A 72,089-nucleotide genomic window follows, 5' to 3' on the forward strand; every position below is an offset into this window, starting at 1 on the left:
ATTTCCTACGTGGTGTCCAAGAAAGATGACGCCTGCTCTACGTAGCCCCACGTACCTTGTGGGCCTGATGGGCCCCTGGAACAATCGTACAGCCCATGAGCGACAGAGATTCATGAGTGTGCCCAAAAAAATGGGTCCTTGCGCCGGGGCCACAGAGACATGGTATCTCTCTCTTGGGGCTTCACTGCCGGCAGTGGTTGTTTGGTGGTTGTTTTGTTTCCCGTGGCCGTGGGGTACCATAACTACGCACAAAGCTAGTCACTTCCATATCTTTCACGAGATCTAAATAAGCCTAAACAAACCAAGCTAGGCGAAATTTGCAAGCATGGCATAGGGTTGCTTGGACGCATCCGCTGCACACACCAGCCGGGAATGGCCAAAAGTGCCCATGATAAGACGCCCCGTACCCCGCCATTTATGATGAGTCGGGGACTCGCAGCGGGTGGGTTTGAATGTTTGCTGCTGGTTGTGTGTACCTACACCACCGCCGGCCGTACCGTCACTTGTAATCATGCGAGGTGAAGATCCATGGTCCTTCCCTGCCGAGAGAGCAGAGCAGGCAGGCAGTGCAAGCTGGTGTGACTCGTGACTCACAGCCGGGGAGAAAAGTCCATGGATTCGGTGTGGACGGCCCGGGCGGACCAGGTGCGCCGTCGCCGGCGAGAAAGCAGGCCGTGCATGCGCCGGTACGGACGCGGCACCGCCACTGCTGCCGTTCATTTACCGGTACCGCCGCGCGGCGTCATGAAATATGAATCCTGCACCGTGGTCGGTCTCTGCGCGCTGCACGTACTCCTCCGTGCGATCTGCTTCTGCGGCTAGCTTCTTGATGTGTGCATGCACAAGCATTTCCTCGCTCGTCGTCTCCCGCGCGCTGCGCACGTTTCATTTGTGAAGGGGAGAAAGGAGAAAAAGGGAAGGCTCGAGTGAGTAGCAGACAGCGGCTTGCCTTGTTCGCCGTACGCGTGTCCACGTAGGTAATGCCCGGGCGGCCACCTGAATAGCCTCCTTTGTCTCCCACGTAGGTGGTGCATTTAGAGGCGGTCGCCACCAGACAGCCATCCGCGAACTACCCTGCGAAAACACTAGGCTCACATTCCTCCGTCGTCTTCCTCCTCCTCTTCCTCTTCAACGAATAATCAATACCGCCGGTCGCCAGCGTGCGTGCGTGCGTGCGTGCGTGCATGCGTGCTTTGGGGCCGTCCCGATCGATCGACACTGACGCGGGCACTGTGCCATGACTCGAGTGAATATTCGCGCCTAAAATTCAGTGCCCCGCTGATGGCGATCGAGTACCTGTGAGGGTATACTCTATGTCGACTATGAGAGTTGAGAGTTGGGGTGCCCAAGCAGAAACAGGCAGATCAGGAGGTGATCATGGGATGACATGACTAGCACGCACGACATGTGGGCGTACGCTAGCTGGGCGATACGCAATACGCCAAATTCGTACGTACCGGCCCGGGTATCCAATGCAAGTACGCAACGCATACGTCCAGGGCAAATAGCTAGCGATCGAGCTGTCCACGCGCCCATACCGTATGTGCCCAGCTCACCACCATGCAATTTACTGCATGCACTCGTTCGTTGGTCAGTTGCTAGGTCGACGAAAAGTACAGTCGTGTCGTGCTATGGGTAAAACAACCGGTCAGTTTCGTAGCACAGGTGAAAACTGCATGCATATACATATAATACTACTAGTATCTATCTTTGCAGCTTCGCAAATGAAACTAACTTGTTGACAGAGAGACCTACTCCTACCTAAATGTACGGTAAATTTCGTCCTTCCTTCTTTTGCACCATCGGTTCCGAATCTAGTCGACATGGTACATTTGAGGGAGGACGATGAGACCTGCCTAGCTCGTGCACGTTTGTGTGACTACTATATAGTAGTAGTACACTACTACTATTGTGTAGCGGAGTAGACCAGGCGTGCGTACTAGTGTATACTGTACTATAAGAAAAGAACGCCCTACCCACCACCCCCGCTAAAGTCCAGTGTTGATGGGAGCGCCTATACATAGAGACAAGGTGAATAAAGGGATCGCGCATAATGACGTGGATCAAAGGCGCCGAGAGATTAGATGGATTCCTTATGTTTGCGTTGTGCGGGTGAAGAGGCAACAGAGAAATAGTGGGCTGAAGCTTACGTGGGGCAAAGAAAAAAGAGTCTAGGGACGTCTTTAGTCTTTAGTCCATCCTCAGCAGCAGATTGGATACTTGGGTACACGTCTCGCCCCGGCCTATCTCTGCTCATCATGAAGATAGACAACCGATAGGTGGAAAGGAAGATGCCCCTATATCCCATTAGGTCTATTCTTTTCATTTTTGAGACCAAGCTATACACAAACAGCCCTCACGATATTGAACTGGTAAGAATTTTTTTGCTTGCGTGTACGCAGATACTATCGTCGATCGTAGACGTAATCATCACCAAAAGAGGAAAAGGCGAGTATGCACAAAAATGTACGTACGCACACCCCGCGGCGTATGCGTACGCGTACAGCGCCACGAAATGGACCCGATTACAACGTGGGCATGCACAGCACCGCACGTACGGCTCGCCATCGTTTTCGCTCCTAGTAGCATTTTTTCCGCGCCGGGGCTCGTGTGCTGTCACGCGGGACGCCAAGGCCCCCGACCCCCGTGCCACTGTACGCGCGGGTCTGCGTCGTCACCTGATGGACGGACCGACGGTACGGTGGCCCGTGGAAACCCTGTGCTGCCGCGCGATCCCGTGGCCACGAGCCGAGGGAATCCGCCGTGCGCACCCCGCATTGGAGGAGCCATCCATCCGATTCGGCTGGCGCCGCTGGCTGTTCCTCTCCCCCACCACGTCGACCCCTCCCTCCCCGCCCGGCCCCGGGCTCGCACAGTGCAGCTTCCCCATTTTCCTGGTGGATGGGAGGAGGGCGCACAGTGGCGGCTTGTGCTGGGGTCAACATTACATGGCATTCATGCATGCGTTGCATGGTGTGGTGTGCGATCGAGCGCTAGTGGTGTGGTAGGGAGGCGGCATTGTTACCATGCACGGAGGGAGTGTGCGCATAAATGGGTTGCTCTGTGCGGCATCTCAAGAGCCACAAGTATGGCAAAAAATAAAAAATCTATGGTCCCGGCTGGGACCACGGAAGGAGCGCATTCATTGATGTGGTACGTGCCAAAGCTCCTCCCTTTTACAGCTGCAGCTGCGTGCGTGTGCCCAGGGCAGCTGACGCTGACACTGGCTCGCCTTCTCCCCCACCGATAGCTAGCTAGCTAGCTGCCGCCATGCAGTCGCTCGTGGACGATTGAAAATAAAATGGACGACGAACAAAAGTGATCTACTTATACGTCAATCGACATCCATGTACTAAAAGCATCGGTGGCTCTGCGCCGCGGTAGTTCGATTTCGATCATGTGGCTGCCTGCCCAAGGGCAAGGTCCACGGTGCACCGCCCGGGGCCGAAGAAAATGAACAGTGATTTCCTACGTCAAGTGGTCACTGTTGTTCATTTGCTCGTATATTACTGTTAGAGTTATGTCAAATATTGTGTACAAGATAGGTTACGGTTGGACTTGTAGTTGTATTGTGTTTAGATAGGATATGGAGTCGTGTCCAAGTAGGACACTTGTATCCTAGGCTTCTCATATATAGTGGGGCTAGACACACGATGTAATCTATGCCAACATAATAGCACAGGCGCGCAAGGGGGAGCCGGCGGCATGTGCCGGCGCCCGGGTGGCCGGTGTGCGGTATTGTGACGATGTCACGGGGAGGAGCGCCGTAGTCAAGCCCCGGGATGTAGCCATATCGGTGAACCTCGTTAACAAATCTCGGTGTCGTGCTCGTGTGATTGCTTAGTTCTCGGATGATCAACAATATGCCTCGGATTTATTCTAACAAGTGGTATCATGAGCAAGGTTCGAAAGAGGCAGTGGTGGTTGATCTAGAGGAAGCGAAGTCGAAAGATCACGGTTGTGGAGTTGAAACCGATGAACGGATCAGAACGGTGGCAACGAGATCTATTCAGACGGCGTAATAGCAATCGGAGCAGCAGGCGGCCGTAAGCATCGACGTCCTAGATCGAATCGGTCTCGGTGAGTGGGCAGGAGACGTGGCGATCAGGGGAACACAAAGACAACGGCGTCATGCAGTGTGCGGCGACAGGATTCTTCAGAGGCAACGGCGCGTGACAGGCGGCCCAAGGCACAGGAGACTAGCGTGCGCGTTGCATGTGTTGGAGAGGTTCATGAGCGGCAGGAGCTGGACACGGGATTGGTTTGAGAAAAAAAAAAGAGATCTGTAGCACTATGGTAATTGACGTGGCAAGGACAGCAATTGGATAAGAAAAAAGGAAGCATTGGGAGTCGTGGAGTCATGCACTTGGTGCGGCTACAGGAGCTACCATGGAAGCGATTTTTTCTTTGATGGATTGCTAATTGCACACGGTGTTTTACTGGGAGGTGGGCAGGTTGGAAACATGCACATAAGTCTCGAAGGAGTCTGAAGTGTGTGTGTGTCAGGATCATGTTCTACAGGGCGTCGAGCAATGCGCGTGGTGTGTTGGGCTAACACGGCGTGAGGTGGAGTATGGTTACAGTCGGACAACTTCGGCTGGGTCAGACTTGTCAGTTTGACGGATCGACGCAGGTCGGTTGGTACAGAAGACGGTGGTTGGATCAACGACGACGACATAGGAGCGTGATGCTGATGGTGACCGACTTCTGGGCGTGGAAACACGTGGCGCAGGTCCGAGGACTTGTGTGGCTTCGACAAGACTATGACGCGGGGTTGATTCAAGGTGATGTACACACGGAGCTTGAAGTCGACGGGGCGTGAGGGTGGACTGATCATCTACCATGGAGTCATGTTGAAGGTGGAGCTGGATTGAGAGGCTACGGTGTAAGGATCCAGGAAATCGAAGCCTATTCAGCAAGGGGGAAAAGCGAGTGACACACAATTCAGACTGGAGCCCAAGGGTCTGATGGAAGTGTGAAACTCGTCATCGGTCGGTGATGATCGGTGGTACTCTGCAGTGGGGATTGAGTGGTGTGGTTTGCGACCCTTGAGACTCGACCAGGACAGCGGAGGCTCGACGCGGTAATAGCGGCGAGGTGTGCGGTACGCATGGGACATGGAGATGGGCCAGGGCTCTGGTGGTCATACATGTGGTGAGACAACTGTGAATTTGACTCGGGGTGACTACAAGCAATGGTGAAATTCCTTCAAGTTTCAGACAGGCGGTCAAGAAAGAAGCGGTGATGTTGAGTTCAGGTAACTCTTATGTGTGACACCCAATATGTGAGTTGTTCACTTTCACGCAGGTCAGTGATCAGTGTGTGATGGCGTTAGACTGATGCTCTGGAAGTTGGGAGCACAAACTAGAGTAACAAGGAACTTAATTTTGCTCGAGTGTTGACTGCGGTCAAGAAAAGAAGGGACTACAAGTTGCGGGTGAAGTCATATGGAGTCTTTGGAGTAGCAGCGGTACTCATGGGATAAGCTCAAGTCTAATGTACATGGAAGCTTGACGCATTAACGAATTCAAGGTGGTGGAGAATATTCGCCAGGTGGAGTTTGTTAGAGTTGTGTCGAATATTGTGTACAAGGTAGATTACAGTTGGACTTGTATTTGTATTGTGTTTAGATAGGATATGGAGTCGTGTCCAAGTAGGACACTTGTATCCTAGGCCTCTCATATATAGCGGGGCTAGACACACGATGTAACCTATGCCAACATAATAGCACAGGCTGTTGGAAACGGTATTGTACCTGTCGTATTGTAACATAACTCTGTATTGTTGGTCTTATATATATACGAGATATGCGGAGGCTAGACCTCACGCAACCCTAAACCCAAACTTGGTATCAGAGCCTCTTTCCATCGCGCCGTCGCCCTCCCTCGACTTCGCGTCGCCGCAGCCGCCTCGGTCTCGCGTCGCCACCGCTCCTCCGTGATGGCTTCCGGTTCCTCCTCCGCAATGTGGTAAAAGTCGTCAATTATCTTATACTGCTTCTGCTCGTGTGTCTACTATGCCTCTTGAATTAGTTCATACTGATGTTTGGGGCCCTGCTCGTGCTTCCTCTGGGGGGTATAAGTATTATGTGAGTTTTATTGACGACTACTCCCGTTTCTGCTGGATCTATCTACTAAAACATAAGTTTGATGTTGAACAGGTGTTCTATGCTTTTCAAGCACATGTTAAGCGTCTTTTGGATGCTAAGCTTAAAGCTGTCCAGTCTGATTGGGGGGTGAATACCATAAGTTGCACCGTTATTTTCTTCGTACGGGCATCTCTCACCGAGTCTCTTGCCCTCACACCTCCCAACAGAACAGCATTGCCGAACGCAAACACCGACACTTGGTTGAAACTGGTCTTACTTTGTTGGCTCACTCGTCTCTCCTTTTACATTATTGGGATGAAGCTTTTCTGACTGCGTGTTACCTCATTAACCGCATGCCCACCCCCGTGCTTGCACAAGATACTCCTATTCATCGTCTTCTGAAAATTCCACCCAACTATTCTTTTCTTCGTACTTTTGGGTGTGCTTGTTGGCCTAGTTTGCGGAAGTATAACTCACACAAACTAGAATTTCGATCCAAGATGTGTGTTTTTCTGGGCTATAGTCCTATGCATAAGGGGTACAAGTGTCTTGATCGCTCTATGGGTCGTATATACATCTCGCGTGACGTTATCTTTGACGAGTCTGTTTTTCCGTTTGCTACTCCCGGTGTCACTGTCGATGTGTCTACACTTGACGAGGCTATTTCTTTTCCATCCACAGAACCGGCTACGAGTGCACATGTGCGTAATTATGACTTAACCTACTTGGCTACTAATCCTTCTGGCCTAGCCAGCGTTTCTTCTGTGCAGGATTCGCCCTCCAGTGATGCCCAGCGCCCGGCCACGGTCGACGTACACGCCATGCAGATCGACGTGCATGGCGGCCTGGCTTCTCAGGCGCGTGCGGCTGACTCCATCTGCGCCTCGCCAGCCCGCGCGTCAGCCTCGCCAGCCCGCGAGTCGGCCTCGCCAGCGCCTGGAGCGGAGGCCAGTTCCCCGTGTGCCTCGTCGGCCCATGAGCCGGCCCATGAGCCATCCTCGCCAGCCCGCGAGTCGGCCTCGCCAGCGCCTGGAGTGGCGGCCAGTTCCCCGTGTGCACCGTCGCCAAGTTCAGCACCATCGCCATCCTCGCCTCCGCCTCCGGCTGTCGACCCTCCTCATCCAATGGTGACTCGTACCCGTGATGCTACTCGTCGTGAGAAGGAGTTTACCGATGGGACGGTGCGGTATAATCCCCTTCGCCGTGCCTTCTTTGCGACACCGGTGTCCCATCGTGATGCCCTCCGTGAGCCGGCATGGCGTGATGCTATGGCTGCTGAGTTTGCCGCGCTTCGTCAAAATGGCACATGGGTCTTGGTTCCTCGACCCCCTGGCGTTAACATTGTTGGCAGTAAATGGGTGTTCAAGACGAAGCAACACGCTGATGGGTCTGTTGACAAGCACAAGGCTCGCCTCGTTGCTCGTGGTTTTACTCAACAACAAGGTCTTGACTATGGTGATACTTTCAGTCCCGTGGTAAAACCGACTACTATTCGTCTGGTTCTTTCGCTTGCTGTTTCACGAGGATGGAGTTTGAGGCAAGTTGATGTCAGCAATGCATTTCTTCATGGCTTTCTTTCCGAGACTGTTTATATGCAACAACCACCAGGTTTTGAAGATGTTCGGTTTCCTTCACATGTGTGCAAGTTGCAACGGGCTCTTTATGGTCTCAAACAGTCGCCACGTGCGTGGTATGCTCGCCTCAGTGCTCGACTTCTTCAGCTTGGTTTTGTTCCTTCCAAGGCGGACGCATCTCTATTCATCTTTGCTGCACATGGCGTCTAGATATACATGCTTGTGTACGTTGATGATATTGTCATTGCTGGCTCCACTCCGGCTGTAGTTGATCGTCTGGTGAGATCCCTCTCCGACAGTTTTCCCATCAAGGATCTTGGTCCTCTCCAGTATTTCTTGGGGCTTGAAGTTTCCTACAATTCAGGGGGCATGACACTGACTCAAAGAAAGTATGCACTTGATCTCCTTCATCGTGTGAGTATGGAGAATTGTAGGCCTACCTCTACACCATTATCTGCCACTGAGCATCTGGCTCGTGAGGTCGGCACCCCCTTGGGTGTTGAGGATGCCACTCGATATCGCAGCATTGTTGGAGGACTTCAGTATTTAACGCTCACTCGCCCTGACTTGTCCTTTGCAGTCAACAAGGTTTGCCAGTATTTATCTCAGCCGACTAATGAGCATTGGGAAGCTGTCAAGTGTATCTTGCGTTATGTCAAAGGGACTTTGAGTACGGGATTGAGGATTCGTAAATCTCCTTCCACTGGTGTCAGTATTTTCACGGATGTTGATTGGGCTGGATGCATTGATGACCGCCGTTCCACTAGTGGCTTTGCTGTATTCGTGGGATCGAATCTTGTTTCATGGAGTTCCAAGAAACAGCCAGCTGTCTCTAGATCGAGTACGGAGGCAGAGTATAAAGCTTTAGCTAATGGAGCAGCTGAAGCAATCTGGGTGGAGATCTTACTCAAGGAGCTTGGGGTCTTCAAGCAGCGTACCGCCATTCTATGGTGTGATAATCTTGGGGCTACATACCTGACGGCAAATCCAGTCTTTCACGCAAGAACCAAGCACATAGAGATAGATTTTCATTTTGTGCGTGAGCGCGTTGCTTCTGGTGTTTTAGATGTCAGGTTTATCTCGACTAATGACCAACTGGCTGATGTATTTACTAAACCGGCCACACGACAGATGTTAGAACGTTTCCGGTCCAATCTGAACCTTGTATGTAGTAGTGGTTCAGATTGAGGGGGTGTGTTGGAAACGGTATTGTACCTGTCATATTGTAACATAACTTTGTATTGTTGGTCTTATATATATACGAGATATGTGGAGGCTAGACCTCACGCAACCCTAAACCCAAACTCAGGCGTGCAAGGGGGAGCTGGCGGCGTGTGCCGACGCCCGGGTGGCCGGTATGCGGTATTGTGACGGTGTCACGGAGAGGAACGCCCGTAGTCAAGCCTCAGGGATGTAGCTATGTCGGTGAACCTCGTTAACAAATCTTGATGTTGTGCTCGTGTGATTGCTTAGTCCTCGGATGATCAACGATATGCTTCGGATTTATTCTAACAATTACCACCAGCACTCATTCATTGCCTACGTCACCCGGCTCCTCACTCGCCGCCCTGCCTGCCAAATTGAATAAAAGTTGTACGGTGCACTTCCACGTAGGTGAGATCTATCGGGATACACGCAGGAATGGCTCTGGCTATGGCCCACCCGGCAAATAATCGTGGCGGTAGCGCTCGTATTTATTACGATCGAAAGCAACAGTGCGACCCGATCGAGTGCCGACGCACTGGCCGGCCCCGTCGTCCCGTCTCGAGGGGCCAAAGATTTCGTGCGCCCGTTCGTTGAGCCCGGCGGCAGCGGCAGCGGCGTGGCCCGCATTATTATTCTCCGAAAGGAAGGCAATGTACTGTCCGCGTCACTGTTAAGTGAAACGAGTTTGTCACGTACGACTCGCATGGTTTACCAACTAACCTTGGCGTCCGGCGGATCGGTGCTCAATGCGTGCACCGCTGCGGTCGCCCGTGGCGCCACGGTATGGTTTGGCTAGACTACCGCCAACCGTGCGCTCATAGTTAAGCTTTTAATTAGGATATAGATAGATTGCTCCTATCGGTATTAGTTATTTCATAACTAGTTTAAAAGTCTTAATGTATCAGAAAGACGGCTTATGAAAAAAAGCTGAAGAGAAGACAGCTTATTTTTTAAGCTGCGAGAAGAACTGGCCCTGAGCTCGATGGGCCGGCCGGGTGATGCAGCCGCAGGCGACTGAAGCGAGCCGGCGGGGCGGCTCTTCCGTGGTAAAACCAGTGGACAAGGGCTTTGAAAACCGCGGGGGGAGTACGGTGGGCCGTCCGGAGCAGGAACGGGGGGTCTGTCTACTCTGAATCTAAAGTTGCCCATTGGTCAGCATCCAGTGGCCTCGAGGAGCTTAAGCACTGTTGGGAATCTGCAGCGACACAGATGAGGCAGTGTTATGCTTTCAAAGTGCATAGTCATGACGCCGTCGAAACCAGCTACACCACACGACAGAACCGAGTCCCGTGAGATGATGTAGCAGAGCATATCAAGCCTTCAATCCTTGCAATCAATGCAACATAACTTACCAGTGTACCCGTATGACAAATGAGAGACAGGGAGAAAGGTTGATGCCCCTGCCATCTTTACCAACCTGTCTCCACACTATGGATGTACCAACATCGATGCCCTCTCCTCTTGCACACAACCAGAGTGTTTTCTTGCAGAAAAAAGAAAAAGGAAAACGGAGCATGCATGTTAAGAAAGTAAAAACCAGAATTATAGTCATGCAACATGCCCATCTAAGCCTGCTACAGCAAACCTGGATCCTTGTCAATTCTTGGTACTCCCTCTGTAAAGAAATATAAGAGCGTTTATATCTAAACGCTCTTATATTTCTTTACAGAGGAAGTACTAAGAAACAGCATTTCACCGGAGATTATCACTATCAGCAAAGAGCCCACTAGGATAATAAATGTACAAAGTACAAGCTGAAACGAACGGCCAAAAGCTACATACTCAACATCACCTACAACAAAAGGAACTACAATCCATCCATATATGTCAATACAACCTATGGTATGTTTTCGGAGTCACAAACTCCTCATCCTTGGATATGTCAAGCAAAATAACACATTGTATATGCAAGCTAAGACTAGCAGCTATTTCAACAAGAAAATTCCACACTTTACAAAGGAGCGGGAAGCCACACTTGCATAGCATAAGCCACAGGCATTGTGCCGGCAGCCTAACGTATGCTATGGGTCCGCCTTGCAGAAATTTAAGCTACAATTTCCGACTGAAGGATCATGCCACCAAGAACCCCAAACATGGGGCGTTCAGTCACTTGTCCTAGATGACCCACGACAGCTGCCACCGCTGCATCATATATAAATCGGCTTCACATCATTAGCCCCAAAGCTTAATGCACAGGAAGGGCACCTTCGCTGGCGGTTTCTGAGCAACTTCTGTATACAGTCGTTGCAGAAAAGATGGTAGCACTTGGTAATCACGACCTAAACGACATGGGAGAACAAGTTCAGATTCGATATGGTGACCAAGGTTGTAGGAAATGAAGGCAACGGTATTCACCTCTTTCTGTCGGTCGCGACAGACACCACATTTCAATATTCCCCTGTACTCATTCACCTCCTGATGAACCTTTTCCAACACCGACGATCCCTCTGTCTTTGCTCTAAGAGAACTAGCTTTCCTTGATAACGATTCCAAATCGTCCTCAGTTCTCCTCTTACTAAACCTGGAAAAACATCATTACACTTGTGACGTCAAGAAACCTGAAGATCACATGGAGTGTGGAAAAATAAATCTCTGCAAACAATTACCTATCCTTCTCTAGTTCTACAAGAAGCCCAGCAACTCCTAGTCGACTCCTCCCAACATTGGATTGTACTTGATCCATGGACTGTCTCAATTGTTGAGCCTCTCCCAATACATCCGCCAGCTTTCTTTGAGCATTGCCTGAAGAAACAGAATGTCGCCGTCCATCCTCCGAAAGTCTCGCTGTCTGCTCTGACCAAACTTTTAACTGCAAATGGGCAAGGAAAAACATGTGTGTCAAGCACTCGCTAAAACAGAATGTTCTCCCTACATTTATGCGTTTAAATTTACCTTGTCGTCTAACTGGGCGATTTTATCTTTGTACAGATCCATCAAACCCTTTGCCTGCCGTAAATTCCTGTTCAGATTGCATAACTCTAAATGCAAAGTATCCTGTGCCTGTTTGACCTTAACGCCTTCCATAAAGATCTGCAGTAACATGTAGAGGCTTCAATAGTCGCTGTTTAAAAAGATTCTTATAATTTCATCCCCAAGGAATAAAGACAAACATGACTCTTGAATGACCATGGTTGATTTTTCTTGTGCAGTTATGCTAATCTGATTAATCAACCAAATATGCACACAAATTACTAATTTGAGGTTTTCTACACAACTTCAGTATGTAGCATCGTAGATTAGGAAATAGCAAAATGCATTGTAGTTGCGGCCTTTATCTCATTCAACCACCACAACTCGCCTTTTACTTCTCCAGCCACCTAGATTTATCTCAGTCTAGCCAAAACCCACTTCCACAGTTTGGTTCCATTTTTCCGTGAGGTGTCCCTGAGACACTAAAGTGGCCTAGAATCGTCTAGGTGCCACCGAATTGGCTCAAAGAATAATTCAATATACTAGTAAGTTTTTTGCATCTCCTCTTTTCTCCCATCTTCTTCCTCTATCCCCTTCTCTTTCTTGTCTGCCTTCCCCCCAACACACACACGTTCAGATCTGGAGAAAACGGAGCCAAGTAGTATGGCAATGCTCTGGATGCCGTCCTAGCACATCTTCTCCCTCACAGCTGCTGCAGATTGAAACGAGTCCAGCGGTTTGTTGTCTTCCTAACATTTGTCCCATGACCTCCCCTCCTCGATGTGAGGTCAAAGGTCTCCTTTTTTTGCCCTAAAAATGTGAATTGAGGGTGTAAATCCATGTTGTGGCTTCCACTTTATGTGCATGGCACTCGCACATGCATGTGGCACCAGCTTTGGGGCACTCACTAGAGGACCAAGGCATAATGAGGATGACATCCAAATGCACTTTGAGGATACCAATCTGGTCACCTTGGGCGTGCATGGAATCGAAAACTGCTGCATTGCGCAACACAAGTGCTTGCCTCATCTTAGGAACAGAAGCAAAGCACTCCCAGTCAGTTTCCTCCATGCACGGTAGTGCTGTCTTGGATGCCTCGTCCATGCCTTGTAGCAGCAGGTGACAAAATCATCTTATTCCCCACCAGCAAACAAGAAGCACCATCTCTTTGACACTGTGGACATCTCGTTGGATTCACAGGTGGTGCTCGGCTCAGTGCAATGGCCATGTCCCGAATTACTTGTCTTAGATTTGTCTAGATATGGATGTATCTAGACATGTTTAGTGTTAGATACATCCGTATCTAGACAAATCTAAGACAATAATTTGGGACGGAGGTAATATCTACTAACAGATACTTGTTTTTTAGGCATACAAAAGTAAATCCATATTCCTAATAAATACCATATTAACTACTCCCTCCGTCCCAAAATAAATGACTCAACTTTGTACTAGCTTTAGTACAAAGTTAGTACAAAGTCGAGTCACTTATTTTGGGACGGAGGGAGTACAACACTAAACCATTTTTTACCCAAAAAAAAACAGATTTACCGGATGCACACCCTAAGCTGGAATGAAGATGAAAAGCAGGATTATCAGTGAACCGTGCCTGGCTCAGTGGCCTGCTGTTTGACAGCAACCAAATTAACTTGCAAAAACTCATTTTTATCCCACAGTAGTGGAGCACAATGTGGCCATGTGGGTCATAACAAAGCTCAATCAAGCATGGTGGCAGAGCAAATGGCACTGCGTACCAAACACAACATGATGCCGATCAGGGCGAAGGGCATAAGCCCAACGAGAATGGCTCCATGTGCCCAGATAGTATGAATTCTTTTTCCTATGGCAAAGAATGAAAATTCAGCTTGTAAAGGGTAGCATGTGCTCATGAATCAAGCCTAAGTTGATAGTGGCACAAGGGAACTTGAAGCTGATATTTGGTTATGTGTCCTGAAAGACTGCAATGTAACGAAATATGCGATCGTATAAGCATGGGCTAGCAGTCTGCTAATTTGTGTTGCAAATCACCTGGCACGTAGAGCAGAAGTTGTTTGTGTTGGTGTTTCTACGTTGAACTCCTGTAAATGTCTACTGTCTTTGGTTTCAACAAATTAAGTGGGAGATTAATTCTCCATGCTGAAAACAGAAATCTGATGACGTCTCATACTAATGTCTTTGGTTTCAACTTTCAACAAATAAACAGTCCTCCATGCTCAAAATAAAAATATGATGCTCAAGCTCACTTATTTGTTAATAGGCTACCAGGAGATTATAATGATCTGGACGGTCTCATGGCGTAACTACCGTTACTAACATGAAAACCTGGATAAAATCATGGTGGTAACCTAAACCTTCTAGTTGCACATTTAAATTATTATTGGCATGTCCGCAGGTTATGGGAACTGAAGTCAAACAAGCTTTAAGTGAAATCAGAGTTATTGTGAACAGAAGTGGGTGATTTTAAGGTTACACTAATGTTGAAAACAAGGATACATCAGCACAAACAAAGAATAGCAAATGAGTCCATAGAATTACCTTTGTATTGTGGTCATCTCTCTCGATAATTTGCTGTAGCAATTGTTGATTTTGTGTTTGTATATCTTCATATGCTTGCCCAATACTCTGAAATGTCAAAAATAAGTATTTGTAGAATACTGATAATCTGTATTTTACAGAGATGTAGAGATGAAACAGACCTCAATCTCTGACAGGTACGCTTCACCTTCTTCATGCTTTGATTTCAATAATTCAGATAAACTACCAATATCTCTGTAATGCACAGAAAAGTTCACGAGTTAGCACCACTTTGACCAGTAAAATAGATAATGTTTCCAGCTTCTGCCTACTTCAACACATGTGATGGCTTACCTTCTGGCACTCTCCATCTTCCCCCTTAATTCAGCAATCTGAGCTTCACCACTTGCTAGTCTCTGCTGAGACGTTGCTTCAGCTTCGATGGCTGCCTTAACACGCTGTTCTAGCCTACTATCATCAAGAGAAGATTTGAGGCTATGGGCACGAGCCCATTCACAGTATTCTCTATCTTTCGACTCCAGCACATCTCTGTCACAAAACAATAAGGTATGGACATCAGAATGGTAAAGTTTGTTATAGTAGAACTTATGAATTTGGTAGTAAACAATGTTTAAAAGCTCAACAGATTATTTCGGATGATCTGATCAATGGGCAATAGGAGAACAAGCAGAGTGGAACACAATAAATTGTAGAGGTAGTTTCATGAAAGGTTTCTGCTGTAATAAAACTACCTTGAATCAGTAGATTCGCGCTTATACATTTCCACAAAGAGCTTTAACTCGCAATTCGTTTGCCTTAGTTCGCGAACCTACAAATCATGTGAATCCAGTGGCTTAAGAATTCATAAAAACAATATGAATGGAAATCAAAGAATCTAGCTAAAACAAGCCATTTCCTGATGCCTGCTAAGACAATGCAGCTAGTTAAATCAGCAATTTTTTAATTGAGTACCCTGGACCGTAGATCCCTTGCTTCAGGTCCAGCACGAGTGGATTTACATAATGATTCATTGATGGCATGCTCCTGTAAAGCACAAAACGAATAGCTTAAACGTAATTGAAATAGTCACAAAACACTCATTAACTTCTTCAACAAGCTCATATCAAGAAATTTACATTTCTAGCCAGAATATCAGAAATGGAGCGAACTTCAGCTCGTAAAGAATGCAATTCTGAAGCATCATCCTTGTACTTAGATAGTTCAGTTTGCATAGCGCCCATTTCTTCTGGCAGTGATGACACCAGCGCTTTAAATTCTGATATGGTTTGGTTCCGACCTGAAAATAGTAAGTTTTTACTTATTTAGATTCCGATATGGCCAGAAGAGAATAACTCAACACTATTAGCAAAGTCAAACAAGAATCATCATACCAGGTTCTCTCGAAGATTCTTCAAGTTTCAGTGCAAGCATATTCTTTTCATCAACTACTTTCCGTAGATTCTGATCTAAAACTGCAAGGGTTGACTCACAATTGAGAGATACCCTATGAGGAATTCCAGACAGATCAACTTTTACATTAATTTCCCTTTCTTGCCATATCAATTTATCCTTATTAACCTGAAAAGGCAAGTAGAAGCCGAGTCAAACATAAAATAAATAGCTGAGGCTCTTTGATACATGAAAAGTAAATTATACGAGCAGTAACCACCTGTAATTTCTCTAATAGTGTCCGGCAGTGGTCCAACTCTGCTTGTGACTTCTGGAGTTGATCCTTCAGAACTTGGAAAGCTTTTGAAGAAGAAATGCTCTTCAAATCCGTCAAAATGTTCTGTCCATAAATTGCAAATGTAAGATATGCAAGAATATTTTATTGAACACATCTTCCTTTACTCTAAGATTGACTCCAAGGTGGAATCTCAAATAAGCCATGTCAACATCGAAATTGTAGCCAAAATGCTAACCTCAGATTCTTAAACAATTAAAAGGTGCTTTGATCAGACATCTTTTAGTTGAGAGGATGGAATTTCAAAACCATACATGTTATGCAAAAAAAACATCTATTTTTGAACGGCACATCTGTATGCCACCCTCTGGAGACTAGAAATAATCTAGGATTACTTTCGCTAATGTTGGTACTTGATAGGAAAGCAAACATCATCCAAAAAAGCTGCAGCGAAGCACGGGTGGAAAATACTATTATGAATCAACTCTGGAAAGACACTCAAAAAATGTAGAACAGCATTACTTCACTTGTATGGCACCTAAACAATCAGTGTGCAAACCTGAAAAGTAGCCAACTTGTTCAAAATTTCAATTCTCTCTTCATGAAGTCTCCTTATTTCCGCCAGGCGTTGTGAAATCAGACCCTGATCCAAACAATAGAGCAAGCAACAACTTTAGGGTAAGAGCAAACATAGGCAACACTGGAAGTTTAAAACAAGTATTTAATATTTTACCGTAAACTCCTTGTGAGAAGCCCCTAGATCCTGCAATTCCTTTTGTTTGTCTCTGACATTATCCTGAGGGAAGCTTTTATTTCCTAAAGTTGGAAATAAGATTGGAGTTCCATGTGTCGTGTCTCCCTGTGCTTTGAGAACTGCCAATTTGTGGTTGCTTTCTTCCAACTCAGCAGCAGCACTTGCCAACTCCACTTGAAAAGTTAACAAACATCTCAGTAAAGTTAACATGGTGATCCTTAATATTAGTTGCACACAGCATCATAGGCACATATATACTGTGCAAACATTGCCTAAATAGTTAAATCTCGTCTAATCAGTGGAAGGGACATTGTGTGGCTAGGTGATCCAGTAATCCACAAAAACAAGGATCACCGATATATTATTGTGCGTACTCCCTCTGGTTGGGTTTATAAGTCAGACATGGGTTTTTAGGTGTTCGATTTGACTAATAAAACATGTCTAATATGCCACAAAAATTATAAGTAAGAAACTTCATTTAATGACGAATCTAAATCGATATTTTATATAATACACATTTTGCTAGTTAAACTGAAGACCTAAAAACCCATGCCCGACTTATAAACCCAACCGGAGGGAGTAAGTACAGACAGGTTAGTGGAGGAGAAGAAACATTCCTACCTAGCCAGCATATCTCATCCTGGCCGAGTACAACATGCAGTGTTGTGAGGGAACCCCCGGCTTTGCCTCTCACACATATCCAGATCTGTTTTCCAGTTGCCTTTCTTGTCCCAATCCAGCACTGGCCTCTCTCCATTCCTCCTGATCTCTCTCCAACTCTCTTCAGTCTATTATCTATCCTCATCCTCTATCAACCTCGCTATTGTCAATGTCTGACCAGAGGTAGGAAGCAGTAGCAACTACGTGAGGCAAGAGCAGCAGATGGGCGAAGAAGGTTATGGTGGTTGCAACACACAGAGGGAAGGCAGTGGGAATGGATTTTGGGAGAGTAGACGGCTAGGCAATGGTAGATTTGGGGGAAAGGGTGATGTGGTGACATATCCAATGTGATTTAAGTGTCATGTGCATCCATGTATGTAAAGCATCTCATGTTTAAGCAAGAAGATACCCTCAACTACAAGGCGTGTGTCATGCATATCAGAAGGGTATATTGGCAGGTATCGAAGGTGTCAAAATAATATAGATATAGTAAGACACTAACAAACTGTCGTATGTATCCACGTATGTAAATCATCTCGTGTTTAAGCAAGATACCTTTAAGGCGTTTCTGTTCAGCTTTGCTTCGAGCATTTAAATATCTCTCTTCATGGTGCTTCTCTGTCAGCTGTCTGTGCTTCAAGTGGAGATCACCAAGTGCTCGTACAGCATCATTAAGCTCTAGTGATATCTCACTAGCAGTACTTCGCAGTTCCTTAATGCGCTCTGCAGTGAAGCAAAACAAGGAAATGTTACCAAAGGGGTAAGAAATTTGGCAGTCCTTCAGCTGTAATTAATAATAAATTATTACCAAGGAAATGTGAAGAACAAACCATCTTCGGGTAATGCAGTAAAGTGATCTAACGGTAACTTCTCGTTTGCATGCCATGAATCATTTGATGAGAACAAGATATTCTGCAGCACATCAGTAGTTGACGAGTGTACGTGGTTTTCCAAATGGCAACCAGAACTTTCTGTGGCACCTGTCTCAACGAGCCTGCTAAGGAAGTCCTTGTCTTTCCGGATGCATGCACCATCTGAATAGAAAGTTAGAAACTAAATCTGTAATTTTTGGGACATCCAAGTTTAGAATATTCCACAACAATCGACATAAATCAAATACGATGAAATGCTTCCATTACAAATTCCCCTCCCAAGAAAAACTTGCAAATCCTAAGAAGGAAGGGTTAGATGCATGTACTGCTTCCATTACAAATTTTTATGCATGAGGAAACAAATTATTATTAGCCGACAATCAAATTAATTCAGGCAAGAACAAAGACATACCCGTAGACTCGTTGCTAGGAACTGCACTGCAGGAAGAATTTTGGGATCCACTTTTGCAAACAGAGATAGCCTTCAAATCTCTCACAAGCTGTTCAAGTATAACATTTACAGTAAACAAAAGGAAGACTTGTAGTTTTTGCAGTTACAACAAGGTAAGGTTTTAGCTTACATGCTGCCATGACTTGTTAACAAGATCTTGGATCTCATGGTGAGACTTCTGTTTCTGTTTGAGATCATCAAATTTACCCTCGAGGGCATGGTACTCAGACTTATGGACTTCTAGCTGTTCTGAAAGCTTTTGGTTTCTGTATTTAATTACAGCAAAATCAAGCTGCCAACCAAGAACGAAGTTATAATTAACACTATATATAGAAAATAAGTAATGGAAATTACAGTGTAGAAAAGCCAAAAGAAGGAACATTCGAGATGAAAGCAGCGTGGATTTCTTTGTTTAAATACAAGGAACAAAATCCAATTTATGATCATGGCTTGACAATACTGCTGTAATGAACAGTGCAAGAACAAAATCCAGAAGAGAGCAGTATGGCAAATAATACAAGTGTATCAATGATGTATATCCGTTTCTACATCTATATGCACAGTGGCCTAAACATCATTCCACAACATACCAAATGAGGCTATATTAAAAATCCGACAATTGTTTTGCAGAAGTATCGATTATTGTATCCTTAATCATCTCTCTAAATGGATACTATATTTGCTCTCATAGTGAGACAGCTTTTCCTATCTAACACCAACCATGTCATGGACAATTTCAGCAAGGCTTTTTAGGCCTAACTAAAGGAGTCAACAAGTAAAGTTGTACGGTACACTTCGCAGTGGTGGACAAATGCAGATTTGCCAACCGTTCATGCATATGTCAGTAGGTTTCCCATGCAATGCCCAAGGTAAACCCATAATGCAAGCAGGCTGGCGAATCCGGTAAAACCGGATATGCCCAAGGTAAAATAATTTATGTTGCGATCTGAGAAGCTCCTGCGATTCACAAAGTAACCTAGTAATGTCGTTGACCCCAGCTACCTAATACAGGATCCAAATAAGCTTAAAGTAGCAAGCCTTTACAAACCAGCCAGCAAGAGTGAACTACTTAACAGCTTGAAATGCGGTGTGTACCTTCCTGCCGTGAACTATAGCGGCCTACCTAGAGACTTCAAACGAGGTGTATATCTAACATTCTCCATCTATTCTACTTCTAAAGTTTTAAGTTGATGAGTTCACCCACCCTCATGCGCCCTTACATGTGGGACCTATTGAACCTAAAATAGAAAACTGCATTCATAACAAAAAAAATGGGGACCTTACGACACAGCCTCCCCTTATGTCCTCTCCTTGCCATCAGCACATAGTGCGAATAAAATATTTAAAACTCGCTCGCAAGGTATCCCGTCGACTTCCTTTTGTTGCCCAATCTCCCTACCGCTCACCAATCCAGCCGCTTCTCGCCAATCACCGTCCCTCGGCGTTCTGAAAATTAAAATTACCGTACCGCTTTGGCTGCAATTGTCCCATCACCGTGCTGTCCATCCACAACCCACTCTGTCCTTTTCGCTTTCCACCTCTCCGCTGAAACGCACTGGTTTGGAACGGAAATTCGGCAGAGACCGTCTCCACGACTCGTGCCCTGCATACCCAATGCGAGATGGCGCCACGTGTCCAACCTTGGGATCGCACACCTCCGCTCTCACCCGCTCCAGCGCTCCTTCCCTCGGCTCCAGCAGCCAGAAACCGATCGATCGAGCCAGCTCGTACTAATGCCATGGCCAACGACCAAGCTCAGAACCTATTCAATTGCCACAATCAATCTGGATAAAATAGTGAAATCACCGCCTGGCTAGTCCTCTCTTTTGGTTGGCCAAATATCTCAATGATGGGCTAATGCTGACCTTGCCCAAGATCTATGTTTTTAAGGCGACGCCTTACCGCCTTAGGGAGGGGGGGGCGCTTTGGCGCCTAGGCGGGCGCTTTGGACGCCTAGGCGCCCAAAGCGGTCGATTTTCCAAAGCGGAGGGGGAGCGCTTCGACGCCTAGGCGTCGCCTTAGGGACGCTTTAAAAACATAGCCCAAGATAGCAAAACATGGATCAAGACGGCTCATTCTGTTACGATCCATGTTTTGCTTTTACATTGTTAGTGCGTGGAGTGCAGGGTTTACGAGTCGACGAGTCGTTCCGAGGTTGAGACTCATAGACTAAGCGTGACTAATTGACACTAGTCGACACTGAAGTTGCAACTCATAGACTAGTCGACACTGAAGTGTAGTCGGCCGTGGAGTTGAGACTCCTAGACTAGTCTATAGACTAGTCTTGACTAGTCCTTGGATTCATAATCCATGGTGGAGTGGACTCTAGCTTCCTGAAGAACTACGTGGAAGGGAACTATATTTTACTTCTTTTTAAATATATGGAAGAATAACATGTTTTGTACCTACAGTTGTGTACTCAAAACATATATGCGCGATGTGTAAACAATTGCTGTTCCAACAATATTCGTCAAGGCTTATACTAGCCTGAGCTTATCCCAAATCATAGGATTTACTAACAAGTAGTGTAAGACAAATGATTTCTATCTACAACTACTCCCTCCGTATCAAAATATAAAAAACGTCTTATATTTTGGTAGAGGCTATGGCAAGACTGGGCACAACACCCACACGGCCACACGATGAACCTTCCACGACTGTAGCCTTTATTACAAGAAATGAACTGTGATACTGGCGGTTCATTTTCATCAGAGAAGCTCTTTTTTGTCATATTTTACTTTCAAGCAAGTTTCTCATACTACAGAGACCGTTGCAGAAAGTGTGTCACCAAAGATCAACTTTGAGCAAAGTGACTGATTTTGCCTTGCTGGGCAAGAGCTCGTTGCGATGGGCATACACGCTTACCATAGATGTGAGCTCTTCAAAAAAATAGTGTACAATGCACGCACATGAGGGCTAAGACCAAGGGAAGTGTGTGTTGGTACGCTGATGAAGAGGAACAACGAATGTGACGTCAATGTCCCTCGAGTCATGCGAGATTTGGCCGAAAGCACCGGATACCCTTTTTAGATAAATCATGATGATATATATGTTCACCTTGCAAGAACAGGATGATATGGATCACAACACAGTTATAATCCATGATATTGTAATCAATATTTCTGTGTCTAAATTTGTTGTACCATGGCAATGCACGGGCATTCGACCAATATTGTGAACAATTTCAGCAAGACCATTTGGGTCTAGCTAAGGTAAGAAGAGATGTTGTGCACCAAACTTTGCAGTGAGGTAAAATCACGGCGGAAAAAGTTTGGGCATGCCAACCGTTATAGTACGACGCGCATGCAAGGCGTAACTGGGTTGCCAAAGCCGGCTTCAACGGAGATGTAGCCCCACGTAAAATGAGTCTTTTTGCGAGGTAAAATGGCTGCTAGTGAGATTTCAGAATCTCCTATCGATTCATGTATTACCCTAGCAAATTCGTGGACCTGGGCTACCTGATACACGATCGAAATACAATTGAGTAACAAGTCTCCACACAGTAGCCTATACCTTGACAATAGAGGACTACTAGAGAGGCTTGGAGTGAGGCGTATACCTTCTTGTCGTCGGAGGAAGGCGGAAGCGCTGGGCGCTTGGCAGGAGGCACCGCATCAACACCCTGCGCAAAGGAGCCAGAGAGCCGCCGCTTCCGATCGGGTTCGCCGGTGCTCCCCATGGTTCTAACCCTAACTGGCCGCCCCGCCTCCAATCCGCCGCATGCGGTGGAGACCAAGCTCGCAAACACCCGTACCGATCCTCACGAGCACGCGCAGCACCGGCCCAGCCCGCCGCCACCGCCCAAACCCTACCCGGCCACGGGATCGATCGGAGGCAGCAAAATTTCGAGGGTTTGCTCGCGGCACGGGGGCGATGGGGAATTGATTTGTGCTGTGCGGCTGAATTTGGGGTTTTGGAGGGGCGGATCGAATCGAGGAGATGGGGAGGGTGAGAATTAGCGGTGGTTTTGGTGTGAGGTGCGTATGCGTGCGCCGTGCGAAGAGCCTAGGCTCCACAGAGTGAAGAGGAGAGGAGAGGAGGGGAGGAGGAAGAGACGGCGGAGGAGAGGGCAAGCTGGGGTGGGGAACGGAGGCACGGTGGGGGGGAAAACCGCACGCTCGGCACCCATCCGATAGAGGGGAGGTGCGGTCCGGCCAGCCCCGCCCGGCACGTGTCCACGGAGAGCTGCCGCGCGCTGGATCAACACTACAATGCGTGCGGACAACCATGTGAGTTTGTGACATGCCACTCCGTCCCGATGGACCCAACCTCATGGCTATGGGTGAACCTTGTGGGTCGAGAAAAGCTCGGCCTCGATCGTGTTAATATGATGATTTTTGGCGAATACTATGATATTTTGGCAGAGTCGCTATATGGATGTGGACCGTCATAATTTATGAAGCTCGCTCCGTAAACGACCTTGTAGTCTTCATACTTGATGGCTGGGAGGTTTATATGAAGCTCGTTCTATACCCAATCGTCTACAAGGGAAGCAAGTTTTAGCTTTGTCCTTCTTCCTTCACGCGAGAGATTTGAAACAACCCGGCCTCTCGCACACCATCACCGACGGGCACCTGGCCATTGTTGTCATGTTTGCTTCATCGGATTCCCATGGCCGGCCTGTCAGATAACCCTAACGCGACATCATCTCACGACTTGTGTCTAAGCGGCCGGAGAGATGTCATGTGAGCAATCAGCAAGCGTGTGAGTGCAGCCGTGTTTTCCATCAGGAAGCGTGCCACTTGATGGTCGTTTGCCGTCAATGGCCTCCTTAACTGCTTTTTTAATGGAGGGTTGGCGGCCCCATCAGCCTATAAAAGGTTAGGTTGTCGCTGCCTCCTCTCTCTCTCCCATCGCCCTCTTTAGTGTCTCCAAAAATCCCTTCAACCCACATCCATTTCATCTCTTCCTCTTCAAACATATTTCTAAAAACGTCACGCCAATGCCTTGGACCCCTTCTGGGGGCATATGCAAGTGGGCCTTGTCAAGCTCGTGAGAGTCGAGGTGGAAACTTAGCGGCAAACTTAGGACCGTGCGCTCGCCCTTGCCAGTGAAGAAGCATGGCCGACATGGGGCGACCGCGTGGAGGCCATCTTTCGGGGGATTGAGGCATGTAATGCCGCCGCCACGGAAGCATGGCTGTTCTGGGACGATCGGGTCGAACCATATTCGGAGCGTTCAGTCCCGCATTGCCGCATCCCCGCTTACCCTGTCGTGCAACTAGGCCCAGCTGGCGAATCCAACCATCGCCGTAATTATTAGCTAATCAGTTGATAGTATAGCAAAGTATTAGATGCTCTATCGATCCAAGTCGCAATGCGACTAATTTTTCAGCCAAATCATTAGAGATGAAGTTGAATTGAATCAAATATATCGTGAATTTTCTATTACAGTGAAAGGATCGTTGTAGTCAATGACAAGCAAAACCTATATAACAAAAATATGAAGACGGCCTTTTTTATCTATCTATATCTGTATGTTTCCTTCGCTGTCTTCATATCCTCACAGGGCACAAATATGACGACTATGCTAGAGTCGCTTCTACCCGTGGTAGTAGATGATTACTTTTCTTTTTTGCTATCAAGTGATGATTAGTTTTTGAAATCCATTGTTTTGGGACGCTTCTTGCCCCGTATCAACAAGAGATTTCAAACGTGTCAATTGGTCAAAAAATGGTCTCCACGACGGTTTTCCAGGTATGGTGATAGAGGTGTCAAGTGATCAAAGCAACTTCAACTAGCGAAAACGGCCAAGGCTTGCATTCTCGCAATATAAAAAAAAAGGTCATGACATGAGAATCGTTGAAGCTACAAGCAATTTGGCAGAACCCTAAGTTCCATGGTCGACAAACATTGGCAGAGTGCTTCCAACTTGAAAAGGATTCTCTGACGTACCACTTTTGCGTCACACATGCCAGTGGCCCAATGGCACCTTGCGATGTGTCAAGGAAGTTGTGTCCTTCCAACTCATAACCAGTTATTCGTGGCTAATCACAAATTTCATTTGCCGCATTTTTTCACAACGGCAAATAGCGCACACTTGCTCGCGTCACACGTGGCATGGTCCGTGGTCTAGCAACCTTAACACATGATCTTCTAAAAAAACAATCTTAACACATGTATGGTTTTTAACGCGTAACACGGTTCTTTACATGGGTCTCCAAGTTTTTTTAAACATTTTTACTTTTACTTTTACCTTTTCTTTTCCTTTTATAGATTATAGTATTTAATAAAATTTGCATGAACATTTAAAAATAGCAAAACTTTTCAAATATGCATGAACATTTTCCAAAAAGTACACGATTTTTTAAGAATGTATGTTTTTTTTTACAAAATGCACGAACACCTATTGGAAATATGTGAAGATTTTCTAAGTTACATTTTTACTTAAAATGTGTGATTTTAAAAATAAGTAAAATATCATTTATTAAATTTGCGTGAGCATTGTAAAAAAATGCATGATTTATCATGAAATGATATGATAATTTCTAGAAAGTGTGTGAACATTTTTATAAATTATATGAATAATTTCTAAAAATGATTGAATGTTTCTAAAAACATGTGAACAATTTTAAAATATATGAACACATTTTCAAATTACATGAACATATTGTTAAATTCATGAATATTTTTTCAAATATGCGAACTTTTTCTAAAACATGCGTGGAATTTAAAAGTATCACAACATGGTTACTAAATTACAGGATTATTTATTTTCAAAACAAAAATATATTGCAAAATAACAGAAAAGCGAGTAGAAAAAATAAAAGGTTTCTTTTTGAGGTGTAACAAAAGGGTTTGGTGAGGTTAGTTTCTCACTTCATGATGTGCTCGCTTAGCACAAGGCCATGAGTGTGGTGAGGGCAACCGGAAGTTAAATTCCAAGTAGAAAGCACTATATATTTTCTCGTGAAAGTAAATCTGTACCTACAGAAGAAGTAAATATGTGCTTCTGATGTAAAAAAAAACGTATTTCTTCCCTTTTTCAGAGACATAACTCTGCTTCTAGCGGAAGCAAATATGTGCCTCCATCAGAAGCACAAATTTGCGACTTGTGAAAGAAAAAAACTTGTTTTTTTGGATAGACACAATAGTGCTCCCCGCGGAAGCAAAATTTGTGCCTCCACAAAAGACACATATGTTATTAAAGCATTTTTTTCTTTGCCGAGAGGCACAGCTGTGCTTCTCACATAGGAAAATCTATACCTTCATGAGAAGCAAAATGTATTTTTCACGAAAGAAAAAAAACCCAACATTTTTTCATTTCTGCGAGACACATTTGTGTTTCTCGTGGAAATCACGCAAAAATCCCCAAAACTTAGAAAAAAACAGACGAAAAAATCATCTAAAAGCCGAAAACGTTTAAAAAATATCCCGAGGAGGCGCCCAGCATGCAATATGTGACAGAGGCTAGGCGCGTCACTTGACGCGCTCTCAACCCACCGAAGTGACCCCTGTGGGGCTCCCGCAAGGGGAGATCCTATGCAGCGCTGCACGCGCCAGCTCCTCTAGCTGGCGCTCACAACCGTCTGCTCGTGGGCCGGCCCATGTGGCGAGCGCTTGATCGCTTTATCGATCGCCACGCCTGGTCGCTTGCTCGAGCGTTGTTTTCACCTGTTTATAGAAAAAAAAGAGTGTTGTTTCACCTCCATTGAATTTTAAAAAATGAAAAATATAAATGTAAAAAATTGCAAAATTGAAAATTTTGACAAATAAAAAATGTTTATAATTTTGAAAAGGTTCATCGAATTTGGAAAAAGAAACGCCTTGATTCTAGAAAAGGTTTATTGAATTTGAAAAAAACTCCTCAATTCTGAAAAAAGTTCATCGAACTTAAAAAGGAGTTCATCAGTTTTGTAAAAAATCATCGATTCTAAAAAAAGTTTATTCATTTTAAAAAATACTCATCAATATTACAAAAAGTTCATAGGATTTGAAAAAAAGTTCACAAATCTAGAAAAAAGTTCATTAATTTTGAGAAAGGCTAATAAGATTTGAGAAAGGCTAATAAGATTTGAAAAAAGTTCAATTTAAAAAAATCATCAAATTTGAAAAAAATATCAATTTTCCAAAAAACGTTTGCCAAAAAGTTAAAAATGTTCGTTGATTTTGGAAAAAGTTAATCAAATTTGAAAAGTGTTCATTCAAATTGGAAAATTTTCATCAATTAAAAAACTATTTATTGGAGAAAAGATCACGAATTTAAGAAAAGAAAGAAGAAACATGAAACGAAAAAATGAAAATTAAAAAACATGGAAAACATACAGGGCATTTCCTATACATACAAATATATAACATGAAGTATGTATTCATAAAGTGACGAGGTGGCGTAGTTGCTCTTGAAAAATCTACGGAAATGTTAACACCCACACGTATAGCACAAAGCAACATGACCCAAACGCTTCCATTATCATCCATTTTGGCACGTCAAAACAGGAGCTTCGTCAAAACAGATGACATCAGCAGGAATTTTTTTGGTTCCGGCTTAAAAATATTTTATCTTTTAATTAGAAAATACAATTAAAAATCTGTTTTCACCATTGAATTCGTCTCGATGAGATCTTCAAAACTAGATCCCATGTTAATATGTTTTAACGAAAAAAAATTGGGCCAAAAGTTACCATGATGTTTACACTGTAGTTGCCATAGTATTTACACTAAAGTTGCCATGACATGTTTTATCTATTTTTTTCTTGTAGATTTAAAGCCACCATTGTATTTTTAACTACTTTTTATGGCAAATTTTATTAATTGACCATGGCAATTTTTAGTAATTAAGCATGGTAAATTTAATGCATGGATCATGGCAATTTTTAGTAATCGATAATGACAAATTTAGTTTATAGATCATGGCAATTCCAGTACTTTGACAACACAAATTATTTTTGTATGAACCATGACAAATTTAAGTGCATGTATCATGGCAAATTTAAGTAATTCACCATGGCAATTTTAGCTTATAATTCATGGGAAGTCTAGTTTCTTAATTCCCGTTTTATAATATGTCAAAATTTACTTTTAAAGATAGAGGAAAAAATAGTCGAAACATATCATGACAACTTCAGTGCAAACACCATGACAATTCTTGTGCAATAAACATGGCGACTTTTAACCAAATTTTTTTCAAAACATATTGATATGAGATTTAGTTTCGAAGATCTCGCCGTGATGAATTTAATGATGAAAACGGATCTTCAATCAAAATTTTCATTTAAGAGATAAAAAATTTTAAAAAATAAAAATCCAAAAAGTTTCCCATATGCATGCATACGGTGACGCGGCGCAATATGTGTGTTATACGACGTGTGAGCGGGTGTTGCTCTCACCATAATGTGGAAGTTATCAGCGTCCAAAACCTATTTACTGCATTTTACGTTCTTTCTACCATTTTTGGTAACCCTGTAGAAGGTTCTTAAACCGTGTCTTTTTTTGTTTGGTTTCTTTTTGAGTTTTTGCTGAAATTTTTGGTTTATATTTTTTTAGTTTTTCTGTTTCTTTTTTCAATGATTGCACATTTTTTAAGTAAATACAAATTTCTCAATTTTTTGCTGAATTTTTTTCGAATTTTTGATTTTCTTCATCTTTTTCTCAAAAACGTGCAAAATCTTCAAAAAATGTTCGGAAATTTCAAAATTTTGTCATGTTATTCTAAAAATGTTCGTCTTTTGGAAAATTAGGATTTCAAAATTTTGTTCACTTTTTGCATTGTTTTTCAAAATATTCAGAAAAAGTCATGATTTCAACATTTGTTTGCTTTTTTCAAAAACTGTTTTGGATTTTCAAAATTTTGTTCTTATTTTCCAAAATAGATGATTTTAAAATTCAAAAATTGAGAATTTGTTCTCTTTTCCCAATCAATGTTCAAAATCATATTTTTTGTTCAAAAGTGTCACAAAAATCTTCAAAAATATGTTTAGAATTTCAAATTTTGTTTGCTATTTGAACACATTTATTGAAATTTCAATTTCATCATGTTTTCCAAATTGAGGACGTTCTTAAAAAATGTCTGGAATTTTAAAATTTTGTTCAACTTTTTCAAGAAATATCTGAAACATGCTGCATTGCAGCGGGATAACAGGACTCCACCGTACGTTGCTACAGTCGGCGCAGTCGGGTCGCACCTATGCACCCGACTGCTGTTGGACGCGGCGAGCGGTGCATAGGAGGTCCCCAGATGGTGGTATATCAACGTCGGCCGCTCATTAGGAAACAATGACATCTCCTATTTGGCGCCTATAGCATCGTTAATGGAAGAACGATACAAGGCGCATACCCTATTCTCTTCGCTAGATTTTGTGAGTCATCCCATCCACAGATCATTTCCTGTGAAGCTGCCAACTGGTTTTGGGAAGATTCCACAGGCTTCCGGTTGGATATATTTTTCTGTCCCCCGTTTCTAGCCCACTTTTAGTCCAACTTTTTTGTTTTTGTTTTTATTTTCTAATTTTATTTTTTTCCATTTTTATTTCAAAATTCATGAATATTTTTAAACTCATTGCTTTCAATTCAAATATGTGATCTTCAATTCCTGAATATTTTTCAAATCCGCAAACATTTTTCAGATAGGTTAATTTTTTCAAGTTTGTGAACTTTTCTCAAATCCATGAACATGTTTTCAAATCAGTAAACTTCTTTCAAATTTGTGAGCTTTTTTTTAGATCCATAGACTTTTTTTCAATTCATGACCATTTTCCAATCCGCATCATTTTTTCAAATGATGAAAAAAATTCAAATCTATGATAGTTTTTTTTTTCAAATCCATGAACTTTTTAGTTCGTCAATATTTCTTGGGAAATGATTGCCATTGCCCGACGGATCCGCAGTTTTGTCCACCGCCTTGCACGATCGACACGTGCCTTGTGGGCCCTTACACGTCTCCCGATCCTGAAACAACGCCCAGCCATGCTTTCCTCTCTCTCGCTCGCATTATCTTCTTCCCCCGCTATAGATTAGGCCGAGGCGCCGACTGCCGCACACACCTGACAGGCCAGCGTCCCTGCCGCCGGCGAGCAAGCTGGAGGTCAGGTCTTCATGGATCCCTCGTCGAGATCCGTTCGCCGGGCGCACTGGTGTGAGAGGGACCAACTTCTGCAGCCCGACCACCGCTCGTCGTGGATCCCTCGTCGAGATTCGTCCACCATCCCGACAGAGGTCGTCATAGCCGAACACCGCTGTCGGTAAGCTTCGCCGCTTGTCGGTCGTTGTCATCGAGCGCCGTCGCAGGTCATCGTCATGAACGCATCCATGCTGGATCTCTGCCGCCAAACGCCTCCCAGCGACCAGATCAATGGATCCGGCGAGATCCGCCACGCTGGCGTGGAGTACCATCAACCTCACCGCCATTCTGGCACCACTGGAGCTAGCAGCAGCCACATCACGACGATGTACGTCCACGTTCATTGCAAGTTTCTACAAGAACAACGTTGTTGCGAAACAGCGACCGCGTGTTAGTGCGTGATGTGGCCGCAGAGTTGTTGCAACTTTTGTGAAAAATATGTGTTTGCAATTTTTGCAACAAGAGTTTTGTTGCAGGAAATTAGAGAAGAATGGGTTTTGCAACAAACGACTTGTTGCAGGAAACTCTACTACTTAAAATGTAAGGTTCCATTTCACCTTTCTTCTCACCACTCCTTCGTCCAACCTTCCATGTATATGTTCTTCTCATCATCCCTTCATCCAACCTTCCATGTATATGATAATCAATCACCTTAATTTACTTACCTTCTGAACCAATTCTACTTTAATTTACCTACCAAACTTCTAATCAAAATATAAGGTAATTCACGGTCAGAATTTGATGAACATTTATTTACACAATCACATTATTATTGACAGGTAAATCACAAGCTAGCATACTAGAATATTTATATCCCGTTGCAACGCACGGGCATTGTTCTAGTTAAAAAAAGTTTCATAACAAAGATCTGCAATTTTTGCAACAAAAGTTTTGTTGCAGAAAACTAGAGAAGAATATGTTTTGCAACAAAGGACTTGTTGCAGGAAATTAGAAAAAAAAGGATTTTGCAACAAAGGTCTTGTTGCAAAAAATTAGACAAGTATTAGTTTTGCAACAAAAGCATTGTTTCAGGAAATTAGAGAAGAGGGATTGAGGGCTCATGTCACTTAATCGGATGGCTCGCGAGGCGGCAGATCTTTTAAAAAGATCCGCTGGCCGACGTGTAGCACACCTCTTATTTTTTCAAAATCAATGAACTTTTTTTGGATTCATGACTTCTTTTGAAACTATGAACCTTTTAAAAATTTAACAAAAACAAATCAATGTTTTTTTGCAAAAGTCAATGGTTAACGGTTAACAATCGACCAGGTCAAGCACAAAGGGCGACCGGACACGTGCACTTGAGAAGCTAGCTGCACACTCGCATAGCTGGGCTGACCCACGCAGGGGGTCGGGCGAGCGCTACCTTGCTACCTGGCACAACGAGTGTCGACGGGAAGCTTTGTGAGAGAATTTCAGGGAATCTCCTCGGGATATGGCTCGTCTATCTATTAAGGTACTTTTTTGAATGTTGGCATTAGATTGCCAAATTCATTGATCAGGGGAGAAAAAAACAGTCGTACAGGAACAACCCAAGAGGGGCAAGCACCATAAACAGGGGAACTAGGTGCAAAAGTAAAGAAAGGAAAAAAGGTACACAAACTACTCAGCCCGGATCAAAAGGGATACCGGCACCGGCCATATTCCACAATCGGATTTCCTCTGAAATCTTGCACACTAGGGCCCTCTTAGGCATCGTCTCATTCTGGAATAAGCGTCGATTCCGTTCACGCCAAACTTCCCAGGAGACCAAGTGGATCAACGACACCTTTCTTCATCATCGTCGGTGCTTCAGAATAACATATGGACATCCACTCCTTGATGGTAGTGCATCTCTTCCAGGTGGCCGGATTGAGAGACGGGAGCCTGGCAAGCGAGGAAATGGAGTTCCAAATATCACTAACCCATGGGCATTCAACTAGGAGGTGAAACAGTGTCTCCAGACTTCGCTCGCAAAGTGGGCAAAAGTAGTTGTTCTCCCAGCCGCGACGGAGAAGCGCATCGGCCGTCAAAATTTTACCTAGGATGGCAGTCCAAATGAAAAACCTGCACTTCCCAGGGGCCCAGGCAGACCAGATCAGCTCGAAGCCGTCTAGAGATAACGACCCCTCAAATTGAAGTGCGTATGCGGACCGGGCTGAGTAATTGCCATCTGCTGAGAATAGCCATGTAATCGTGTCCTGCTGACCTTGGCATAATTCAACCTCATCCAGCAGTGTTGCCAATTTAATCAGTTCATGATTCATGTGTTCAGATAGTCCCTTTGCCAGGTCCAAGAGCCATGATTCCCCTACGATCGCATCCTTGACCGATCTGTTTTTTCTTGCTGAAATTTTATAGAGTGTCGGGGCAACCACCTTGGGGCACTGACCGTTAAGCCATCGGTCGTGCCAAAAACTCGTCAAAGCGCCATCCCCTAGAGTAATGTGGGTGGCCATCGAGAAGAGCATTCTCTCGGTATCGTCGCATGGCAATGGTCCTTTCACCCATGGCCGAGATGGTTCTTGCCAGGCCATCCACATCCACCTAAGCCGCAAGGCCATGCCAAATTTACGGAAGTCCAAAACCCCCAACCCTCCCAACTGTTTCAGCCTACAAAGTAGGCTCCAAGCAACTCTGCATTGACCACCGTTGCAGACACTTTCTCCATTCCATAGCCAGGCTCGACATAGTTGAATCATGCGCTTGAGCACCCAGTCGGGCAGGCGATGCACCGTCATCATGTAAATAGCCAAGGCTGTAAGATTTGACTTGAGCAGCACAAGACGACCGCTCTTGGCCATGAGCCCTCCTTTCCAGAAGGACAACCTCTTCTCGAATTTAGACAACAGTGGATCCAAGTCGACCTTAGTCAGATTGCGCAACGAGAGAGGCATACCAAGGTAAGTGGTCGGAAAGACCTTCGATGGGATGCCAAGAGGGCCAAGGATCCTAGGCAAGTCAAGAGCTGTGCAGCGTATGGGCAGTGCCAGACTCTTGCTGGTGTTTGTGTGCAGCCCGGAGACGTCCGCAAAGCAGCTGAGCAGCAGCTTGGTCATTTGTGCGTCACGCTGTGTCGGGTTCATGAACAGTGCGACATCATCAGCATAGAAGGAGCATCACATTAGGTTCCTACGCCCAGGCAATTTTGAGAGCATTCCCTCCTCCGTGGCTAGGCTCATGATCCTCTAAAGAGGGTCCATAGCTAAGATGAATAGGAAAGGAGAGAGCGAGTCCCCTTGCCTTAGCCCTCGCCGGTGCTGCACATCCTCCGACTGCTGGCCGTTGATAAGTATACGTGACGAGGAGGTGCGGAGAAGCATAGCGATCCAATCTCGCCACCGTTGGCCAAAACCTCTAGCTTGCAGCATGTCAAGAATATATGTCCAAGAGATGGAGTCAAAGGCCTTCGCGATGTCCAATTTAAGAAGAATGGCCGGTTTCTGCGTCCTATGGAGGTATCGGGCTGTGTTATGCACATAAAGAAAATTCTCCTGGATGCTTCATCTTTTTATGAATGCACTCTGGCAATGATGGACCAACTCCGACAGCTTCGGAGCGAGACGCGTAGCAAGCAGCTTTGTGAAAAAATTTACAAGGCTGTGTATCAATGAGATCGGCCGGAAATCCGAGAGGGTTTCAGGGCCATGCTTCTTTGGGATGAGCACGATGAATGCCTTGTTAATGCGGGCAAGGCCCCTACTTTCCAGTTGGTGCAGTTGGTGTAGGGCGGCGAGCATATCGTCCTTAATTATCTCCCAACAGCACTTGTAAAAGCCACTAGAGAATCCATCCGGGCCAGGCGCTTTGTCTGAAGGCATGGCGTCTATGGTTGTCTTGACCTCGTCCATAGTAAAAAGGCCCTCAAGGTCCGAGAGGTCAATTTGCTCAAGCCCAAGTTCATCCCAGACTAGGGCAGAGGAAGTGTGCTCCTTGGTGCCAAAAATGTCAGTGAAGTGTTCTTGTGCCATTTCCGTCATAGACGCCGTGTTGGAGACCGGGCCTGAAGGGCCGTTCAGGACGTGAATTGTGTTGCGATTGTGCCTGGCATTCGCTTTTCGTTGGAATAACCGTGTGTTAGCATCGCCAGCTTTGAGCCAGAGCACACGGCTTCGCCGTCTAAGCTTGATCTTGAGCAGAACGGCTAGTCCCAACGATCTAGATTTGAGCTTGGAACGCAGCACACGCTCGTCCGCCGAGAGGGCTCGGAAATCCTGCGCTGTGTCCAATTGCAAGACAATTTCATTGGCCACATGAAGTTGCATCTGAATGTCCCCTATGATGGACTTGCTCCAGGCACGCAAGTCCTTGCTAAGGCGCCACAACTTGTGGTTGAATCTGGTGAGTGGACATCTATTTTCGGCCGGTCTAGTCCACGATTGCTGAACTATCGCATTGAACCCTTCGATGTATTGCCAATAGGCTTCGAATCTGAAACGTCGGTTTGTTTTGACTATCTCATCGTTCCGTAGTAATAGCGGGTAGTGATCCGAGACCGACGAAGCTTGAGGCAGCAGCTTGGCGGACGGGAACATGAGCTCCCAATCAATGTTGCAGAAGGCACGATCCAGTCTTACAAGCGTTGGGGAGTGTTGCTCATTGCTCCATGTGTACCTCCTGCCGATCAAAGGTAACTCATGGAGACTCGATCTATTCAGAGTGCGGCGGAACTTGTTCATCCAACGGCGGTAGATCCTATCATTGTTCTTATCCCTTGGGTCAGTAATCAGGTTAAAATCGCCTATAACTAGCCATGGCCCAAGTATGGAGTTGTGGATCTCTGCAAGCTCACTCAAGAAAGCCTGCTTGCGGTCATAATCATGCGGCCCATAGACCGTAGTAAGCGACCAGGGCATCGTCCGACCAGATATATCAGATAGAGTGAACGTAGCCGTAATGGAGAACCTACGCACAACGATCGCAGACGCACAGAAATGATCCGTGCGCCAACCAAGTATCACACCCCCACGGGTGCCATCTGCAGGAAGCACAACGTGCTGATCAAAAACGGGACCCAGAATTTCTACAATATCGGCATGTGCGACGGTAGCAAGCTTGGACTCCTGCAAACATATTATAGAGCACGAAAGTTGATCAAGCATGGCGCAAACTGCAACCCTCCTTGCTCCACTGTTCAAGCCCCGCACATTCCAACTAGCAATGGAAAGTGAGATATTCATAGGAAACTGAAACAGCCACAGGAATAGGTCTAGGTCTGGGTGTGAAAAAACTGAATAAACAGGATACAAGGCAGCCATTTGGCGCCAATAAGCAGGATACAAGGCAGCCACATGGCGCCAATAAGCAGGAAACAAGGCAACCACATGGCGCCTGAATGACACGGGACATGATGTTCAGAGGATGAAAAATCATTGGAAACTAGAGAGCATCAATGCAGACAGGATCAGCAGAGGCTCAGGCCGTCCGACCCGCAAGTTCCTCCAAAATCGCCTGCAGCTCGGCATCCGGTAGCTGCAGCTGTGCCGGGGATGATAGGCCGGCAATTTCTGCCAGCTTGGCCACGTTCTCCGGTGGCATAGGCACACGGAAGAACTGAAGGTATGCTAACAATGTGTCGTTGTTGAAATCCTCGGGGCGTTTGATGAAACCCAGCTCGACACTGATCGTTGCTTGTGATCGCCTTGAAGACGATAAGTTGGATTTCAGCCTCTGCAACCTGGAACTCTGACGTGAAGCCTTGACTACTCCAAGAAGGCGTTGCTTCAGCTTGCGGGGTGGTGTAGGAGCAGCAGGAGGGCGCCCAAAATTGAAGAGGACAACAAAAGGGCTGCAATCTTGCCAATAAACTGACGCTGCTCGTCCAGATGCAGTTCAGCAACTCTTTCTGTGATTGCAGAAAGCAGTCCAGGCCCGGACAGGTTCGCTTCCGCCAATGCTCGCCTAACACGCTGCTCCTCAACAGACTGTAGGCCCATGGCCTCTGTATCCCAGCTGGGCCAGGTCAGGTCTTGGGCCTCCAAGTGTGAGCGCTGTGAGCTGTACACTGCGCCCGACCCATACACCACCTCCGGGCCAGAGGCCCAACTTGGGTTCAGCCGAGGCATGGATGTTTGGGCTGCGGCCCAACTAGGCAGCCAACACGGACCCATAGGCAGGCCCCAGCTCACGGGGGTGCTTCCATCGACGGTAGGTCCCAGCCTGTTGGGACATAAGTGTCCAGAGCAGGAGGCAGAGGGGGCAGCTCCGAGCTGCTGCGGCTGAAGGCAAAGAATGGGGTCCCTCTTGTGCTTGTGATGATGTATGGAGCATCAGCAGCATAGCCGGTCCATGTACCGCACTCTTGCTGCTGCATGAACTGCTGCGGCATGGTGGACTGCTGCAGATGGGGTGGCGAGTAGAGCTGCATCAGCCCATCAAGGTCAGTAGCGGTGCTCCAACCTTGCATGTCCCTGGTACCCTCCTCTACCGCAATGATGGAGTTCACTCTTGCACTCTTCGACAACTCCTGAGGTGGCATCAACTGTCCACCCGACAACGCAGCAGGCTCTGGGTGTCACTCGGCTCATCAACTAAGTGCTGCTGGTCGGTCTGTTCCCTTGAACTGATAGCAGTCTCCCCATGTACCTCCTGCAATGCTGGGGTGACAGAGACCCTTTCCCGAGCTGCTGCACTCTGTGGCCGCAAAGATGTCGCCGAATTTTCTGCCCTATCTTCGGCCCGCAAACCAGCATATGGCGGCGCCCCAGCGACGCTACTCTGGCCCTCCCCGTGGCGGCGACTTCCCCGCGGCGCCGGCGCATAAGCAGCAGTGTCCCGGCAATGAGCCTAATCGCGCATTCCCTTCCAGAACCGCCTGTGCACACCTCCTCTCTTGCCGCGCTTCCTGTGACCACCTCCGAAGCCATCATCTTGGTCATCGTCCCTTGGCCTACCATTGTGGTAGGAGCTTGCCGTTGATGCCGCTCTTGTCTGGCCCTCTCCATCCTTCACGCCCATCCGCCAGTCCTTGAAGTTGTAGGTACGGGGCCATTCATGCCCCCTATCACCGGGCTTGCGGATGGCGACAGAGGCGTGTAGTCCTTGACGATGTCGAGGTGGATTAGCACCGGGAAGTGGGGTCCTTCCTTCCCCTCCTCTGCCGGTACACCCTCCGGCAGTGAATCTCGCGGTCGCACGATATCAGGTCGATGAAGCACATTGAAGTCCGACGCACGGGGAATCATGTCTGGGTTCCAAGTCCAGAGCCAAGCAAACAATGCAGACATGTTCCTCTTGGTTGTAGACTGCCGCTCGATGAGGTCCAGCCTACAGTCCTTGCCGATCACCTCCCGTACGTTGTCCCAATCCCACGAGTTAAGCGGTAGACGGTCAATGGCGACGCGGCAGTAGAAACGCCACACTTTATTGCCCCCTGGTGGAGGGAACCATGGCCGGAGCCGAAACTTGACCCCGACGACCTCGATGATGCGGCGCTCATATACCAGATCGCGCTGGACGTGCTCCGGCAGGGTGATGATGAAGTCCTCGGGGAAGCAGGGCGCGACCACCACATCTCCATCACGGAAACGGTGGTCCCGCTCCACCACCCTCGCCACCATGTCTAGCGTGATGCCCGAGCAGTCGCTCATAGCAGTGAGCAACAGCGAGAGGGTCCTCAGCTGGTACGCCTCATCTTCCATCGCCGGCGTGCTGACCACCGTGCAACTTGACATGGCCGGCCGCCTCGCAGCCGCACCTGGCACATAGTCCATAGTGGGCGCCGCCACAGGCCTAAGGGGAGCAACGCGCGGAGGGGGCGATGGGGCGGCAGGAGGGGCAGTGGTCGCGGGCACAGGCGCAGCCCAAGCATGGCGGGGAGCAGGACACGGCTGGGGCACTAGTGCGGCTGTATGTGCAGCGGGTGGCTGGAGTTGCGGGGCAAGCAAGCGAGCGGGCGGTGAGTCTGGAGCGGGGGAGGCGCTGATGGCTATGCCTTTTTTCTTGGCGAGATGAACTGGACAAGAGCGTTCAAGATGCCCCGGCCTTTTGCAAGTGTAGCAGATTTGCGGATCACGACATTCAAAGGATTTGTGGCGAGGAGCAAGGCATCTGTAGCAGCAATTGCCGAAACGAAGCTTGAATGCCTGGGCAGCCACAGTACGGGCACGATTCTTGTGATCCTGGCGATGCACCGGATCCTTTGTCCATTGTGGGAAGCGAGCCGCCTGGTGTCGAGCCAGACGCCGCGCGCGCCGAGAGGCAGTGACCTCCCACTCCAGACCGCCCTCCTCCTCCCGAGTAATGGCGTGGTCAGCCGCCTCCGTAGCACGAGGATCACCATACAGACGGGCCGCAGGCACGCGTGCCTGGCCAGCATCCGCGGCTGGCACAGAGTGAATCGCCACGGCATGGGCGGCAATAATGGACCGTAGAGTAGGCCTGCCATGAGCGGCCACCACAGCCCAGGAGGAGGAATTGGAGGGGCCTGTGCACGCCGGCTGCGAGATGGCCAGACGCCCGGAAGAGGAAGGTGGAAGAAAATCAGCTCTTACCCTGTTGGCAGCATCTGCCTCCACCGCAATCAAAGCAACGCAGGGGAAGATGCGGCCCGAGATCCGGTCCACGAACCCCGCCAATGGGTCCTCTGCAGCCCCCGCTGGGTCCCGGAGTGCGATGAAGGGCAGAACGCGGCCGGAGAGTTGGTCCACAAGGGGGGAGCAGGTCGCGGCCGCGCTGGGGCATGCCGGCTATGTCCGCTCAAAATGTATCACTCCCTTCGTTCGGCTGCGCAGAGTGTTCTCCTAACTTAGTGGAACACTGACGGGTTAGGTTGTTAGATTGCAATTAAAATGTGGCGGTCGGCCGGCCTGCTTGCTCTTGCAAAAGTTGTTGGAATTCCCTCAAGTGTAAAGGTACAACAGAACGGTAGCACATATTTCCCTCGGTTAGAGAACCAATGTTATCAATCCAGTAGGAATCCCTCAAACTAAAAAAGTAAGTAGCACCTACACACACAACACAAACACACTTGAACCCCAACACGGCAAGAGGGTTGTCAATCCCCTTGTCTTGCTAGTTGTAAGATTAAACTGCCAGTGATAGAGATAGTTAATAGCAATGTAACATGATAACATAGTAGAAATTGTGTAGAAGAATTCAATAATAAAGAATAGATCAAAGGGGCATAGGTTCATTAGTGACATCTCTTTGAAAAACAGGCAAATGGCATGGTAAAAAGTTATAGTTGGGCAGCGATTAAATTGCAATATTTATATTTATGACTATGATCATTCATGGTATAATCTCATATAGGCATTATGTCTATGATAAGTCGACCATTAATCCAACTGCATTTACTACTAATAGTCCACACCAAAAGCGCTATCCAGCATGCATCTCAAGGTATTAAGTTTGCAAGAAAGAAGAAATAGAGTATCACAATAAGCAAGATGACATGATGTAGAAATATGACAAACCCCCATCATTTTACCCTTTGCGACAACAATACAACACGTGTCTTAGCCCTTATTGTCACTGGGTTAGATCACCGCAAAATTGAACCTACTACAAAGTACCACTCCCTCTGAAGAAAAACCCATCAAACTTGCCAAAGAAGATAAATAGATCGAAGAGCATGCAAATCAAATTAATTATACAACAATAAAACCTCAAAAGATTTAATTGATTTCAATGAACAATATGATCATAAAGTGATAATTCAGCATATCCCAACAAACACACCATAGACTACATCAAATTAATCTCGATCATGTGAGGAAGCTCAAGGGAACATGGTATTAAAGATCCAAAAGAGAGGGAGAAAGCCATCTGGCTACTACTATGGATCCTCGGGTCCTAATTAAACTACTCACACATCATCATGGAGACATCAAGGTTGATGAACAAGACTCCGACAATGGATTCCCCCTCAGACAGAGCTCCAGAATAAGCCTCCAGATTGGATCTTAGTGAAACAAGAACTTGCAATGATTCAAATGATACACCAAAGGATCCACTAGGGTTTTTGATGTTGCAGATGATAAGGATGTGGACGATGATGATGATGGAGTGGATGATGATGATGATAGTGGTGATGATGTTGTCCCCCTTGGTGGGAAGGATCATCTTATTCTCCTTGTCAATCCCTCCTCTGGAGGCTAGGGTTCTGCCTTCTGGATGAGTTTTTAGTGTCTCTGGGCGTCTGATCCATGATCCGACGGGGTGGAAATAGTCGATCTGGTGGTGGCGGTTGCACACCATACGACCGCTCATACGGGCGCACGCAGTCATATGGAACACCATCTTTTGCCCTGGAAGCGCGGCGATGGTTTTTTTGGCCTTCTTGCTTGGTTCTTTTATGGTAGGATATTATCACCTTATATACGTGATTCCACTAACATTTCCAATAATTTCTTCCATCAAATGATGATTGGTCCAAAAGACGTTACCTGACGGATTATCAACAAAAAGAGGTGCGTGAACACGGTAAAATTTCACAAAGCCTACCAAGTAGGCACATAAATTGGACTCGACAACTCCCCAACGCTTAAGTCTTGCTCATCCCCGGGCAAGTACTGTAGCTTGTAAAGAACAAGGTCAACCTTGTTTTTATGAGATACGGATATGAAAAAAACATGAGTCCATCACTGTTTTAAAGGAACAATTAAGAATAAAAGGTTTATGACAAATGGTAGCTCATCCTTACTACGAAAATGGTCATGCAGGCATCCACATTTTGTCACTCAATTTTGTTGTGGACAGGTAACAACTTCATACCCTAGTTCATCGTTGTTTCAACCGGGCAAGCAGATATTCTTTTCCTCTTTTTCTTTTGGAGATTCCATATTCTTTAAGTGATTTAGTCACCTTTCATTGAGACATGTTGAAGGCTCATTTCACTCTTTGTATGACATGCAAGCCGAATATGAATCTCAAAAAGACTTATTTTATATCTTTAAGAGGATTAATTTCTCAGCTTTCCCTTTTGTAAGTTGAACCTTCAATGAGCTAGCATATATAGTTATTTCATCTCTTTTCAAAAATTTAACAATTGCAATGTGGAGTACTTATAATAATCATGCAAGTAATTATGTGCTACTATTTAAATCACAACACTCATCACATACATTCTCAAGTAAGCAGTAATGACCTCACACATCATGATATCCATATAATCATCGGATAGGGTCATCCCTTATTCAAAAGGAAAATTTGTATTCCAACCTTATTGAAGATAAAAACTTCTAGCCTAATCTTGCAGAAAAATAATGCAGAAAAGATAAAGATACAAGGTGCACGTGAATCTCCCCCAAGCTTATAATCAAGCCGGGGAGATCCCGACACTATGCGTTATATGCTCACTCCTGGGTATCCTGGCAGGCAACAAAGATGATCCTGAAATGCTTCCTCATCTCCTCGATCACGGCTTGCTGATCATCTATAACCTGGGCCAAAAACTCAAGTTGTGCAGTGTTTTGATTAAGAGCGTCAATCATAAGCCCGATCTTGTGAAGAAGACCATCGGTCCTTGCTTCCAAATCTTTACTCATCAACCAGGAAGAGTCAATCCCAGCTCCAATCATTCACACAAGCCTTCGAAACCTTCTCCAATTCCCTGATCTTCTCCTTCATCTCCTCTGGGGGTGGGTGGTTCCTTTCCCCACTCAAATTGAGGGGGCCTAAAGGAAATAATGAAATAGATCCATGGATATTGAATTGGTAGGGATTAGGAGGATACTCATCTGGAGTGGTGTCGTCATCCCCTTCTTTTGCTTATTTCTCCTGCTTGATCTCCACTGCCTCGACTTTTGCATCAAGGTCTTTCTTATTAGGACACGGTTCTTCCTTGAGGCTTAGCTTCCTCAACTATTCCCATCCCGAGGGCACAACATCATCCAAGTTGGGGAAGGGGATGATGCGAGCATAGGTGGATGAGTTCTTGTTGTTCATGGCGGTGACCGTGATTGTTTTCTGCAACTACAAAGCTTTTTGGTGGAGATAACAAGTAAAGGAGATGTTAGATTAGATGGTTTAGGGATTAATGACATGCCCCTTCCCTTCTTATAAAGGTTAGGTTTTGAAAGGATCTAGAAGAAGGGTCTAGAGGGGGGGGGTGATTAGACCCTTAACAAGTGAAAGTGAAAGTTTTTAATTTCTTCAAGTTAAGGTTGAGTTTACCACAAGTTAAAGCACTCTCAATACATTTCAAGCAAGCATGACAAGAGTATATGCAGCTGAAAGAGTAAAGCATGCAAGTTGCAAGAAATTAAAGGGATGGGATTGGAGTTTGCAAACGTACTAGAGACATGTAGATTTTTGGCATGGTTTCGATAGGTGGTGCTATCGTACGTCCACGTTGATGGAGACTTCAACCCATGAAGGGTAACGGCTGCGCGAGTCCATGAAGGGCTCCACCCATGAAGGGCCCATGAAGAAGCAACCTTGTCTATCCCACCATGGCCATCGCCCACGAAGGACTTGCCTCAGTCGGGTAGATCTTCACGAAGTAGGCGATCTCCTTGCCCTTACAAACTTCTTGGTTCAACTCCACATCTTGACGGAGGCTCTCCCAAGCGACACCTAACCAATCTAGGAGACACCACTCTCCAAAAGCTAATAGATGATGTGTTGATGATGAACTCCTTGCTCTTGTGCTTCAAATGATAGTCTCCCCAACACTCAACTCTCTCTATCTCTCAGATTTGGCTATGGTGGAAAGGTGATTTGAGTCGAAAACAACCTCGGGAAGGCTAGAAATCAAGATTATTGTGGTAGGATTGGAATATATTGCTCTCAACACATGAGTAGGTGGTTCTCTCTCAGAAAATGTATGGTGGAAGTGTAGGCACGTTCTGATGGCTCTCTCATAAATGGAGAAGGGGGTGGAGGGGTATATATAGCCTCCACACAAAATCCAACCGTTACACACATTTGACTCGTCTCAGTGGGACCGACTAGCTAAACTCGATGGCACCGATCTGTTAAAAAATGTGAACGTTAGGAATCTCAGTGGGACCGATTGGAACAACTTGGTGGGACCGATGTGCTAGGGCTTAGGGCAAACATCATCTCGATGGCACCGATTGCATCAACTTGATGAGACCGAAGAGAAGCAATAAGAAAACAGATAATCTGTCAAGCCAACCCGGTGAGACCGATTGTATAACTCGGCGAGACCAAAATAAATGCAACAAGACACAGAGTGTTGGCAAGGCCATCTTGGTAGACCGAGATCCGTATTGGTGAGACCGAACTGTTAGGGTTTCTGGCTATGGCTATGTCATATGAACTCGGTGGCACCGGATAGAAAAAATCGGTGGGGCCGAGTTGGAGTTTAGGATTTTGACATATTTGGATGGAGAAAGTGGCTGAGAGTTTTGGAGCAATATCACTAAGTGCTACCTCTTGAGCACTGCGTTGGTTTTCCCTTGAAGAGGAAAGGGAGATGCAGCAAAGTAGCGTAAGTATTTCCCTCAGTTTTTGAGAACCAAGGTATCAATCCAGTAGGAGACTACACGCAAGTCCCTCGTACCTACACAAACAAATAAGAACCTCGCAACCAACATGATAAAGGGGTTGTCAATCCCTTCACGGTCACTTACGAGAGTGAGATCTGATAGAGATAATAAGATAAATATTTTTGGTATTTTTATGATATAGATTGAAAGTAAATATTGCAAAATAAAATAGTTTGGAAACTTATATGATAAAAGATAGACCCGGGGGGCATAGGTTTCACTAGTGGCTTCTCTCAAGATAGCATAAGTATTACGGTGGGTGAACAAATTACTGTCGAGAAATTGATAGAAAAGTGCATAGTTATGAGAATATCTAGGCATGATCATGTATATAGGCATCACGTCCGCGACAAGTAGACCGGAATGATTCTGCATCTACTACTATTACTCCACACATCGACCGCTATCCAGCATGCATCTAGAGTATTAAGTTCATAAGAACAGAGTAACGCATTAGGCAAGATGACATGATGTAGAGGCATAAACTCAAGCAATATGATATAAACCCCATCTTTTTATCCTTGATGGCAACAATACAATACGTGCCTTGCTGCCCCTGCTGTCACTGGGAAAAGACACCGCAAGATTGAACCCAAAGCTAAGCACTTCTCCCATTGTAAGAAAAATCAATCTAGTAGGCCAAAGCAAACTGATAATTCAAAGAGACATGCAAAGATAACAAATCACACATAAAAGATTTCAGAGAAGAATCAAATATTGTTCATAGATAAACTTGATCATAAACCCACAATTCATCGGATCTCGACAAACACACCACAAAAAGAATTAAATCAAATAGATCTCCAAGAAGATCGAGGAGAACTTTATTGAGATCCAAAGAGAGAGAAGAAGCCATCTAGCTAATAACTATGGACCCGAAGGTCTATGGTAATGTGACACCCCGAGACCGATGCGCTAGGTGTCTCCCAGTTGTTCGCTGTAGTTGCCATGTCATTCTCTTGCGTGTTGCATCTTGTCATGTCATCATGTGCAATGCATCATCATGTTTTCAAAACTTGCATTTGTCCGGGTCTCCCAGTTCCTTCCGTTGTCCGTTCTGAGCCCAGACACACTCGCACGCGCCCACGGCACGTCCGAATATTATTTTATAAGTGGTCGGAAAATGTTCTCGTAATGGGTTGAAAGTTGGCGTGCGGTCTTATTATAGTGTAGGTAGGCCGCCTGCCAAGTTTCATCGCATTCGGAGTCCGTTTGACGCCCCAACAGATAACTATAGCGGCAGTATAGCCGGTCTTTTCATCGGACGTTTTCGGTCTCCGGAAACAGTGTCGGGCATGCATCTCTCCCCTCTTCTCTCAGAACAACCCACTCTCCACAGTCCACCTAGGCCCAACCTACCCCTCTTTGCGCCGTGCATAGACCTCTCGTGCGCGTCCGAAACTTCCCCGAACCCGACCCGGGCAGTCATCACCGTTGGATTCGGATCATCCCCAAACATCTACATTACGTCTCCGTTTTGTTATTTGGACACCCTAGCCTATTTATCCAGGACCTTAAGATTAAGATCGGAAGGACCAAATGCCCCTATCCAAAAATACACTCGCTATATATAAGACCACCACCTACCAAATCAACCCAACCCTAATTTCTAGGAGGTTTGTCCCCATCGCCACCGCCGCCCGGTCTCGATCCACCTCGGGACCCCCTTCTCCTCGTTTTCCTCCACCTACCAACAGGAGCCCGAGATCTTTCTCCCCGACCTCGAGCACTCGATCCACCTTGCCAGTGCCTCCTCCTCCAAATCCGATCGAGAGAGGAGCTCCCGATCTGAAGCTTCCTTGTGCCCGCGGCCCAGCGCGCCCGTGCCAAGGCCTCGCCTCTTCCTCCCTTGCCCGACGCCCACCGTCCTTGCAGTCTCCTGCAGCCTCTCGTTGCCGTGACCCCATTTGCCTCCTCGAGCTGAAGCTCGCCGCCGCCGGCGACAACAACAGCAACATCGTCGTCGCCCTCCTCCTCTCCTCCTGTGCGCGCGTCCACTCAACCCCGCCATCCTCGTCTGTCCGTCGCGCCGCCGAGGCTTGGCTTCTCTGTCTCCCTCCAACCACAGTCGCACAAGCGCCCCTGCTCCACCCTGAGCAAGCTACATCTCGCCGGAGCAAACAGATGAGTGTTGCCCTTCCCTTTGCTCTTTCTTTTCTCTCGTTGCTCCCTCCTTCCTCCTCTAATCTCCCTCCCTTTCCTGTTTGTTTTCTTCTTTGTCAGGAAACGGACGAAGCTCTCCCTCTACTGCCATGGCCGCACCAACCTCAAGCCGTCACCGGATCCGCCTCCATCGGCCTCTGTTCGGCGCGGCACCGCCAGGATCCGCTCGCCACCTCGCCGACCTGTCGCTTCCCGCGCCTGCTGGCCCCTCCGCAAGTCCCCAGCGCCGCCTCCCTCTGTTCGAGCGAGGGAGACGAGCGACGACTCTTCTGCATCGAGCCGCTCTGACTCGAGCGCTCGCGTTGACCCAGCGCTCGCGTGACCGCGCCCACTCCAAGTCGCGGCCATGGTGAGCAACCAGTAGCCCCGCTAGCCCATTGACCTATTGCGGATTCAGCTCCTGTAATGTTTTTTCGTCTGGACGGCTTTAGTAATTATTCCAGAGAACGCCTTTTTACATAAAGGTCCCTAGTGTTCATGCATTTAATAACTTATCAACCGTGCATCATATTAAAATGTTTTATATATGTAACTTGCTTAGAATTTTGCCTAGTTTCATAATATACCACTGTCATCCATGTTAAAAATGTTTAAATTGTTTTTTGTTTAAATTTGCTCAAATGCCATGTTAAAATGATTTATTTCATAACTAAATAACCGTAGCTCCAAACTTAACAAACTTTATATGTAAATGGGGTAGAAAAATGCATAGTTTAACATGGTGTACTTAATTTGCATGTTTAACAACTCTAACATATGTTTTAGGGCAGAACAGTACCAAATTCATAATATGCACATGGGGATTTTCCGGAATTGTTGTTTGTTGTTCCGGCCTCATTTAAACTTGTCTAGATAGGTAGATTTCATATGCTTCACCTCTTGCCATGTTAATCAACATTTAATATTGTTTGGTACATAAACAAGATCGAACTAAATAAGTCACGTGGTGTTTCGTCAATATGCAACAGAGTTGCGTATTGAGCTCCACTTGATTTGTAGGATTGTTTGTGCACTTTGCATGCCATGCTTCATTAAACCGGACATGCATCATACTTGGTTGTGCATCATGCCATGTTTATGTGATGGTTGTTTACTATGTTGTTTGCTTCTTTCCGGGTTGCTTCCCTCGTTAGCTTCGGTTCCGTTCTGGAGTTGTGAGGATTCGTTTGACTTCGTCCGTTTGTCTTCTTCATGGACTCGTTCTTCTTCCTTGTGGGATCTCAGGCAAGATGACCATACCCTCGAAATCACTTCTATCTTTGCTTGCTAGTTGTTCGCTCTATTGCTATGTCGTGATACCTACCACTTGCTATATCATGCCTCCCATATTGCCATGTCAAGCCTCTAACCCACCTTTCCTAGCAAACCATTGTTTGGCTATGTTACCGCTTTGCTCAACCCCTCTTATAGCGTTGCTAGTTGCAGGTGAAGTTGAAGTTTGTTCCTTGTTGGAACATGGATATTGTTGGGATATCATTATTATCTCTTATTTACTTTAATGCACCTATATACTTGGTAAAGGGTGGAAGGCTCGGCCTTATGCCTGGTGTTTTGTTCCACTCTTGCCGCCCTAGTTTCCGTCATACCGGTGTTATGTTCCTTGATTTTGCGTTCCTTACGCGGTTGGGTGTTATGGGAACCCCTTGACAGTTTGATTTGAATAAAACTCCTCCAGCAAGGCCCAACCTTGGTTTTACATTTGCCTAACAACCTAAGCCTTTTTCCCTTGGGTTTCCGGAGCCCAAGGGTCATCTTTATTTTAACCCCCCGGGCCAGTGCTTCCCTAAGTGTTGGTCCAACCTGAGCGATGTCCGACGCCCCTGGGCAACCAGGGTCTATGCTAACCCGACGTCTGGCTCATCCGGTCTGCCCTGAGAACGAGATATGTGCAACTCCTATCAGGATTTGTCGACACATCCGGGCGGCTTTGCTGGTCTTGTTTTACCATTGTCGAAATGTCTTGTAACCGGGATTCCGAGTCTGATCGAGTCTTCCTGGGAGAAGGAATATCCTTCGTTGACCGTGAGAGCTTGTGATGGGCTAAGTTGGGACACCCCTGCAGGGTTTTGAACTTTCGAAAGCCGTGCCCGCGGTTATGGGCAGATGGGAATTTGTTAATATCCGGTTGTAGAGAACTTGACACTTAACTTAATTAAAATGAATCAACCGCGTGTGTAGCCGTGATTGTCTCTTTCCGGCGGAGTCCGGGAAGTGAACACGGTTCTTGTGTTATGCTTGAATGTAAGTAGTTTCATGATCACTTCTTGATCACTTCTAGTTCACGACCGTTGCGTTGCTTATTTTCTCGCGCTCATTTGTGTATGATAGCCACCATATATGCTTAGTGCTTGCTGCAGCTCCACCTCCTTACCTTACCCTACCCATAAGCTTAAATAGTCTTGATCTCGTGGGTGTGAGATTGCCGAGTCCTCGTGACTCACAGATACTTACAAACAGTTGCAGGTGCCGATGATACCGGTGCAGGTGACGCAACCGAGCTCAAGTGGGAGCTTGATGAAGATCTTGATCGCTGTGTTGTTTCGTGTCCTGTTGATCAGTAGTGGAGCCCAGTTGGGACGATCAGGGATCTAGCATTTGGGGTTATCTTGTTTTATTTTGGTTCCGTAGTCGGACCTTGATTGTATTCTGGATGATGTATGTTTAACCTGTATTTGTGTGAAGTGGCGATTGTAAGCCAACTCTTTATCCCTTTCTATTTAGTACATGGGATTGTGTGAAGATTACCCCTCTTGCGACAAACCTACCATGCAGCTATGCCTCTAAGTCATGCCCCGACACGTGGGAGATATAGCCGCATTGTGGGTGTTACAGGTAAACTACTCACACATCGTCGGAGAGGCTATGGTGTTGATGTAGAAGCCCTTCGTGATCGATTCCCCCTCCGGCGGAGCTCCGGAAAAGGCCCCAAGATGGGATCTCTTGGGTAGAGAAGGTTGCGGCGGTGGAAATAGGGTTTCGGGGTATATGGATATATATAGGAGGAAGAAGTAGGTCGGTGGAGCTGCGAGGGGCCCACGAGGGTGGGGGCGCGCCCGGGGGGCAGGCACGCCTCCCTGCCTCGTGGCCGCCTAGCTTCTTTCTTGACGTCCACTCCAAGTCCCCCGGATCACGTTAGTTCCAAAAATAATTCTCCCGAAGGTTTCATTCCGATTGATATTCTTTTTTTGCGGAACACTAAAATAGGCAAAAAAACAGCAATTTGCACTAGGCCTTGGGTTAGTAGGTTAGTCCCAAAAATAATATAAATGTGTATAATAAATCCCATTAAACATCCAAAATAGATAATATAATAGCATGGAACAATAAAAAATTATAGATACGTTGGAGACGTATCAAGCATCCCCAAGCTTAATTCCCGCTCGTCCTCGAGTAGGTAAATGATAAAAACAGAATTTTTGATGTGGAGTGCTACCTAGCATAATTCTCAATGTAGTTTTCTTTATTGTGGCATGAATGTTTAGATCCGAAATATTCAAGGAAAAAGTTTAATATTGACATAAAAATAATAATACTTCAAGCATACTAACTAAGCAATCATGTCTTCTAAAAATAACATGGCAAAAGAAAGTTTATCCCTACAAAATCATATAGTCTAGTCATGCTCCATTTTCGTCACACAAGAATGCTCTCATCTTGCACAACCCCGATGACAAGCCAAGCAATTGTTTCATACTTTAGTAATCTCAAACTTTTTCAATTTTCACGCAATAGAGGAGCGTGAGCCATGGATATAGCACTATGGGTGGAATAGAATATAATGATGGGGATTCTGTGGAGAAGACAAAAAAGGAGAAAGTCTCACATCGACGCGGCTAATCAACGGGCTAGGGAGATGCCCATCAATTGATGTCAATGCAAGGAGTAGGGATTGCCATGCAACGGATGCACTAGAGCTATAAATGTATGAAAGCTCAACAAAAGAAACTAAGTGGGTGTGCATCCAACTTGCTTGCTCACGAAGACCTAGGGAATTTGAGGAAGCCCATTGTTGGAATATACAAGCCAAGTTCTATAATGAAAAATTCCCACTAGTATATGAAAGTGACAAAACAAGAGACTCTCTATCATAAAGATCATTGTCATGGTTTTGTCACAGCAGATGTCCTCGTGAAAGGACTTAGTCGTGGAGCCATCGCAACGGGTTAGCTTGAAGGGGTTAAAGCGGACACAGGGACGCAAGAGAGTTTATACTAGTTCGGCCCCTTCGATGAAGGTAAAAGCCTATGTCTAGTTGTGATGGAATTGATGGGGTTTCGATGACTAGGGAGCAAACAAGCTTCGCCTAAGTCTCGAGTTGTTGTCTGTTGTCCTTGAACCGCCGCCGGGTCGTCCCCTTATATACATGGGTGACGCCCGTCGGTTTACAGAGTCCCAACACCGGCTCATATACGTGTTCGGTTTGGTCTCTACTTATTCCTAACTTACAATACAAGTTTACATACCGACGCCGGTTTACGGCTACAGGCCTTAAACCGATCATGGGCTTTAAGCCCCCATCTACCTTCATGGGCTTTAACATACTTAACTACTGATGAAGTTAACCCGGCCTAGATAGGCCGGTTTACGCCCAGTAGTAATATCCCCAACATTAGGCCCCGGACTGATTTGAACAGGTTCATGTGAATCCTTTAGCAAAAACTTCATCTTCAACATCTTCTTGTAGTTTGGTGAACTGCCGTGATGTCATCTTCTCTGATTGCTATAAATCGGAGTGATGTCATCTGCCATAAAGAAACTATCCATGATACCTTCTTGTTTAATAGATCTGCGACAATCGAGGTGACAACTCCGTTTCCAAATTCGCGTCCCCTTGATTCTCGCGTCTGACACATGTCCCTTTCTTTATAAATAGGACCAAAGGGTCATTTCTTTTTTCCCCTTCGTGCCCTTCTGCTTTGTCTTCCTCGCGTCGCCCAGCTTCGGAGCTCCGCCGCTGCATCACCCTGAGCGTACCAGAGCACCGCGGCGACCTTCCGCGTCTTCCTCAGCTCCGGTAAGTCTTCTATCTTTTTCATTATAGATCTGTTCTAGGGTTTCCATGATCTCTAGTGTTCATCGCCTGCTCCTTGTTCATATGCTAGATCTTTAGACGAGTCTGTGAATCTTTGCTTTTGTGTAGCAGTAGTTTTTACCCTCTGTTTTCACTTTTGCATATTAAGACCATAGATCTTATCTGTAGCGATGGCTCATTGATTCGGCACTGCTCCTTTTGGGCCTTGAATTTTTATCTCTTTTATGAACATGTTCCAGATCCAACGCTGTAGTATAATCTTGTGAAACCTGTTTTTGCATACTTACTCATCTGCAATCTCGATTGTTTCAATGTTTAGACTAGGCGGTTTAACTTTGTAGAAAAGATTGCCAAACCGGTATATACTATTAGTCCCCTTGTTGAACCGCCAGATGCTGTTGCTTCATAAACCTCCGGTTTAGATAGAGCTGTCTCCGGTTTAACATTGTACATACCAGTGTACTTTAATCAATGCATTCTTGAACCGGAATCACCTATCTTGTAGATTTCATCATGGCCAAGCAAGTATATGAGTGCAACTGGTTTCCTTCTCGCGTCACAGAGACTCAACTGAACAATTTAGTCCTGATCGGCGCTTTAGGCAGCAAAAACACCATCCATTGGAGGGTCCCTGGCAAAGAATGCCCTCCCACACCTCAAGAAGGAGAGGTCATCGTTTTTGTAGATCACTTAGCCCGGGGCTTTAAGCCGCCCGGTTCTAAATTCTACCGGGATGCTTTGGCCAATTTTCAACTCCGCCCACAATACACTGGCCCCAACTCTGTTACAAACATGTGTCACTTCCAAGTGCTCTATGAGGTGTTCTTTCAAGAGGAGCCCACAGTTGAGTTGTTCAGAGACTGCTTCCATCTAAACCGTCGTACTGAGTTTACTTACGGTTCCAATACGGAATTGGGTGGTGTGGTGATTCAGAAAAGGAAAGAGGTCACATACCCTCATGCCAAACTGCACAGCCACCCCAAAGAGTGGAATCAAACATGGTTCTATTGCAAAGACACCTCCCCTGCTGGTGAAAATCCTTTGCCTGGCTTTCGTCCGGAGCGGCTTAGCAATACACACCCCTTTCCGCAAAGGTTGACTGCCAAGGAGAGAAGCAAATACACTCCTCAACTGTCCAAGCTCAGAGCCTTCATGGCCAACGGTTTAATAGGGGTTGATCTCGCTCGCTGTTGGATATCGTGGAGCATACTGCCCCTTAGTCAGCGCTCCGGTTTGATGTGTGAGTATACTGGCAGTGTTGATGACCCACTGCGACATGCTAACATCCAGCTCACCGACGAAGAAATCATAGAAGCTGTGAATAAAATGCTGAATGAACCGGAACACATCTGTGCTCGAACCGGCCTGCTTCCCTTCTGTGCCACCAACAAATGCCAGCTATAAGAGTTTGATTTTTCTTTTTACTGAACCTGTTATTGATATATCTGGTCATTGTTTAATATCAATGTCTGTTTAAACAGGGCGATGATCCGTTTTGGAGCAAGAAACTTTCACAGGAGAAGCCAGAAAGAACAGACAAACCAGAAAGACCAACCTGGCAAAGACTAAAGTCGTGAAACGGCCTGCTCATAAGAAGAAAACCACTGGATCTTCTGATCCGGCCCCTGATGATGATGTGGGTAATCAGGACCTTGAGGTAGAGCTTGACTCACTTGGCTTATTTTTCATGCGCCTTATTGATGATGATATTTGTCAGGATGATGCCGAAGCCAGCCATGCTGATGCTGCAGAGGTAATTACTCTCTCTTCCGATTCAAACCCTTTGCCTTCACTAAAAATCCGTCAGGCAAACCGGAAGGTTAAATTTTCTCTTCCTCTTGCTTACTTGGATCCCAAATTTCTTATGAAGACCCAACAGCACGAAGCTCGCCGCATAACCCGGCACAACGGCCAGGTAGTTACCTCTGCCGGTTTACCGAACAGTCCGGTTCGGAAACGCCGTTCAGAGGTCTCTAATTTGCTTGTTAGTGCTTGTCCTAAAGCGGGCTGTTTTCGTCAACCTCTTAATCCATCTGACTCCGATTATCAGGTTACTTCCCACTCATCCTCTGGCGAGTCATCGGCTACTCAGCTGCCACCGCTCAAAATGGTGCTTGGGTAAGCTATATTTATCATAATATTTCTGGTACATCACCTTGGGACATATGCTGTATTTGACTTTGTTATTCCTTTCAGGGCCAAGCCTAGGCCGAGCAAGAAGGCTCGCCTGGATAAAGTGGCCGAGGAGGACGCCGTCCCTGAACCGGGTAAAACACCAGATCTTGAAGCGGCTATTCATGAAGATATACCCAATGATCCACCATAGCAGGATGACGATTTTATTGCTGAAGAAAGGCCTATTGACACCTCAGGCCCTGTCAACCAGCCCACAAGCCCCATCCGGATTGAAAAATCCACCAGTCCATCCAAGCCTACTGATAAGCCAACGGCCCCAGTGCAAACCGGCGATGCCAAGGATGATGAGGTTGTCATTACTGGCATTGGTCGCACAGAGCCAGGCAATCCCGTTGCTTTATCCAGACACACTGCCAAGGAAGAATTTGCTGCCATTGGCAAGGGAAAATGGAATGCCGATCTGACAACTTATGCCGCTCTGAACGCCCAAGATCTCCATTCCGGCTATCTGAACCGGCTATACACCAGCCGTGACTATGAAGCTGGTCTGGTGAATATGATGAAAGAGAAATTTGAGGTAACTTCCATGTGCTTATCTGCGTATGTACTTCAATCTGTCAACTCTCCTAGCCCCCAAGGGCTGGTTTAGAATCTCCGTTCAAACCGGGACTTGTCAATGCAGACTTCAATGTTTTCTGAATTTGCTGATATAGCCCCCAAGGGCCGGTTCAACTTAATGTAGTTAAACCAGGACTTTAGGTAATCAAGATTGTAGCAGCAATATTAACTAAACAAATAGCCATTAGCCCCCAAGTGCCAAGTTGAATACTTGCATTGAGCTTGGGACTTTTCTGAATAATTGAAGAGCAAATATGCATTAGCCCCCAAGTACCAAGGGCATAACTTGTTATGTGGTTGGTACTTCAATTCTTGTACCGTTATCTGAATTGTATGACTGTCTATATGCAGGCTGAGCTGAACAAAAAGGAAAACCAAATCGCTGATCTGCAAGAAAATCTGAAGTGCCAACAAGCTGAAACCTCCAAAGCAAAAGAGGAATTAACCAGCGCTTTAAGCGCCATGGAACAGCTTAAGGAGGGCTTCAAGAAGAAGCGGGTGGATTGGGCCACTGAAAAATCCGCTTTAACCAAACGAGCAGAAGATGCCGAGGCTGCACTGAAACCGGTGGTGGACGAACTGACCAGCATAAAGCGGCAAGTGCATGACATGACCGTTGCTATCTTTGGTAAGCTGGTTTGATTTCTGGATTGATTCTGCCGTCTTATAGAGATGCCGGTTTGTTAACCCGTTGTAATATTTCAGGGACACGCATTGGTCACTTGGGGTCAGATGTGCGGAAGAAATTGAAAGCCGCCTACACATTGACCGAACAACTGTACACTGGTGCACAGCGGATCATCTCTGCCGCATCCCACAACAATCCGGCGCCTACTTTGATTCAGGACACTCTGAAGAGACTGTTGATGCTTCCTGCCCGGGTTGAAGAGCTGAAGAAATCTGCTGCTCGAACCGGTGCGATCAATGCCTTAATCCGGGTAAAAGCTTGGGTGCCAGATTTTGATCCTGTTGAAGCGGCTCAGGGCTATGCAGATTGAAGGAAGACGGGTCAGAGTTTAGTGAAGCGGATCTGCGAGCAATAAACCGGGAGGTGCGTCCGCTAGCTTGTCAATTGGTTGAAGAAGCAGACTTGTCTCATTATCAAGCCCAATATGACAACCAAAACAAGCGAGTAGTTGCACCAATTCTTGAAGCGGAAAATCTTATCCCTCCAATCCGTAAGCATACTTACGCTCCCGATATTGAACCGTCGTTGCTGATCCATGATGAAGCTGTCTTTCAAGCATTAATGGGAATCGACTGGACAACTGTTGATTTCCAGCCGCTGGGTAGAGAAGTTGAAGTTGAAGCGGCGCGGGATGACCCACAACCATCAGGCCAGGCTGGTGACCAAGCTTGAACCGGAAGCCGGTTTAAACTGCTTCTCCTTTGCGAAAAAAAACAATGATCTTATTTTGGGCACTGTGTTGCCTTGTAATAGGCTAGCCGATACTCTTGATTTTGATATGCCTTCGTGCATAATTACTGCAACTTGTTCTTCCTTTGGGTGATGAGCTTTCCAAAGTATTTTTTGCAATACAAAAAATCTTAAAGCGCCACCGCGGTTGTACCGTCAGGCGGAGTATGATGTCTGCATATGTGAAATCAAAATATCTGAAATCTAGGCATATGATCAAATCTTTGGGATACATAATACCTGCCATCGTTGGGCATGAAGTTGGCTTGGCCAATCTTGAAGCGGAGGTTTATAAACCCACACTGTTAGAGGAGATAGCAGCTCCTGTATATATAATGCCGGTTTACCATGTAAACCGTGCCGGGTTATAATAAAACACCGTGTTACTCCGTAATAGGATGTTTATAAAAAATCAAACCGGGCAAATAGTCTCCAGATTAAAAATGGACTGTGTTCCGTCAATTGACAGTTTGAACCGGTTTAAAACTTTGTCGGTTTAAAAAACACAACAAAAAGAAAGAAATATCTATCAAAGAAAATTGTGAAGCAAAGGCAATGATAAAACCGTTTGCAAAAAGAGGTTTATTTGAGCCGATCAGATGGCGTTACCATGGTCGGACACGACCAAGCTCCCGATAGGTGTAGCTATGGTTCAAGTCAGCCAGGTCCCCAAATGAAACCGTGGCATTTATGCCGATCAAGAGGCGTGGCAATGGTTCGGGTTCGGGTTCGACCAAGCCCCCATGTGATTCTGTGGCCTTAGGCCGATCAAGAGGCGTGACTGGTTCAGACTTGACCATGTCCCCAAGTGATCTGGTGGCTTTCGCCTATCAAAAGGTGTTGCATTGGTTCGGATACGACCAAGCCCCCAAGTGATATTACATGATGCTTTAAAAAGCTAACTCAAGGGGTAAACCGGAGGCCGCTTTAGAACAACTCCGTGTAACCACACATGATGTAAAAGAACAGATACCCCGCTTTAGCTGAGGTTCCGGTTTATTATATTAATCATAATATATACATTGTCGTAATATGTACATAAGTAGAGCCAATGGCTCAGGTATAGTAAGGCCGAAGATGAGCTATGTTCCACGGCCTGTTGGTCTCCTCCTCTGATGTACGTGAGTCTTTATGCTCTCGAATATCGATCAGATAGTATGACCCGTTGTGCAGATTCTTGCTGACCACGAAAGGTCCCTCCCAAGGTGGGGATAGCTTATGCATATCAGTCTGATCTTGGATGAGCCGAAGCACCAAATCTCCTTCCTGAAATGTTCTGGTTCTGACTCGGCGACTGTGATAACGACGAAGATCCTGTTGGTAAATCGCCGAGCGGGCGGCTGCTATGTCACGTTCTTCATCCAACAGGTCCAAAGCGTCTTGCCGTGCTGTCTTGTTGTCCGCTTCAACATAAGCCACCACACGAGGTGAGTCATGACGGATATCACTGGGGAGAACCGCCTCCGCTCCGTAGACCATGAAGAATGGTGTATATCCTGTTGATCTATTGGGTGTAGTATTAATGCTCCATAACACAGATGGTAACTCTTCTACCCAACAACCCGGTGTTCTCTGCAAAGGAACCATAAGCCAGGGCTTGATGCCTCTCAAGATCTCTTGATTAGCCCTTTCTGCTTGACCATTGGACTGTGGGTGTGCCACTGATGAAATGTCAAGCCGGATGTGCTCCCGTTCGTAGAACTCCTTCATGGCACCCTTGGACAAATTGGTACCATTATCTGTGATGATACTGTGTGGAAAGCCAAACCGGAAAATCACTTTTTTGATGAACTGAACCGCCGTGGCCGCATCACACTTGCTAACAGGCTCTGCCTCCACCCACTTTGTAAACTTGTCAACCGCCACCAGGAGGTGGGTCTTCTTATCTTTGGACCTTTTGAAAGGCCCAACCATATCCAGCCCCAAGTCGCAAACGGCCAAGTAATTGGAATCATTCTCAATTCTTGAGCCGGCATATGAGCACGTCTTGAAAACTTTTGGCAACCATCACATCGTCTGACTAGATCCTCCGCATCAGCATGAGCAGTTAACCAATAGAAACCATGGAGGAACGCTTTAGCCACCAAAGATTTTGAACCGGCGTGGTGACCACAATCTCCTTCGTGGATCTCATGCAAAATTTCACAGCCTTCTTCAGGAGACACACATCGTTGAAACGCCCCTGATACACTGCAATGATGCAACTCGCCATTGACAATAGTCATGGACTTGGACCGTCAGATTATCTGTCGGGCCAGAGTCTCATCCTCTGGTAACTCACCCCGGTTCATGTACGCCAGGTAAGGAAGCGTCCAATCCGGAATGACATGAAGAGCCGCCACCAATTGAGCCTCCGGGTCAGGAATAGCCAAATCCGCTTCACCAGGGAGCTTGACCGATGGGTTGTGCAGCACATCTAGAAAAACATTGGGCGGGACCGGTTTCCGCTGAGAGCCCAGCCGGCTTAAAGCGTCCGCCGCTTCATTCTTCCGTCGGTCCACGTGGTCCACCTGATAGCCTTTAAAGTGACCTGCAACAATATCCACCTCATGACGATATGCTGCCATGAGTGGGTCCTTGGAATCCCAAGTGCCAGATACTTGTTGAGCCACGAGGTCCGAGTCACCGAAGCACTTAACTCGACTTAGATTCATCTCCTTATCCATTCGGAGACCATGGAGCAAGGCTTCATACTCAGCTGCATTATTAGTACAAGGGAACATTAAGCGGAGAACGTAACACAACTTATCACCTTGTGGGGAAGTTAATACGACTCCAGCCCCCGAGCCTTCCAATTGCCTGGATCCGTCAAAATGGATGGTCCAATATGTGTGATCCGGCTTTTCTTCAGGTGCTTGCAGTTCCGTCCAATCATTGATGAAATCAACAAGTGCTTGAGACTTAACCGCCGTCCGAGGCACATACTTCAACCCGTGTGGCCCAAGCTCTATAGCCCACTTGGCAATCCGGCCAGTCGCTTCCCGGTTCTGGATGATATCCCCCAAGGGAGCAGAACTGACCACCGTAATGGGGTGCCCTTGGAAGTATTGCTTAAGCTTCCGGCTTGCCATAAAAACTCCATATACCAGCTTCTGCCAATGCGGATACCTTTGCTTGGACTCAATGAGTACCTCGCTGATATAATAGACCGGACGTTGAACCGGATGCTCCTTACCTGCCTCTTTTTGCTCCACCACAATAGCCACACTGATCGCACGAGCATTAGTAGCCACATATAGCAGCAACGGCTCCTTGTCAATGGGAGCAGCGAGCACAGGCAGATTGTCCAATTGCCGCTTTAAGTCCTCAAATGCTTTATCAGCAGCAGAACTCCAGACGAATTGATCCGTCTTCTTCAACATCTGATACAAAGGGATTGCCTTCTCACCAAGGCAGCTGATAAACCGGCTTAACGCGGCAATTCGGCCTGCCAGGCGTTGAACATCATTGATACACTTCGGTTTAGCCAGGGAGGTGATGGCTGTGATCTTCTCCAGATTAGCCTCGATTCCCCTGTTGGACACCAGAAAACCCAATAACTTGCCTGCCGGTACACCAAAGACACACTTGGCCGGATTAAACATCATCTTGTACGTCCTCAGGTTATCAAAGGTTTCCTTCAAGTCGTCAACCAGAGTCTCCTTCTCCCTTGACTTAACCACGATATCATCCACATAAGCATGTACATTACGGCCAATCTGCTTGTGAAGACAATTTTGTACACACCGTTGATAAGTTGCCTGGGCACTCTTGAGCCCAAAGGGCATAGACACATAGCAGAAGGCTCCAAAGGGAGTTATGAATGCCGTCTTCTCCTAGTCCTTAACTGCCATTTTGATCTGATGATAGCCAGAATATGCATCCAAAAAACTTAAACGCTCACAACCCGCCGTAGCGTCAATAATTTGATCAATACGGGGGAGGGCAAAAGGATCTGCTGGACAAGCCTTATTAAGATCTGTGTAATCCACACACATGCGCCAGGTGCCATTTTTCTTAAGGACCAGCACCGGATTGGCAAGCCACTCAGGGTGAAAAACTTCAATAATAAAGCCAGCTGCTAAGAGCCTGGCTACCTCTTCTCCAATCGCCTTGCGTCTTTCTTCATTAAACCGGCGGAGGAACTGTTTCACCGGTTTGTATTTAGGATCCACATTAAGGGTGTGCTTAGCGAGTTGCCTCGGTACACCTGGCATGTCAGAGGGCTTCCATGCAAAAATGTCCCGATTCTCACGGATGAACTCGATGAGCGCGCTTTCCTATTTCGGATCCAAGTTGGCACTGATGCTGAACTGCTTGGATGAATCGCCAGGCACAAAGTCAACAAGCTTAGTTTCAGCTACCGATTTGAACTTCAGGGCCGGATCATGCTCTGTAGTTGGTTTCTTTAATGGAGTCATGTCCGCCGGATCAACATTGTCCTTATAATACTTCAGCTCCTCGGTGGCACAAACCGACTCTACATAGGCCGCATCTCCTTCCTCGCACTCCAAAGCGATTTTACGGCTTCCGTGAACCGTTATTGTCCCCTTGTGACCCGGCATCTTGAGCTGCAAATACACATAACAGAGCTGTGCCATAAACTTGGCATAGGCCGGTCGCCCAAACAGGGCGTGATATGGACTTTGGATTTTCACCACTTCAAACGTCAATGTTTCTGACCTGGAATCATAATCATCTCCGAAGGCCACTTCCAGAGCTATCTTACCAACAGGATATGCTGACTTGCCAGGTACCACACCATGGAACACCGTATTGGACGGTTTGAGATTTTTATCTGTTAGTCCCATACGACGGAAGGTCTCATAGTACAAGATATTAATGCTGCTCCCTCCATCCATGAGCACCTTGGTGAACTTGTAACCTCCCACCTGAGGCGCCACCACTAGAGCCAACTGACATGGATTATCAACCTGGGGAGGGTGATCCTCTCTACTCCATATGATTGGCTGTTCAGACCAGCGTAGATAACTGGGCACAGCCGGTTCAACAGAGTTGACTGCCCGCTTCTAAACCTTCCGGTCTCGCTTGTCCAAGATAGTGGTGAAGACATGGTACTGCCCACTATTCAACTGCTTTGGGTTGCTCTGGTAACCCGACTGTTGTTGCTGCTGGTTGTAACCACCCTGGTTGTTCTGATTATTTTGATTGTTATGCCCGCCCGGATTACCATTAAATCCTGAACAGGAATTTCCTCCACCATAACCCGGCCCGGATCCTGAGCCACCGCCGGAGCTGTGATCATACCGGAAAGCATTAGAATTCTTGAACTCCTGCATAATGAAGCAATCCTTCCAAAGGTGGTTTGCTGGCACCTCCTTCGTCCCATGCTTTGGACAAGGCTGGTTCAATAGATAATTTAAGCGGTCCGGGTTAGGGTTGGGCGCTCCACCGCGATTCGGCAGTTTACCCTTGCGTCGCTGACCCTTGTCCTGCGCGTTGGTATTAGCCACGAAGTCCATGTTGCCATCCGCTTTACGCTTGCCTCCGCTACCGTTACCTGCCGGGTGGTGCTGCTGACCTTTGGGATTGCTGTTCTTCTTTCCCTTCCCTATCTTGTCATCATCAGACTCGGGATCCTTGGTACTATCAGAATCAACATACTTTACCAGGGCAGCCATGAGGGTCCCCATGTCAGTGCAATGGCGCTCCATCCGTCCCAACTTCAGCTTTAGGGGCCCAAACCGACAGTTGCCTTCTAGGGTTATGACTGCAGTGTCAGCGTTGATGCGGTCTGATGAATGCAACACTTGTGAGACCCGGCGCACCCAATGAGTCGTCGATTCTCCTTCCTCCTGGACGTAGGCAGCTAAGTCCACTATCGACATAGGCTGCTTACATGTATCCTTGAAATTACTGATAAACCAGGCTCGTAATTGGGCCCATGAACTGATAGAATTGGCCGGTAAGCTTTTTAACCAAGTACGGGCTGTCCCTTCAAGCATCATGGTGAAGTATTTCGCACATGCCGCATCATCCACATCGAGCATCTCCATGGCCATCTCATAGCTCTCCACCCATGTCTCTGGAGGTTGATCCGCCGTGTAATTTGGTACCTTGCGCGGGCCTTTGAAATCCTTGGGCAGGCGCACATTGCGTAAAGCGGGGACAAGGCAAGGCACCCCCAAAGAACTAGAAGTAACACCAGGTTCAACCGAGATAGTTGGACGAACCGGCGTAAGCTGCCGAGCCTAATACTGTGCGGCTAACTCGGCCTCCCTACGCGCTCGGGCCCGGTCCACCACTTCCTGAGCGTTATCAGCACCACCCGCTGGGTTGTTGCCGTGGGGTGCTCCACGTCATTCATTACTTGACACTGCCGGTTCATCCATACGCCTGCTATAGCTCCGGCTTGGACGAGGGGTCGAGTGGATCCGGTCGCGGCTGTACGAGTATGCTTCCTGTTGGACCAAAGCTGTCCTAAGAAGCTCCTTGACCCGTCACGTCTCTACCGCCTGCGGCGAGTCACCTTCAATTGGAATGGCCTCCAGCCATGCAGCAGCGGCAACGAGATTGTCCATCGGGTTGGAGTAGTGACCCGGAGGTGTTGAAACAGCCTGAGGTATAACAGTGTTTTGACGAGGCAGATCCATCAGACGGGGCTGAACCGGCGCGCCGGTCCCAGGAGCTTCCGCCCGGTTTCCCTCCAGCGGATTACTGGTTCCTGCTCCTGGGGTGTTGAAAAGGTCTCTGGCCTCGAAAACCAAAGGCAAACGGGATCGGTACTTCCTCTTCATGACTTCATGCGATGCGTTCTGGTCCAACATGAGCCTGTAGGCTTGTGCGTCTAAAGCGGCCCGCTCTATGGTCATCCTGGCATTCTCAGCTGCCAGGCCCGCCTTGGCCTGGGTGATCTGTTCCTTCACCTTTGCAATCTCCGCGTTGTGGACGTCCTGATCCGCCGGGTTAGCTTCTGCCATAAGCACAGCCAATGCATCAAATAGATCTGATAGAACTTGAGCCGGCGGGCGTACAGAGCTTCCTGCCCCGGTAGCTGTCGCCACTACTGAACCGGAGGTTATTGGCGCAGCGGTCGAAGAATGAAGCGCTGCTTGTGTGCCGGCCATGAATATTCCAACTCGGTTGGGTAGATCAGAGGGGTCCGGAATACTGCCGCCATCGGAATAGCCCCCAATCCGGCCATCTTGTAGTTGATATAGAGATTCGGTTTCTCCGGTTGATGACTCGTCGCCGGAATAAACGACGGTCTCGCCGCGAGATTCCGATCCATCCTCATAACTTCCTCCATGGATAACTCCCACGAAGGCACGCTTCACGGCCGGTTTAACCCGGGCGGATCGCGCATGCTGAGCCGTTTCGACGGGGTCGGTGCAGATGTCCGGCTCAGGGCCCGGTTCACCGATCTTGCCAATGAAAACGTGTATGCCACCAAAGGGGACCCGGTACCCGTACTCAACTGAGCCGGCCTCGGGGCCCCAGCCTGCATCATCGATGTAGAGCTTGCCACGATGACTCTTAGTCATCCGGCCCACAGCGTAGCCCTCGAGTCCTTCAAAGCGGCCCTCCAAGAAATTGAAACCATCGTGCGATAGCCCCACGGTGGGCGCCAACTGTCGTGGTTTTGTCACGACAGATGTCCTCGTGAAAGGACTTAGTCGTGGAGCCATCGCAACGGGTTAGCTTGAAGGGGTTAAAGCGGACACAGGGACGCAAGAGAGTTTATACTAGTTCGGCCCCTTCGATGAAGGTAAAAGCCTACGTCTAATTGTGATGGAATTGATGGGGTTTCTATGACTAGGGAGCAAACAAGCTTCGCCTAAGTCTCGAGTTGTTGTCTGTTGTCCTTGAACCACTGCCGGGTCGTCCCCTTATATACATGGGTGACGCCCGTCGGTTTATAGAGTCCCAACACCGGCTCATATACGTGTTCGGTTTGGTCTCTACTTATTCCTAACTTACAATACAAGCTTACATACCGACGCCGGTTTACGGCTACATGCCTTAAACCGATCATGGGCTTTAAGCCCTCATCTACCTTCATGGGCTTTAACATACTTAACTACTGATGAAGTTAACCCGACCCAGATAGGCCGATTTACGCCCAGTAGTAATATCCCCAACAATCATGGTGCTACTTTGAAGCACAAGTGTGGAAAAAGGATAGTAGCATTGTCCCTTTTTATTTCTTTATTTCTTCCTTTTTTTGGGCCTTCCTTTTTTTATTTGGCCTTTTTAGGACAATGCTCTATTAATGATGATCATCACACTTCTACTTATTTACAACTCAATGATTACAACTCGATACTAGAACAAAATATGACTCTATATGAATGCCTCCGGCGGTGTACCGGGAAGGGCAATGAATCAAGAGTGACATGTATCATAAATTCTGCATGGTGGATTTGCCACAAATACGATGTCAACTACATGATCATGCAAGGCAATATGACAATGATGAAGCGTATCATAAATGAAATGGTGGAAATTTGCATGACAATATATCTCGGAATGGCTATGGAAATGCCATAATAGGTAGGTATGGTGGCTGTTTTGAGGAAGATATAAGGAGGTTTATGTGTGATAGAGCGTATCATATCATCGGGTTTGGATGCACCGACGAAGTTTGCACCAACTCTCAAGGTGAGAAAGGGCAATGCATGGTACCGAAGAGGCTAGCAATGATGGAAAGGTGAGAGTGTGTATAATCCATGGACTCAACATTAGTCATAAAGAACTCACATACTTATTGCAAAAATCTACAAGTCATCAAAAACCAAGCATTACGCGCATGCTCCTAGGGGGATAGATTGGTAGGAAAAGACCATCACTCGTCCCCGACCGCCACTCATAAGGAAGACAATCAAAGAACACCTCATGTTTCAAATTTGTTACACAACGGTTACCATACGTGCATGCTACGTGACTTACAATCTTCAACACAAGTATTTCTCAAATTCACAACTACTCAACTAGCACACTCTAATATCACCATCTTTATATCTCAAAACAATTATCAAGTATCAAACTTCTCATAGTATTCAACGCACCTTTTATGATAGTTTTTATTATACCAATCTTGGATGCCTATCATATTAGGACCAATTTTACAACCAAAGAAAATTACCATGCTTTTCTAAAGGACTCTCAAAATAATATAACTAAAAGCATGAGAGATCAATAATTTATATAAAAATAAAATCACCATCGTGCTCTAAAAGATACTCCCTCCGACCGAAAATACTTGTCGTCAAAATGGATACAAATGGATGTATCTAGAATTAAAATACATCTAGATACATTCATTCCTCAGACAAGTATTTTCGGACGGAGGGAGTATAAGTGAAGCACTAGAGCAAAATTATCTAGCTCAAAAGATATAAGTGAAGCACATAGAGTATTCTAATAGATTCCAATTCATGTGTGTCTCTCCCAAAAGGTATGTACAACAGGGATGATTGTGGTAAACTCAAAATCAAAGACTCAAATCATACAAGGCGCCCCAAGCAAAACACATATCATGTGGTGAATTAAAATATAGCCTCAAGTAAAGTTACCGATAGATGAAGACGAAAGAGGGGATGCCTTCCGGGGCATCCCCAAGCTTAGGATTTTGTTTGTCCTTTAATTTTACCTTGGTGTGCCTTTGGCATCCCCAAGCTTAGGCTCTTGCCACTCCTTATTCCAAAATCCATCAAATCTTTACCCAAAACTTGAAAACTTCACAACACAAAACTCAACAGAAAATCTCATGAGTTCCATTAGTATAAGAAAACAAACCATCACTTAAGGTACTGTAATGAACTCATTCTTTATTTATATAGGTGTTAAACCTACCGTATTCCAAGTTCTCTATGGTTCGTACTCTCCGATACTAGCCATAAATTCATCAAAATAAGCAAACAACACACGAAAAACAGAATCTGTCAAAAACAGAACAATCTGTAGGTTTCGAATACTTATGTAACCCCCAAAATTCTGAAATAAATTGGTGGACGTGAGGAATTTGTGTATTAATCGTCTGCCAAAAGAATCAACCTAATCTCACTCTCCAGTGAAAAATGGCAGCAAAACTCGTGAGCGCTAAAGTTTCTGTTTTTTACAGCAAGATCGCAAAAACTTCCCCCAAGTCTTCCCAAAGGTTCTACTTGGCACAAACACTAATTAAAAGCATAAAACCATATCTAAACAGAGGCTAGATGAGTTATTTATTACTAAACAGAACCAAAAAGCAAGAAACAAAAATAAAATTGGGTTGCCTCCCAACAAGCGCTATCGTTTAACGCCCCTAGCTAGGCATAAAAACAAGAATAGATCTAGGTATTATCATCTTTGGTATGCAATCCATAAGTGGCTCTCATAATAGATTCATAAGGCAATTTAATTTTATTTCTAGGAAAGTGTTTCATGCCTTTCCTTAATGGAAATTGGAATCTCAATAATTGCACCAATCGTTCTAAGGAAAGGTCTACCAAGAATAATAGGACATGTAGGATTGCAATCAATATCAAGAACAATGAAATCTACGGGCACATAATTCCTATTTGCAACAATAATAACATCATTAATCCTTCCCATAGGTTTCTTAATAGTGGAATCCGCAAGATGCAAATTTAGAGAACAATCATCAAATTCACGGAATCCTAACACATCACACAAAGTTTTTGGAATCATGGAAGCGCTAGCACCCAAATCACATAAATCATAGAATTCATGATATCTAATTTTAATTTTAGTAGTAGGTTCCCACTCATCATGAAGTTTTCTAGGGATAGAAACTTCTAATTCAAGCTTTTCTTCATAAGATTGCATTAAAGCCTCAACGATATGTTTGGTAAAAGCTTTATTTTGACTATAAGCATGCGAAGAATTTAGCACGGATTGTAACAAGGAAATACAATCTATCAAAGAGCAATTATCATAATTAAATTCCTTTAAATCCAAAATAGTGGGTTCATTGCTATGTAAAGTTTTGACCTCTCCAATCTCACTTTTACCAATTTTTGCATCAAGATCTAAAAACTCCGAATCATTGGGACGCCTTTTAACTAAAGTTGATTCATCTCCAGTCCCATCATTATCAAGATTCATATTGCAAAACAAAGATTTAATAGGAGACACATCAATCATTTTATATTGTCATCCTTATTATCATCAAAACTGGAAGAACACGCTTTTATAAAGTAATCTTTTTTAGCACGCATCCTAGCAGTTCTTTCTTTGCACTCATCAATGGAAATTCTCATGGATTTGAGAGACTCATTGATATCATGCTTAGGTGGAATAGATCTAAGTTTCAGAGAATCAACATCAAGAGAAATTCTATCCACGTTCCTAGCCAACTCATCAATCTTAGACAATTTTTCTTCAATCAAAGCATTGAAACTCTTTTGCGAACTAATAAATTCTTTAATACTAGATTCAAAGTCAGAGGGAATCTTATTATTATTTCCATAAGAATTGTTGTAGGAATTACCATAATTGTTAGAGGAATTACTAGGATACGACCCAGGATTAAAGTTTCATCTATACGTGTTGTTACCAAAATTCTTCCTACCAACAAAATTCACATCCATAGATTCATTATTATTCTCAATCAAATTAGACAAAGGAATATCATTAGGATCGGAAGAAACACTCTTATTAGCAAACAATTTCATAAGTTCATCCATCTTTCCACTCAAAACATTAATTTCTTCTATAGCACGAACCTTTTTACTAGTAGATCTTTCGGTGTGCCATTGAGAATAATTAACCATAATATTATCTAGGAGTTTGGTAGCTTCTCCTAAAGTGATTTCCATAAAAGTGCCTCCTGCGGCCGAATCTAAAAGATTTCTAGAAGCAAAATTCAATCCAGCATAAAAAAACTGTATGATCATCCATAAATTCAAACCATGTGTAGGGCAATTATGAATCATTAATTTCATCCTCTCCCAAGATTGTGCGACATGCTCATGATCTAGTTTCTTAAACTTCATAATATCATTTCTAAGAGAGATGATCTTAGCAGGAGAAAAATACTTAGAGATAAAAGCATCTTTGCACTTGTTCCAAGAATCAATACTATTAGGCAAAGATGAAAACCAAGTTTTAGCACGATCTCTAAGCGAAAACGGTAATAGCTTCAATTTAACAATATCATTATCCACATATTTCTTCGTTTGAATATCACACAAATCAACAAAGCTGTTTAGATGGGTAGCGGCATCTTCACTAGGAAGGCCAGAAAACGGATCTTTCATGACAAGATTCAGCAAAGCAGTATTAATTTCACAAGATTCAACATCAGTAAGGGGAGAAATTGGAGTTCTAATAAAATCATTATTGTTGGTATTGGAAAAATCACACAATTTAGTATTATCTTGAGCCATCGTGACAAACTATCCAACACACAAGCAAGCAAAAAGAGGCAAACGGAAAAGAGGCACGGAAAAGAGGGCGAATAAAATGACAAGGGTGAAGTGGGGGAGAGGAAAACGAGAGGCAAATGGCAAATAATGTAATGCGAGGGATAAGAGTTTGTGATGGGTACTTGGTATGTCTTGACTTGCATGTAGATATCCCTGGCAACGGCGCTAGAAATCCTTCTTGCTACCTCTTGAGCACTGCGTTGGTTTTCCCTTGAAGAGGAAAGGGTGATGCAGCAAAGTAGCGTAAGTATTTCCCTCAGTTTTTGAGAACCAAGGTATCAATCCAGTAGGAGACTACACGCAAGTCCCTCATACCTACACAAACAAATAAGAACCTCGCAACCAACGCGATAAAGGGGTTGTCAATCCCTTCACGGACACTTACGAGAGTGAGATCTGATAGAGATAATAAGATAAATATTTATGGTATTTTTATGATATAGATTGAAAGTAAAGATTGCAAAATAAAATAGATTGGAAACTTATACGATAAAAGATAGACCCGGGGGCCATAGGTTTCACTAGTGGCTTCTCTCAATATAGCATAAGTATTACGGTGGGTGAACAAATTACTGTCGAGCAATTGATAGAAAAGTGCATAGTTATGAGAATATCTAGGCATGATCATGTATATTGGCATCACGTCCGCGACAAGTAGACCGAAATGATTCTGCATCTACTACTATTACTCCACACATCGACCGCTATCTAGCATGCATCTAGAGTATTAAGTTCATAGAACAGAGTAATGCATTAGGCAAGATGACATGATGTAGAGGGATAAAATCAAGCAATATGATATAAACCCCATCTTTTTATCCTCGATGGCAACAATACAATACGTGTCTGGCTGCCCCTGCTGCCACTGGGAAAGGACACCGCAAGATTGAACCCAAAGCTAAGCACTTCTCCCATTGCAAGAAAGATCAATCTAGTAGGCCAAACCAAACTGATAATTCGAAGAGACTTGCAAAGATAACCAATCATACATAAAAGATTTCAGAGAAGAATCAAATATTGTTCATAGATAAACTTGATAATAAACCCACAATTCGTAGGATCTCGACAAACACACCGCAAAAAGAATTACATCAAATAGATCTCCAAGAAGATCGAGGAGAACTTTGTATTGAGATCCAAAGAGAGAGATGAAGCCATCTAGCTAATAACTATGGACCCGAAGGTCTGTGGTAAACTACTCACACATCATCGGAGAGGCTATGGTGTTGATGTAGAAGCCCTCCATGATCGATTCCCCCTCCGACGAAGCTCCGGAAAAGGCCCCAAGATGGGATCTCTTGGGTACAGAAGGTTGTGGCGGTGGAAATAGGGTTTCATGGTGCTCCTGGATGTTTTCGGGGTATATGGATATAGGAGGAATAAGTAGGTCGGTGGAGTTGCGAGGGGCCCACGAGGGTGGGGGCGTGCCTAGGGGGGCAGGCGCGCCTCCCTGCCTCGTGGCCGCCTTGCTTCTTTCTGATGTCCACTCCAAGTCCCCTTGATCACGTTTGTTACAAAAATAACTCTCCCAAAGGTTTCATTCCATTTGGATTCCGTTTGATATTCCTTTTCTGCGAAACACTGAAATAGGCAAAAAACAACAATTTGCACTGGGCCTTGGGTTAGTAGGTTAGTCCCAAAAATAATATAAAAGTGTATAATAAAGCCTATTAAACACCCAAAACAGATAATATAATAGCATGGAATAATAAAAAATTATAGATACGTTGGAGACGTATCACTAAGTATTTGAACAAGCAAGCCATTAAACAACACCTTATCCCCTTTTAATAGTATTGGCTTTCCTATGGACTCAATTTGATCCTGGATCACTAAAATAAAGATCAAGAGTCTTGAGCTTTTGCCAATATTTGTCATTAGCATTTTGAAGGGGTTCCACATCCTCTTGTCCATGCCACGCCATTGTTGATCCTGTCTGAAATACACTAGATAGAGCAATTAGTCCAACAAGAAATATGTGGACATTAATTACCCAAATCACCCAGGGAGCACTTGTGCAATCTTCCCCTTTTTGGTAATTGATGACAACATACATCAGAGCTTTAAGTAAATGATATGAACACTACTGGAATCAGCGACTTTGCCATCTGCCAGCTCTTTGCCGTCTGCTAGCAGACGGCAAAGAAGCTCTTTGCCATCAGCTACCAAAAAGCAGACGGCAAAGAACTGGCTGATGGCAAAGACCTTCTTTGCCATCAGCCAGTTCTTTGCCGTCCGCTAGCTGACGGCAAAGATTCTTTGCCGTCGGCTAGCAGACGACGAAGAGGGAGGGGGCCCCATTGACGAGCTGCTTAAAAAAAACTTTACGGGCCCCCTCTTTGCCGTCTGCTAGCAGACGACAAAGAGCAAATAAGCGGACGGCAAAGGGGGCCGGACGGCAAATATTTAACATAACGTTAACGGCCGCGCCCCACCCCGCCCCCCCTCTCTCTCTGTTTCTCTCCCTCACACGCGCGCCGCCGCCCCCACCACTCGCCGCCGCCCCGTCGCCCCACCACCCCGCCGCCCACCGCCCCCCCGCCCCGTCACCACTGCCGCCCGTCGCTGTCGCCCCACCACCCGGCGCCCCACCGGTCCCTCGCCTCGTCGCCCCCGCCGCCCTGCCGTCTCGGCGCCGCCGCGCCCCGGCGCCCCCCGCGCCCCACCGCCCCGGCCGGGCCCGGCCCCGTCGCCACTGCCGCCCGGCGCTGCCGCCCCAGGCCGCCCCGCCCCCTCCTCCACCGGCCACCTCCTCCACCGGCCCTGCCCCAGGTGAGCTCTCCTCTTTTTTTCTTTTTTCCCGTTTTTTAGCTTTAGGTTTATGTTTAGTTTAGATTTAGTTTTAGTTTTAGGTTTAGGTTTAGTTTTAGGTTTAGGTTTAGTTTTAGTTTAGTATTAGGTTTAGATTTAGGTTTTTCCTTTTTTTCTGTTTTTTTAGTTTTAGGTTTATGTTTAGTTTAGATTTAGTTTTAGTTTTAGTTTTAGTTTTAGATTTAGGTTTAGGTTTAGTTTAGTTTTAGGAAAGAAGAAGAAGAAAAAAAGAGGAGAGGAGGAGAAGAAGAAGAGGAAAAAGGAAAGGAAGAAGAAGAAGAGGAGGAGAAGAAAAAAGAAGAAGAGGAAGAAGAAGAAGAAAAAAGAGGAGAGGAGGAGAAGAAGAAGAGGAAAAAGGAAAGGAGGAAGAAGAAGAAGAAGAAGAAGGAAGAAGAAAAGGAAGAAAAGGAAGAAAAGGAAGAAGAGGAAGAAGAAGAAAAGGAAAAAAAGAGGAAAAAAAAACCCGACCCGACCCGGCACCCCGACCCCGACCCGGCACCCCGACATGACACCCCGACCCCGAGACCCCGACCCCGACACCCCGATCGACCCCGACCCCGACACCCCGACCCCGAGCCTGACCCGACACCCCGACCCCGACACCGACACGGCACCCCGACCCCGACCCGGCACCCCGACCCCGAGACCCCGATCGACCCCGACCTCGACACCCCGACCCCGAGCCTAACCCAACACCCCGACACCGAGCCTGAGCCGACACCCCGACCCCGACAACCGACCCCCTGACCCTGACAACCCGACCCCGACACGACACCCCGACCCCGAAATAGCACCCCGACCCCGACACGGCACCCCGACACCGACACGACACCCCGACCCCGAAACAGCACCCTGACCCCGACACCGGCACCCTGACACCAACACGACACCCCGACCCCCGACACCTCCCGAAAAGGTGTTCTTTGGCCTTCCAGAGGCCGACGGGGTCATATATTTGTGAATTATTAGTTAGGTCATATATTTTTCGATTTTGTTATGAAAAATATCATATATAATTGTGTTGATCGGGTAGTTTTAAATGCGCAGTTGTTTCATCGCTGCGAGGTTTGGTGTTCGACGACCTCGCTGTGCGTTTGACGAGCTCTACCCCTTCGTTCGTGGGTGAGCACAAATGACATGTCCTCCTCCCCCATTAATTATTTGATCTATTCCGAAGAAACTTGATAGCTAGCTATATATGTGTCTTGAATCATCAGTATGCGTAACCAATATGTGTCTCCCATTCAAAAGCGCCATAGTTATAAATATGCATGCATTTGCATATTTATAACCTTGATTCTTTTGAATTGTCCAACACTATCCATGGACAGCCCGAGTATGTGTAGATTGGGTTCGTTTTCCCATATGCTTTGCTCCGGATCCGACGCATAAATTTCGTCAGTGCCTCCCCTGTTGTTCTCTGGGTACACATCCTCTCTGTTTATTGCAGAGACGTGTATCAGGAGAACAGCGGGGAGGTGCTGCCAAAATTTTGCGTCGGATCCGGAGCATAGCATAGGAAAATGAACCCAATCTACACATACACGGGTGGGATTAGGACCTATCATTACCTATTAGAGTGTAGGTTGCATGGACGTAATAAAATTGACAAAGTAGATCAACTGATCAGTATATACATGGTGAATTACATATATAATTGTTGTGTGTCCAGTAGCTCTGAAAGTCAAGATGAGTGATCGTTCATGGATGTATACCGGTCACACTAGTCAGAACAAATGGAGTGCTGAATGGTTCACAAAAACCAAGGGGTTTGTGCAAGCCGCATTTGCAAATGGCCAGAAGAAAACCTGGTGCCCCTGTTTCCGGTGCGGCAATTGGGAAAAGAGGACAGATGCTGAAATGGGCAAACACCTGCAGAAGAGTGGTTTTACGCCCGATTATACGATGTGGACATTTCATGGTGAGTCTGCCCAACGTGACCGAGCTGAGGTGGATCGTCGTTGCACCGACGAGCATGGTATCGGGATGGAAAACATGGTGCAAGACTATGATGATCCTCGGGATTCGGACGAGGAGATGGAGGAATCTGCAAAGGCCTTCAATGAAATGTTGGAGTCTTCAAAAGGTCTGCTCCACGAGCACACTGAGCTTTGTCAGTTGGATGCCATCTCACAAGTAATGGCTCTGAAGGCTCAGTTCAACTTGGGCAGAGAATGCTATGACGCAATTATGACAGTATTTGGATGCTTTCTACCCAAAGGCCATGTAATGCATGCAAACCTGTACCAGTCGGACAAAATCCTCCATGCACTGAAGATGCCCTATGAGAAGATACATGCCTGTGAGAAAGGATGTGCCTTATTTAGTCTTGACTAT

At 46.0% G+C, this 72,089-nt stretch overlaps 1 protein-coding gene and 1 pseudogene across 2 annotated transcripts; both read right to left on the reverse strand.

Annotated features, from left to right (window-relative positions):
- Window positions 1-10,603: 10,603 nt before the first annotated feature.
- Window positions 10,604-22,821, reverse strand: LOC125514031 (E3 ubiquitin-protein ligase BRE1-like 1). Of its 2 annotated transcripts, XM_048679276.2 has the most exons (19): window positions 22,273-22,821; window positions 18,844-19,005; window positions 18,675-18,762; window positions 18,221-18,424; window positions 17,946-18,113; window positions 16,710-16,903; window positions 16,536-16,619; window positions 15,962-16,081; window positions 15,684-15,870; window positions 15,429-15,589; window positions 15,265-15,336; window positions 15,045-15,121; window positions 14,647-14,841; window positions 14,475-14,547; window positions 14,314-14,400; window positions 11,761-11,898; window positions 11,475-11,677; window positions 11,224-11,389; window positions 10,604-11,147 (listed from the first exon to the last, which is right to left on the reverse strand). In XM_048679276.2, exons 1-19 carry the CDS (start codon window positions 22,390-22,392, stop codon window positions 11,016-11,018), a joined length of 2,631 nt encoding a protein of 876 aa, XP_048535233.2. In that variant the 5' UTR covers window positions 22,393-22,821; the 3' UTR covers window positions 10,604-11,015. The 2 variants fall into 2 exon arrangements, with proteins under 2 accessions (XP_048535233.2, XP_048535235.2); XM_048679278.2 differs by lacking the exons at window positions 18,675-18,762; window positions 18,844-19,005; window positions 22,273-22,821 and having other exon boundaries at window positions 18,199-18,424.
- A 13,403-nt stretch (window positions 22,822-36,224) lies between these two features.
- LOC147965675 (uncharacterized) lies at window positions 36,225-38,428 on the reverse strand (annotated as a pseudogene).
- Between the last annotated feature and the right edge of the window lie 33,661 nt (window positions 38,429-72,089).

This window comes from Triticum urartu, chromosome 6A, assembly GCF_056163025.1.
Source record: "Triticum urartu cultivar PI428250 chromosome 6A, HENAU_Tu73, whole genome shotgun sequence".
Taxonomy (NCBI): domain Eukaryota; kingdom Viridiplantae; phylum Streptophyta; class Magnoliopsida; order Poales; family Poaceae; genus Triticum; species Triticum urartu.

Bases quoted from the DNA above. Each gene is read 5' to 3' on its own strand.
- LOC125514031 (XM_048679276.2), bottom strand. From the start codon at position 22,392: ATGGGGAGCACCGGCGAACCCGATCGGAAGCGGCGGCTCTCTGGCTCC. The intron at 18,425-18,674 runs GTATGTCTTTGT...CTTTCTATTCAG, and splicing joins TCCTAGCAACGAGTCTACGG to ATGGTGCATGCATCCGGAAA. The intron at 16,904-17,945 runs GTATCTTGCTTA...TAACTTTTCAAG, and splicing joins TGAACAGAAACGCCTTAAAG to TGGAGTTGGCAAGTGCTGCT.